This window comes from Cupressus sempervirens, chromosome 2 (genome assembly GCF_028749045.1).
Source record: "Cupressus sempervirens isolate cs-2001-9-10 chromosome 2, ASM2874904v1, whole genome shotgun sequence".
Taxonomy (NCBI): Eukaryota; Viridiplantae; Streptophyta; class Pinopsida; order Cupressales; family Cupressaceae; genus Cupressus; species Cupressus sempervirens.
The window spans coordinates 334,312,103-334,374,333 of record NC_143119.1 but is presented as its reverse complement, the minus strand read 5'-3'; the positions used below and the strand labels follow the sequence as shown (position 1 = coordinate 334,374,333).

The window sequence follows — 62,231 nt, the reverse complement described above, 5'->3', positions numbered from 1 at the left end:
ATTGTATTAGAATTAGAGACGATATTTATCAATTCAATTTTAATGGACTACACTTGAACTCTATCGTAATGAGATATTAGATCGGTGAACTTGACAAAGGGCCAAATCTGCCATTTTATTATTAGATGGTGTATGGTTCTATGGATAGGGCCTCATAAAGTTATTTTTTATTATGAGCTAGTCAAGAATTGTAAACTTAAGGCTTATCTTAAGTATGTATTTAATTTAGTCTATCAAGCCGACTTATGGCTTGAGTGTGTATTTAATGTGAGTGTTTATTTAATGTAACTTGCTAGGCTGACCTACGGCTTGGTTTAGGATAAGTAGAGGGTATTGTTTTGTCTTTAGACATTAGTTGATGATGAATGAAGCATGGAGTGACTGAGAGGAGTGAATTTTAGTAGAGTTAGCTAAGTGTGGGCTTAGGAAACAAGAATGTTTCTTGGTGGCTTGAGAGAACAAGTCTAGATTCTTCTTGAGGTTTCTACCAGATTGTAGAGTTGGGCTAGCTAGGGTTTGGATTTTGTGAGGACTTGTAGAACTATTGTTGTATTTACTTATGTATTTGGTTGTAAATCAAAATGCTTTATAGTTGGGCATGTTGGGTGTAAGTCTTAATGTATTTGGTTGCAAATCAGAATCCCTTACAACCAGGCATGTTGGATGTAAATCTTATTATTCTATTGTTAGAATATATGTTGCAACTGATCTAAATATCTGTGTTATTATTTATCTTCCTCTATGAGGTTACTTGATGGGGGCTAGGTCATCTCCTTTAGACACTCACTTGACCTTGTACTACATTAGTTTCTCAAGTTCCGAAGCTAGTGTTTGCATCAAGATTTATCATTGTGTTCTCACCTTGTGGTGTTCATGATTTAGAGTAAAACAAGCTATCTTGATATAATAGAGTGTGGTATTTCAGTGGTCTTGTTGATTAGTACATAAATTGTTTTGGATTTCAAGTTGGAGATTATGGAGAGTTTCTAGATAGTGTTTGTGGTTTTTTAAGTGTTCTTGGATTGTGTGATAATCATTAAGTTGGTCCACATTGATTGAGGAGATCAATTTTTTTGTTTTGGTAGCATGTTGGAATTTCTTTATTTAGGTCCAACCCAACTAGAGAAAGTAACGTGTTGCAATTCTTGGTGATTCTTTGGTGATGTAATTGTGCATTTGTGGTTGATAGTCTGCCTCCTATCTAAGTTCTAGTTAGCTTTAATTGTGTCACATTGGAGATTGAGCATAATGTTTATATCTTTCATTGTACTAGGTCAACTTCTACACCTAGTTGATGTCTAATCTTTGTAATGTATGTGAATGAAAGATCAATTTTAATTATGAATGGGTAAGAGAGGAAGAGAGTATGCAAAAGATGTCAGTATTTGTATTTTGAATTTGAAGTAGAAGTTGTACATCTTTCGAATTGTATTAGAATTAGAGATGATATTTATCAATTCAATTTTAATGGACTACACTTGAACTCTATTGTAATGAAATATTAGATCGATGAACTTGACAAAGGGCCAAATCCACCATTTTATTATTAGTGAGCTCTTGGTAGTGAACCTACAGATTGGGTTGTATGCTTGTGGTTACAAGTGCATCCCTTTGTTCTTTATTTTCTCTTAATTAGTAGATTACATTCATCTTGTGGGTTTGACTCACACTAGAGTTCTCTCTTAATAGGGTTTCCTCGAGAACATATTTGGTGTTGTGGATCTTGCATTATTGTTTATCATTCAGGTATGATATTGGTTTAATTGGCTTAATGATTTAATTATTTGTTCACAACGAATTCCCCCACTATCTCCTCTTAGTTGTGCTTGCAACCTTTTCAAGCTAATATCGTCAAGTTTGTGGTCTCTAAATAATTCATTATATTTATCATATAGGTAAAATAAGTTTAATAATGATAACTTCTAATTAATAAGAAATAATTCCATTTTTTTGTTATAAAGATTCATTTGTTGGGTAGGTTCGACTTATCTTATGCATGTTTAGTGAGACCTATTATACCCATATTGAAGAAAGAAACAATATTCAAATGGACCCATGAGGGAAGAGAAGTATTTGACAAAATCAAGTCCACCAATATCTTTAGGTTTGATTTGAGAACATCTGTATTATAGAAGTCCTTTAATGTATTCAAATGAGAAAATATATAGCCATTATTTTTGCACAAAAATGTCAGGCATGAATAGGTGAACATGGCTGTTGCACACCTTTCTGATTTCATCTCTTGGACCTTGAAAATTTATGACTTTAAACTTATGGATTAATAAATATATGCCTTAGTCAAAGGATTGAACAAGTATTGGTTCTTATAGTTTGAAACAAGGTGAAAGTCTATGTACCTCACTCCTCTATAAGAGAATATATTACGGAAAGTGAGATAACAAAGAAAAGAGAGATGAATTATGAGACCTTTGAATGTGTGAAGTAGATTTTAAACCAACAAATTTAGTGAGAGGGAGATTCGTGTTTTATCATATCACTTAAGATAATATATTGAATCAAGAGATAAATAAAACAAGGATAATTATTTGGTGGGATGTAGGATGATCATCAGATTTAAAGATGAAAGATATCTAGTTCATTTCATGGAGATAGAATAACATCTAGATTAATTTCTAACTTATAAAAATAAATTCTATAAGATTCTAAGACTTAATTTATTATAAATAAATGTAGTCCCATTTGAAATGAACTTTAACAGAGTCCTAAAAACTCTAAGTTGGTTTAAAATACAACATAAGTTTGATATTTTATCTTTATATTTAAAACAAAAAGAAGACACAGGACATGTAAGACAAATTACGATGATTAAAATTAAAGAATATGAAAAACAAGCTTTCAAATAGTGTTGGGATAAATAAAGAAAATAACCATTCATAAATACTTACCTAATGATTAATAACATGTACAATTATAATAGCACTTTTTTTGTTTTTAAGAATGATGAAAGAAGACACATGCTATAAATTCAAGAATAACAATGTTGTACTTTATTGACAATTATGTTTAATTATATTCATTTAGTGTTATGTGATCTTAGATTTCGTATCAATTTTCTTTGCCATTTTTTGATTGATCTATTATCTTTTTGTACATTACTTTTGCATAAAAACGTAATCTTAACAATTACAAATCTGAACTTGATCCAAAAGCTTGGCCTTTTACTATAAAAAAACCATGTTCCTACTTCCCTAATATTCACTTAGTTTGATATATAAAAATATACATTTGAAACTTAGTAAAAATAAATTATTTGTAACTCGCTGGCTTTTAAAATGACTTTATATTTTGAGAGGCAATAGATATCATCCCTAGTCAAATCCCTCGTAATGAACCAACATGATCAAAATATGGATTGAAGATACACCAAGAAAGGAAGAAGGGTATAGCTTCACTTGTGTAATAATGTTGTACAAGATTAAAGATTATATTTAGTGATTCAAATTGGTGCTATGTGATTAGATTTGGTGCTCATATTCTATGTTAATTTATCGATTTATCTATTATCTATTGTGTATTACTTTTTCATGCAAAGCTAATCTTAGCACTATCATATTTTCACTTGATCCAGAAATTTGACCTTTACCCACAGCAAAGATATGCAGCATTTTTTTGCCTAAATTTTTCGTAACTTGATATATAAAACCATATTTTTATAACACAATATAAATGTATGTATTCATAACTTGGTGACTGTCACAAAGGACTTTGAAGTTTGACAGGCAACGGATATGCTTCCTACTCAAATCTCTCCCAATGAAAGAATGGTTTGAAAAAAAGAATCGAAGACATGCGAAATAGTCATGTACTATGCCTTGTTTGTTCATATAATAGTAATGATAGTTATTGATACGATAATATGTTTTGATTAAATCAAGTGTGATAGGGCATGGACCTAACAAGCAAAATAATATCAAGTCTTAAAGATGGTATGAAAGGAATTCACAAGAATGAATTCCACCATAGACCAAATCCAAACTACTAGCTAAAAACTCTGAAGCAAAAAAGCTAACGATGTAACAACTAGAGAAAATTGAAACAATAATATGTTGTGATACTCTTTATATGAAGATACATGTCGTAGAAATAAGAGTTAATCAATAGATGTTGAATGAATTAGAAATTAGCTTTCTAAAAACATGTTAACATCCAAATCACACATTTTGTATTCAAGTCAACAAATAATGATGATAAATTGAGATGATTTAGACGTTATGATTTTCAACCAGATTTAACCTAAAACAACAAATTAATAAGAGTCATAAATTACAACTTACAATATTTTCTATTAAAAAAACGTAATTAATTATTGACTTCTATATTAAACATGGTTTTGAATACTTCAAAGATTGAGTAGTAAATCCCATCACTGGTTAATTTTACACCCATGCATGGTCTACGATGCTATTTCGATAATTTCAACGGATGACGATTCTTCCGTACGAGGAAACGGTGCCGATGCTGGGCGAGCGTTAAAGGGTGTCGGAGGATTTGGGATGTCGTCAGCATTTTCTTCCAACATTTGAAGCACTTTCACCATTGACGGTCTGTCGGCTGAATCATATTGAATACACCACAACCCAACTTTTGTCAGACTCCTAGTCTTTCCCTCCTCTGCTTCGCTCAGCTCTCTTTCCCTCAACCTCGTCCGCAGCTCCCCTCTCTCTAACAATTTATACGCCCAGTCTGGAAAGTAGAATTGGCTGGAACGACTCACCAACACATCAACGTTATTTCTTCCTCCCACCATCTCCAACATCATTCCAAAGCTGTAAACATCTGATTTGTCCGTCACAGGCCCTAAACTCCTCGACCACACCTCTGGCGCTACATATCCTGGTGTCCCCCTCGCTGCCGTCATTGACACGTGTTCGTCTCTCCTTCCACACAGTTTGGCCAGGCCAAAATCGGCCACTTTGGCTGTAAACTCCTCGTCCAACAATACATTGTGTGGTTTTATGTCGAAATGAATGATGCGGCTGTAACACTCATTGTGAAGATACGCAATTCCACGAGCCGCCCCCAAAGCAATTGAATACAGCTGATCCCAATTGAGGATTCGATCCTCTTCTTTTCTTGCAAGTATAAATCTGTCGAGTGATCCATTTGCCATGTACTCATAGACAGGTGCGCTTGTGTGTCCTTCAAAGCAATACCCCAACAAACGAACCAAATGAAGGCGATGAATCCTTCCAATCGTCGATACTTCGTTGATGAATTGAGTCTCGCTTTGCCTTTACTGATCAAGCACTTTAACTGCCACAAAATTACCGCTCGGCAGCTTTCCTTTATAGACCATGCCAAAGCCTCCTTCACCCAGCTTATCTGTGAAATTGTTGGTGATCTTCTTGAGGCTTGAATAAGAAAATCTGTTTGCCATTTGATCAACGTAATTCTGCAGAAATGTCTCTACCTTAGAAATAGACTGCGGGTCGATATGCTTCCTTCCAAGCACCAATCTCCTCCTTCCATAGGCAACTATAAACAACAATAGCGCAACTACAAGGATGGTGCCCGCAATACCTGGAGTTGAATAAAAGGTGAATATTAGATGTGTAGTCAACCGTAATGAATAATAGCCAATGCATTAAAACAAATGAATAGAACTTATAGGCCGTGCTCACCTAGTATAGAGATCGCATTAAAATGAGATTTAGCAAATTATGGCATCAATAGTTTAGCCACTTTAACTAATATTATCTTGAAAAACTCAAGTCAACAAGAAGCTAGAGAGTACCCAGCATGGAGAGGTAGGGTTAGAGCAGCAGACTCTGTTATTGATGCCTCCCGAAACCCAGAAAAGTAACCATCTACAAGATGAGGGCTATCTCTTTGAAGATTCCATTATAAGGATAGTCTCTTCCCCGGAGAAGAGAAAGATGGGTCTTGAGGAAGGGGATATTCCTTCAATGGAGGTGTCAACTAGAACCGCCCAGGTGAGGGGTTAAGCGAATAGTTTCACGGGACTGTTGGAAGAGGTTGAGTATGATTAGGGCGATTTGGTTCCCCCAAATGGGTGGGACCCTAACTGATCCCTCTTGGGCATAGTTGAGGTCCATTCACCGGTCCTCTCATCCCTAATCTCACAACCATTGTTGGCCAACCCTGACAGGTATGCAGGCTAGCTTGTTCCCAAGAGGAAGACGAGAGGGAATGGAAATGCTGATATCGGTTCAGTTGCTAAAGCTGGGAGACCCTCAGCCAAGGCCACCCATAACAAGGAGGCAGTGAAAGATATAGCACAAGGCAAACGAAAAACCCTCGAGTAGATTCAGAAGCAGCGAAGATGAAAGTTATATCATGGAATGTGAGGGGACTTGATAGCCCCAAGAAACAGTATGAAGCAAAACAGAAGATTTTTGAGTTAAAAGTAGATGGTATCTTTGTACAAAAAGTGAAGATGACTACTCAAACCTTTTTCAAAGTTGTGATGCATCAACTTGTGTGACGAGTAGTTATTTGGATTGCGGAACAAGCTTAGTTCGATTGGTGGCCATTTCAACATTTTTCCGAGAGCCTGAAATATCATCTTGGTCTCTAAAATTGGATTTTTGTATTTGTTTCCAGTTTTTTAGAAAGTTGTTTTTGTAATAAATCTGAAATCATATTCTTGATTTCATAGATTAGTTGGCAATTCATCTTTCCTTAGTTGGAAGCTTTTCTTGGGAAAAATGGAGATTCATAGGATGTGTTTTAAAAATGACCAAAAATAGAAAAATATGTTTTTCCCAAAAATCTGTCAAATATGATAATTTTTGAAATCGTAATAAGTAGTTGTTTTCTTTCATTGTAGAGGTAGAGTAGTAGTTGAAAAAGTTTACTGAAGAATCTGACATTCTGAAACTTCTGTGTTGTATAATTTTCTAAGTTATTGTTGTGAAGGGTTTGGGCTAAACCAAGAACCTATGGCTTTGACTGTATGAGCAAGCAAACAAACAACATCGAAAGTCAAAATAAACTGCACCATTATGACGGGCTTAAAATCAGCTTTCCAACAATATCTCGTTTGTGAAAAACGAAGTCCGGATGAGCAAGTTGTGGCCAAAAAACCACACATAGGTCAAAAAATGCTAGAAGGGCAAGAAATCCACAGCCTCAAGATCCGTGCCAGCATGCCTCGGTAAGTGTTCCCACTAGTGCTACAAATCACCTTGGGATCCCTACCAAACCACTTTAATTTCTATACCAAACTACCACAATGTGTGTACAATTTTTTAATTTTCGCACCAAAAAATCTCAACTTGCATGCCAAAATTTTGATTTACGCACCAAAAAACTAAATCTTGATTTTCCCCAAAAAATCTCAATTTGTGTGCCTTAAAATATTTATTTTCGTGCAAAAACCCTCCATTTTTTGTATCAAAAATTACAAAATCACCACCTCAGGGGACGTACCGAAACTAGAAGCAATTTTTTTTGCCTCTAATTCCAACTATCCAAATTGGACAATTTTTATATGAAAATGGGAGGTTTTGGGCGCTTTGAGCTCAACGCTGATGTTTGTTTAGACTCAAAGTGACCCAAAAATAAGTGATCTCCAAATCCAATACAAAAAAATTCTGAAAAATGGAACCCTCTTAAAGAAAAAATACAGATCTAAAAGTCAAGTCAGAGCTCTCATAAATAAAATAGGGGCATGGAGATTTGGAGCTCTAATATCGTGTTGAAGTTGATGAAAGATCAACCCCACAATTCTCAAGAATCACCTGCATGCAAACACTAGTCACAAAACGAGCGAAGCAAAAATTATGGAATTCCCAGATCCATAGATCAGACATTCTTGATGAGCAAAAAGAGAAATTGTTGTAATCAAAAGTGAATGAATAAATTACAAAAAGATCAATCTTTATAAAAGGAGATGAAAACCCTAATAGGTAATTAATCTAGGTTGCATAATAATAATTAGTAAAAGAATTAAATATTATATGCCTAAAGTTTAGCTTAAGTAAACTACAGATAATAAATGACCTAATAATTAAATAAATATGATTTAATTAGTAAGAATACTAATTTATTACTCTAGACAATTTCCAATGTCAAAAAACACTCCATTCTTTCAACAGCTTCTCAAGCCAAAACGCTACCACAAAGGCGGGGGGATGACTTATCCCAGAAGATACGATTGTTGCGTTCTTTCCAAATCTACCAACATACAAAAGGAGGGGTGATCTTCCAGAAAGCTCTTAAAAACAAGTGGGAGGAGGGACCTTTCCAATTCACAAACTAATGGAGATCATGGTTAAAGCACCACTACATCTCCCACATGGAGAGGATCTCATTCTAGCTAGGGATAGTGTATAAGGATTTCCCAGCTGAAAACTTCTCTTTTTAAGATTGTCAATAGTGAGGATGCTCCCATACAGTGTTGACCAACAATTTTTTTTACTTTGGGAAGTATCCATGGGTGACACACATTTTTCCAAACATCCGATATGTTTCCTCTATCAATACAGCAGGTATAGGTAGATTTAATCGTAAAAGTCCCCGAGAGGACCAGACTCCAAACAAAAACATCTTCCATCGGGGTTGTGGGGATACAAACTCTATCAATAGTTTCTTGTAGCTCCTCAATCAGTTTGGCCTCCATCGGACTACAATGAATACATAATCTCTTCAAGTGCTTGTGGGGAGTGATATAGTTCTCTAACTATTCTCCAAGCTAACCTGGGCAACGATTCATAACCACCTAAAATCAAGAGTGGGAGTGTGGACCATCACTCAGCAAATTATCTTCCCAAAAGTCGATGCCAGCTCCATCCCCCAACACCCATTTCACACCCTTCCTCATGACTTTTCTGGTGTGTAATATATTGTTCCAAATTTTTAGACCCTGGAGGGACATTATTACCTTAAAGATGTTAGTGGAATAAGTCTCCCTTTAGGTATTTAGCACTAATAATTTTGCACTAATTAGCCATATTATTGGCCAGCCTCCACCCCACCTTGGATATGAGAGCTCTATTCAAGTCACCAATCCTCCTAAGGTTTAAACTTCCTTGACACTTGGGCATGCAACCTTTTCCCAACTAACCAAATTTATTCGTGACTTATCCTCAGACCCCAACCAGAGAAAATTATGCTGAATTTTCTCAATAATGTCCTTGTATCTACCCGATATTTTAAAGAGATATAGGAAGTAAACTGGAATTCCTTGTAGGGAAGCCGAGAGGAGATGGAGTTTGCCTGCATTACTAAGGATTTTGCCTTTCCATCCTTCAAGTTTTCTATACATACGTTCCACCAGCTCATTCCAAAACTAGGGTGTGACCTCCTTGATAGAAATCAAGGGACCAAAATAGGTGTCGGATAATTCTGCCTCTTGACTATTTAGTTCTTTCACTACTCTCCTCCTCGGGTCTCTATCCATATTGAAGTAGTAAACCTTGCTTTTCTGATAATTTATTTGTTGTTCCAACGCCTCCTTGTACTGGTTTAAAAGTTTTTTCTAGGCCTTAGCTTCATGGATCAAAGAGATGCCATAAAGAAAGGTGTCACTGACAAACTGCTGCAAGACCTAAAGAGGAAGGGAAGAAGCTGGTTTGATACTTTTATTTTATCTTGATGTGCCAAGGCAACAAATTTATTCCCAGAACTTCAGCAACAATAATGAACAACGTGATAGGGGCTCCCCTTGTCAAAGACCTTGGCTAGAGGAAAAGAACTTTCCAAGGATGTCATTCACAAGAACAAAAAATTGTACACTATTAACAACTTCCTAGATTAATCTCACAAACTTCTCTTCAAATCGTAGCTTGATTAAAATTTCAAACAAAACTCCCTCCTCATTTTATCTTACACTTTAGAAATATCAAATTTCATGGACATACAGGGGCTCTCGCAATTCTCCATAGAGTGGATAACCTTGTGTGTCGTAATCATCACATCCAAGATTTATCTCCCAGGGACAAATCCATTCTAGGAGGGGTCAATGAACTTGTCCAAAAGAGGTTTTAAACAGTTAACTATCATCTTAGAAAGGATCTTGTAGATCTTGTTGCATAAGTTAATAACCCTAATTTCTCCAAGTCTGGTTGGGTCATCAGTTTTTGGGGTCAGCGCAATGAAAGTTTGATTGAGCTCTTTTAACATCTTTCTTGTTCTAACAAAATCCCTCACAACATGGATTAGATCATACTTCACGACCTCCAAAAACTCTTGAAAGAATGGAGGGGGAAAACCATTAGGTCTTGGCGCTTTGAACGACCCCATGGCAAACACCGCTTTCCTAAATTCTTATTTTGTAACCTTCACAAGTAGGTCCTTGTTCATCTTCTTAGCTATGACACAGTTCATAATCCTTAAGAGTGTTTCCTTTACATTGTTGACAAGATTGTGGGGAGGTGGATTATAGATATTGTAGAAATAGTTGGATGTCTATGCTTCAATATCTTCCTCCTCTATTAGTTCCTAGTCAGTGTCATCCAACAACTTACATATAATATTTCTCTTCTTCCTTTTTGAAGTCATTCTATGGAAAAATGTCGTGTCTCTATCCCCCTCTTCAAGCCACTAAATCCTCGACTGTTGTTTCCAAAAAAATTCATCTCTTCCTACAATCATTTCCATTGAGCTCGACAATCTTGTTCCTCCTGTTGGGTGTCATGCGAGGGGGTCTCATTCGCCATATCACTCTGCAGGATCTCCAATCTCCTTTCAATCTCTTTTTATCTTTAAATAAGTTTCTAAATGATAATTTGCTCCATCCTATAACCTCCTTCCTTATCTTTTGTAACTTCCTAGACACACGAAGCATTGCTAACCCCTGAATATGGACATTCCACCATCAAGATACAGTCCTTTTATTCTAGATGTGAGTGCCACATGATTTCATATCTGAACAGTTTTCTCTTAGTCCTCTTGTTCTCAGTGCAAGAGAAAAGAAGCATGGAGTGATTAGAAATAGTTCTAGTGAAGGTTTTGAGGGAGGTGGTGGGGAGAATATCCCAATTGGCTGATATAAGAGCACGATCCAGCCTCACTGAAATTAGGTTATTCCCCATTTTGTTATTCAAGGTCAAGTAAAGGGAACTCCATGGGGATCAATATCAAGCAGCTCATTTCGCGCTAGGAACTCTGCCAAGTCATACATGCTTTTAGAGAAGTTCTCTAATCCTCCGATCTTCTCCGAGGGTTATAGGGGGATATTAAAATCTCCCACGCATATGATATTTTCAATCAATATTGAGTGAGCAATATCAGCTACCTCCTCCCAAACCCGTAGTCTCTCATTTTAGGAATTAGGGGCATAGAAATTAAACAAGCTCCATCTCTGAGTTTTAGAGCTAAATCTAACAACTAAAAGTGGGGGTTAAGATTAATCTCCCCACTCGTAACATTCTGGGTTCCAGAGTGTAGCAATTCCTCCAGAGGCCCCAGTAGCTTCACTATAAGCAACTTGGTGCCCATCCAAATATACTCAACAACTTGATGCATCAACTTCCAAGAATCATAACTTTTGACTTGGATATGGGTTTTGGCTGAAATTTTACAAGCAGCTGTGTGAGGAGTTATTTGTATTGTCAATTAGCTCAGGTCGATTGATGGCCATTTCAACATTTTTTTGGGAGCTTGAAATATCATCTTGGCCTCTGAAATTGAATATTTTGATGGCCATTTCAACATTTTTTTGGGAGCTTGAAATATCATCTTGGCCTCTGAAATTGAATATTTTGATGGCCATTTCAACATTTTTTTGGGAGCTTGAAATATCATCTTGGCCTCTGAAATTGAATATTTGTGTTTTTTTTTTAAATTTTTTTTAAGTTTTTAGAAAGTTGTTTTTGTAATAAATCCTAAATCATATTCTTGATTTTTTAGATTAGTTAGCAATTCATCTTGCCTTGGGGGATTTTCTTGGGAAAAATTGAGATTCATATAATGAGTTTTGAAAATTACCAAAAATTTAAAAAAAATTATTTTTCCTGAAAATCTGCCAAGTATGTTAATTTTTGAAATTGTAGTTAGTTGTTTTCTTTCATTGTAGAGGCAGAGTAGGAGTCAGAAAAAATTTAATGAAGAATCTAACATTTTGAAACTTTTGTGTTGTGTAATTTTCTAAGTTATTGTTGTGAAGGGTTTGGGCTACATCATTTGGTATCAGAGTGGGAAGATGGTTGGGAGAGGAAGAGGAACAAGAGGTGTCACTCTAATGCAAATATTTATGTTAGATATGCAGAGGCAGATCAAACAACTGAATGAACAAATGGATAATCAAAGAATACTAGTAGTACAAGGAGAGGCCGAATCAAATGAAGCGGGAAATTGAAGAGGTGCTGATCTGATGGGGACACAACCCAAGCACATAATGGACACAACAAGAAAAGAGAAATTGTATTAACTGTGAAAATAAGCTAGTACATTCAGTACAGAAAAGATAAACTTCATAACATGCCCTAAGGACTTACAATAACATAAATCTGGAGATAATTTCTCCTTTCAGTACCTCCTCTCAAACTCCACTCCAAACTGCCTTTTACAATGCCAGAAATGTCCTTAAATAGACCTCGGAGGGTTAAGGACTAGGAATACATTCTAGAAAGTGCTAGTAGGCATCCACCAACCAAATAGAAGGCTCCAGAAGCTGCGTTAGAAGTCGACGCAAATCTAGAAGAATCCAAAAACGGTTAACTGAACTTCCGGGAGACATAACTTTTGAACCGTAGCTCCGATTGACGAACCGTTTACATTTTCGGAAAGCTCTCGAAGCGCTCTATAGCCCTATGGACCAGCTTCGCTCGTCCCCCATTTTTCAACCCTTTTCGAGGTCATTTAATGCCCCTAACCTAACTTTGAAGCATTCTTAGGAGGTCTCCAAAACTCGAAAAACTGCGATAACTTTCAAACTGTGGGACCTGTTGACTTGATTCTTTTTCTGGAATGCTCTAAATTACAATTACATCCATCTGGCCAATTTACACCTCCTAGTTCACCAAAATGATGGGTCAATTACATACTCCTTATTTTCGGCATTTACACGTATCCCAAGGTGTTCAAATACTCTATCCTAGAACACTGATAGTGGAACTGTGAGAGTTGGAACCTTTATTTGACCCAAATGGGTATCCAAAAATGAAAACACATGAAACAGAAACTAAGTCTAAGCACATTTTTTTAAGTGACACAAGATTGCCCTTATACCTCTGGATGCTCCTGCATCAGACACCCAGGGTAGATTGAAAAGTGACCCTGTCACTTTATGAATGGTAGAGGAAATCCCAAATGGGAAACCTCAGCTGCTGAAATCCAGGTTGAGTCCTCTATCGGCCGTCCTTTCCACTTGACCAAATACTCTTCATACTGCCTGTTTCTGGTACTTCTACCCACACGATGATTTAGAATGTCTTCTATCTCCTCCTTCTTAGAAGCAGGAATTGGACATTGCTCTAACACCAGCTCCTCATCCGCACCATCATCATGGTACTCTGTTAAGTCTACAATGTTGAAAATAGGAGAAATGTGAACATCATCTAGTAGCTCCACCTCATGCATTTCCTGAGTCATGTTTCTTCAAAATTTTGCAGGGGCTAAATTTTTTCATTTTTAGCTTGTTGTAAGTACCGGCTGGAAATCTTTCTTTTCGTAAGTGCACCATGACTAGATCCCCTACTTGGAATTCCTTATGTCTTCTCCTTTGATCAGCCCTAGCTTTATACTCTTGATTCATCTTGGTAATGTGTGCCTGAACCTCCTCATGTAGACGCTTGATATGTTCAACAAATTCTTCAGCTTCAGCACTTGTCCTCTCCCCTTGCTCTATCTTCCTCAATTCTGGTGCAATCCTTGGGCTACTTCCATATACAATTTGGAATGGTGATTTTCCGGTACTCATATTTATAGAGTTATTGTAAGCAAACTCTACTTGTGGTAGAATCAAATCCCATCCCTTGGGCTTATCCCCAACTAAACATCTCAGCAAATTGCCTAGACTTCTGTTTGGCCGTCAATCTGTGGGTGATGCGTGGAACTGAATTTCAAGTCTGTTCTCAACTTCTTCCACAATGTCCTCCAGAAATACCCCACAAATTTAGTATCTCTGTCAAAAACTATACTCCTTGGAAGACCATGTAGTCTTACCACCTCTCTAAAAAACAAGTCTGCAATATGGACAGCATCATGAGTCTTATGACATGGAAAGAAATGTGCCATTTTGGAGAACCTATCAACCACCACAAATACTGAGTCATCACCACGTTGTGTCCTTAGCAATCCAAGAACAAAATCCATACTTATGTCCTCCCATGGCCTTGATGGAACAGGCAATGGCTGATATAGTCCAGTATTGTGACTAAATCCCTTGGCAACTTGACAAACCTGGCAACTCTGTACAAACTTCTTCACATCCTGTGAAATTTGAGGCCAAAAATAATGTTCTCTAAGAATAGCAATGGTCTTATCTCGACCAAAATGTCCTGCCATCCCTCCGTTGTGTTTCTCCTTAATCAGATTTTCCCTCATGGAACTCCTTGGAATGCACAATTGACTACCCTTGAACAACATGCCATCCTGAATCAAATAGTCTAACCACTTGGTTCTATCTACAGCAACAGGCTCTTTACAAGCTTTCCATGCTTCAACAAAATCAGGATCCTCAGGGTACAAATTCTTGACTTCATCAAACCCAACTACTTCAACCTGCATTACTGTAAGCAACAACTATCTCCTACTTAGTGCATCTGCAACCCTATTAGATTTTCCACTTTTATGCTTCAACACAAATGTATAACTCTGCAAGAACTCTACCCACTTCATATGTCTCTGATTCAATTTACCTTGGCTATTTAGGTACTGTAATGCCTGATGATCAGTATACAAAACAAATTCCTTTGGCAATAAATAATGCCTCCATTTCTTTAAGGCCTGAACTATTGCATAGAACTCTTGATCATAAACAGAATACTTCTTCTTTGCATCATTCAATTTTTCACTAAAATAAGCAATAGGCTTACCTTCTTGGCTTAATACAGCCCCAATAGCACTGCCGCTAGCATCACAATCCACTTGGAACACCTTTCTAAAATTTGGAAGTGCCAACACAGGTTGTTCTGTCACCTTCTTCTTCAGCAATTCAAAACTTCTCGCAGCTGCTGCAGTCCATTTGAACTCTTTTCTATCCCCTCTTATTGTGTCAGTTAGGGGTGCACATATGCCACTAAAATTCTTAATAAACTTCCTGTAAAAACTAACCAGACCATGAAATGATCTTACATCAGTAGCAAACCTTGGAGTAGGCCATTCCAAGATGGCTTTTACCTTCTCTGGATCCATTTTAAGACCTTCAGGTGATATAACAAACCCCAAGTAGACTAACTCCCTTTTAGCAAAGATATACTTCTTCAAATTAATTAACAGTTTCTCTTCCCTCAACCTCTCAAGAACACTACGAATATGCAATAAATGTTCTTCCAAAGTCTTGTTGAAAATTAAAATATCATCCAAATAAACAATATCAAATTTTTCCAAGAACTTCTTAAGTACCTCATTCATGAGCTGCATGAAGGTGCTTGGGGCGTTTGTCAATCCAAAGGGCATGACTAACCACTCATAAAGACCCTCCTTGGTCTTGAAGGCCGTTTTCCACTCATCTCCTTCTCGAATCTGTATCTGATGATAACCACTCTTGAGATCTATCTTTGTGAAGTACTGAGCTCTACTCAAGCAGTCCATAAGATCATCCATTCTTGGCAAAGGAAATCGATATTTGATGGTTATCCTATTTATAGCTTGAGAATCTGTACACATCCTCCACTCTCCATCCTTCTTTGGTGCCAATACTGCATATACTGCACATGGACTCAGGCTCTCCCGAATCAAGCCTTTCCTCAACAGCTCTTGTACCTGTCTATTTAGCTCCTCTGTTTCAGTAGGAGTCATCCTGTGAGCAGCTTTGTTAGGCAAACTTGCTCTTGGAATCAGATCTATCTAATGACTGATTTGCCTTACTGGTGGCAATCCTTCTGGAACATTATCAGAGATAATATCTCCAAATTCACCTAGTAAATTAGAAACTTCAAGTGGTATTTCACTACTACCTTCTTTATCTTTCCTAAGAATCAAAGCATAGCACATACGTTGATGTTTCATTCCATCTAAAAACTTCCTTCCATCAACAAGACAAATCTTAGCACTGCTACATACCTTTTCACCTTCCTTTTTCATGGGCTTCAGTTTGTGGCGAACTCCATCCTTTATTAGAGAATATGTGTTTGCATGACCATCATGTACTGCATGTCTATCAAAATGCCATGGTCTACCCAACAATAGATGACAAACATCCATTGGAATAACATCACAGAGAACTTCATCATGGTAACTCCCAATTTTGAATTTCACGAGACATTGTTCACTTACCAGGACCTTATGATCATCTTTCACCCAAGCAATCCGATAGGACTGAGGATGTCTCTCCCTCTTGAGCTTCATCTTAGAGACCATCTCTTCTGATACCAAGTTATCAGTGCTACCACCATCAATGATCACGTCACAACATTTATTCTCACACTTGCATCTGGTACGGAACAAACTCCTCCTTTGTCCTAGTTCAATCTCACCACTTAGTGGGACTCTTTCATTCACCAAGGTCTCTCCTCTTTCTGCATCCTCTGAATGTGATGATTGTGCATCCTCATCCACATGAGCAACCCTAGCTTGGCCCTCAGCTCTCCTATCTGTCCTTCCTTGTCGTTGAGGGCATTCAAAGGCACGATGACCTTCTTCATTGCAATGGAAATAGGTACCACGGAAGCCTCCTCTTCCTTGTCCACGTCCTCTACCTCTTCCTCTCCGATTTCTAAAGTCTTGATCACAGGAGCAGTTGAAACCCTCATTCCTCTGATTCCTGCTAGTACCCACATCTTCATTTTTCTTTTGGGTTTCATTTTGACCTCCAGATGACCTACTGCTTCCCCTTCCTCCTTGACCACGCCCCCTTTGTCTTCTTTCAAACCTCTTATTCAACTTCTCTTTAACTCGTAGGGCAAACTGGTATGCCTCTTCAACGCTGGTCATTCTTACCAGACTTAATTCCTCCTGGATGCTAGGTCGCAACCCACTGATATAACGAGCAACCTTCTCCTTATTTGCTTTTGCATGCCTTGCTCTAATCAAAAGTCGATAGAACTCCTCTGTATATTCTTGGACTGATCTTCCTGCTTGCTTTAGCCCATGCATCTTCTTAAACAAATCAAGCTCGTAGTCCACAGGAATGAACTGCTTCTTTAATTTGTCCACCATGCGATCCCACCTTGTGATCTTCTCCTTTCCTCTTCTGTTTCTTTCCAATTGAACCTCTTGCCACCGGATTTTGGCATGGCCTTTCAGTTTGGCCTTTGCAAACTTAACCCTATCTGAGTCCCTGATATCCTCATACTCAAAGTATTCTTCCAGTTCATTGATCCAGTCGATCAACTCATCTGGTTTCAGATTTCCTGAAAATACACCCACATCAATTGTAGGTCTTTTCCCAAATTTAGTAATGGCCCTAAAAAGCCTTTCCTCTGCCTGATTCAGAACTTCCCCATCAAATTCCCCTTCTGGTCCAATTTCTTCTTCTCCATTGTCATCCTCACTGTCGTCACCTGCGGCAACATTTGTTCCTCTACGGAGCTCCTCCTGCAATGCTTGTACCTGCCTTTGGAGGGCTCTAACCTCCTCAGGATTAACAGCTCCGGCCCTTCCACCACGCTCTCTTCGTGGAGGCATCTTCTTAACTCAAACCCACAACCACACAGTCCTGGTGCAAACTGCCTCACAGTCGGCGCTCTGTCTACACACTCAAGAAAACTTGCTCTGATACCACTTGATGAGGACACAACCCAAGCACAGAATGGACACAACAAGAAAAGAGAAATTGTATTAACTGTGAAAATAAGCTAGTACATTCAGTACAGAGAAAATAGACTTCATAACATGCCCTAAGGGCTTACAATAACATAAATCTCGAGATAATTTCTCCTTTCAGTACCTCCTCTCAAACTCCACTCCGAACTGCCTTTTACAATGCCAGAAATGTCCTTAAATAGACCTCGGAGGGTTAAGGACTAGGAATACATTCTAGAAAGTGCTAGTAGGCATCCACCGACCAAATAGAAGGCTCCAGAAGTTGCGTTAGAAGTCGACGCAAATCTAGAAGAATCCATAAACGGTTAACCGAACTTCCGAGAGGCATAACTTTTGAACCGTAGCTCCGATTGACAAACCGTTTACATTTTCGGAAAACTCTCGAAGCACTCTATAGCCCTATGGACCAGCTTCGCTCGTCCCCCATTTTTCGACCCTTTTTGAGGTCATTTAATGCCCCTAACCTGACTTTGAAGCATTCTTAGGTCTCCAAAACTCGAAAAACTGCGATAACTTTCAAACTGTGGGGCCTTTTGACCTGATTCTTTTTCTGGAATGCTCTAACTTACAATTACATCCATCTGGCCAATTTACACCTCCTAGTTCACCAAAATGATGGCTCAATTACATACTCCTATTTTTTTGGCATTTACACATATCCCAAGGTGTTCAAATACTCTATCCTAGAACACTGATAGTGGAACTGTGAGAGTTGGAACCTTTATTTGACCCAAATGGGTATCCAAAAATGAAAACACATGAAACAGAAACTAAGTCTAAGTACATTTTTTTGGGTGACACAGGATTGCCCTTATACCTTTGGATGCTCCTGCATCATAATCAAAATGAAGAAAATGAAGGAGAACACTTGGAAGAGTTGAGCTATAAAGATAGAGTGCTTCGGGCTTTAGATGGTAAAAATTAAGGGATCAAGATCGAAGTTTCAGAACATGCTAGTAGTCTTAAGCCAGAAGAGTTGATAGATTGGCTAAATGAGATGGGTAAATTTTTTGAATGGAAACCTATGGCAGAGGAAAAGAAGATGAAGTTTGCATGCACAAAATTAAAAGGACATGCAATGATATGGTGGGATCACCTCCAAAAGGAACGAACCAGAAAATAGAAGGAGAAGATCAAAATGTGGAGCAAGATAGAGAAAAGGCTTCGAAAAAAGTTCTTACCCTTGGATTACTCACAAACCCTATTTTGTAAGTTCAAAAATTTGAAATAAAATTTGTCTTCTATACAAGAGTACACAAATGAGTTCTATAAGTGATCCATGAGAATAGAGCATCAAGAAGAACATAAGCAGGTAGCTGCTAGATATATGAATGGCCTTAAATTCTTTATCCAAGATGAATTAAGCATGCATCGTGTTAATAGTATGGAGGAAGCCTACCAATTAGCTTTGCAGGCTGAAGAAAAGCATAATCGAGAGTATAATCAGAGGAATAGAGGAGGAAGAAGGGGTCCCTACATCTTTTCAAGGAGGTTCTAATTACGGTCAAGGAAAATCCTCCAAAGGATTTGAAAGAAATACAGATTCCAAAGAAGACCCTGCAAAACAGGAAAGAGGAAGGGGATTTCAACGAGGATGAGGTTATGGTAGCGAAAGAGGATGGGAAAACAAATGGAGGTCCTTTACCTATTTCAGATGTGTGGAAGGACATAGACCCTTTGAATTTTAAAATTATAACACTAAAAATAAATCAAGGAAGAGAGCCTAGAGTGAACTTGGTTCAGCTAGAAGAGGAGGAGAAAGAAGTTTCACTAGATGTGGAAGAAACCCTCATGATGAGGAGATCAATGATCATTCCAAAAAAAGATGAAGTTCCTGCAAAGAACTCTAGCAATTCGTGGCTCCTAACCAACATTTTCATAACTAGATGCACTTCTGGTGGAAAGGTATGTCAAGTTATTATTGATGGGGGTAGTTGTGAGAATATGGTATCTAGAGAAATGGTAGAGAAATTAAATTTACAATGTGAGAAGCATCCTCATCCTTATCGTATTGCATGGTTTAAGAAAGGAAATAAAGTAATAGTTGATAAAAGATATTTAGTCAGATTTACCATAGGAAAATTTTATAAGGATGAGATATGGTGTGATGTTATTCCTATGGATGCTTGCCATATGTTGTTGGGAGGAACATGGCAGTATGATAGGAAGGTCATAGATGATGGGGAGAAAAATACTTACAGATTTTGGAAGGATGGCTCTAAAGTGGTTCTATTGCCGCTTAAGGATGAAAAGAAGAATGAAAAACCATGTTGTCTGCAAAAGAAGTTGTTAAAGAAATGAAAGTAACAAGTTGTTGTTATGCACTAGTACTAAAAAGAGGAGAAGAACAAGAAAACTTGGTGCCACCTGAGGCAACGAAGGTACTGGAGGAGTTTGTCAATTTTGCTCATGATGAACTACTTGATGGTCTCCCACACAAAAGAAATATTCAACATCATATTGATCTTATTCTTGGAGCAACTCTACCTAATCAAGTAGCCTATTGGTTGAATCCAGCACAACATGCAGAGTTGAATAAACAAGTGACAGAACTGATGCAAAAGGGTTTGGGCAGGGAAGGCATGAGTCTGTGTGCAATACTTGCATTGTTGACTTCAAAGAAGAATGACACATGGAGGATGTGCACTAATGACAGAGCAATCAATAAGATTATCATTAAGTACCAGTTTCCTATTCCTCGAATATAGGACATGATGGATGAATTAGTGGGGGCTAAGTACTTCAGCAAGATTGATCTTTTAAGTGGCTACCACCATATTCACATTCGAGAGGGAGATGAATGGAAGACAGCATTTAAGACAAGAGATGGTTTGTACAAATGGATGTTATGCCTTTTGGGCTTTCAAATGCACCTAGCACATTTATACAATTGATAAATACAGTGATGCGACTTTACATTGGTAAGTTTGTTGTAGTTTACTTTGATGATATTCTAATCTATAGTAGAAGCAAGGAAGAACACTTACAACACCTGAGGATCATCTTGAGTGTCTTAAGGAAGGAGAAGCTCTTTGCAAATTGGAAGAAGTGTAGGTTCACACAAACTAGTTTGACCTTTCTAGGCTTTGTCATTTCTCAAGTTGGTGTTCAAATGGATCCATAAAAGATAAGAGCAATCCTAGAATGGCTCAGTCCTTCTAGTATAACAGAAGTATGAAGTTTTTATGGGTTGGCAACTTTCTACCGAAAGTTTATCTAAAATTGTAGCAGTATAGTAGCACCCATAACAGACTGTACCAGAGGAAGGGAGTTCAAATGGACAACGGATGTTGAAGAGAGTTTTAAATTCTTGAAGAAAAAGGTAATTGAAGCTCCTATATTGAAACTTCCAAATTTTGACAAAATTTTTGAAGTAGAGTGTGATGCTTCACATGTTGGGATAGGGTTGTTCTTAGCGAAGAAGGTAAGCCTGTGGCCTTCTTTAGCGAGAAATTGAATGAAGTAAGAATTATTCTACCTATGATATGGATTTTTATGCAATTGTTCAAGCATTAAGACATTGGAGGCATTATCTGGTCCCACATGAGTTATTCTATTTACTGATCACATTGCTTTGAAATATCTCAACACACAAAAGAAGTTGAATAGCCGACATGCCAAGTGGGTATCTTTCTTACAAGGATATACCTTTGTCTTGAAACATAGGTCTTGAAAAAAAAATCAAGTTGTTGATGCCTTGAGCAGGCGTGCTACATTATTAACCACAATGGAAATTGAGGTTACTGGTTTTGATGCTATTAAGGCCTTATATGAAGCTGATGATGATTTATAGAAAATTGTAAAACAGCTAACGGCTTCATCTTTTGGTAAGTTGGATCATGTGAAAGGTGACTATTTTACGTAGGATGGTTACCTCTTTACGGGTAAACAACTATGTATACCAAGCGGATCTATGCGGGAAAACATTATCAAGGAATTTCATAGTGGCGGACTAGCTGGAGACTTTGGAAAGGACAAAACAATAAACTTGGTTGAAGATAAGTATTATTGGCCCAAGATAAAGAGTAAATCACTAAATATGTGGCAAGGTGCAGATTTGTCAAGTGGCTAAAGGACATTCACAGAATACAGAATTATACATGCCTTCAGATCAATGAGATTTCCACAATCCATGCATAAGAGTTCTGGTTTCTGGGTTAGATTGTGTGCAGTTTTTTTAATCATCAACGTTTCGGATCATACTACATGATCCATCATCAGGATGCCAGAGAACAAGAAGAACAAAAAATGATGATGGATCATGTAGTATGATCCGAAACGTTGATGATTAAAAAAATTGCACACAATCTAACCCAGAAACCAGAACTCTTATACATGCCTTACCAGTACCCACCGAACCATGGACTGACTTGAGTTTGGATTTTGTATTGGGTCTATCACACACTCAGCGAGGTAATGATTCTATTTTGTGGTTGTTGATTGATTTTCAAAAATGGTCCACTTTATTGCTTATAAAAAGACCAACAATGCAACTAGAGTAGTTGAACTATCCTTCTTAAAAGTTGTTCGTTTATATGGCCTTCCAAAGATCATTACCTTTGATAGAGACACTAAGTTCTTGAGCTATTTTTGTAGGACTCTCTAGAGGAAATTAGGAACAAAGTTACCATATAGTAGTGCCTATTATCCTCAAACTAATGGACTAGCAGAGGTAGTCAATCGGAGTTTAGGAAATATATTATGTTGCATCGTGGGGGAGATGCCTAAACAGTGGGACTTGGCATCGCCCCAAATAGAATTTTCCTATAATAGTTTTGTTAATAGATTCGGTGGAAAATCTCCATTTCAAATTGTCCATGGTTGAAACCCTCAAGGTGTTCTAGATCTTGTGTCACTTCCGTTGGGAGATAGAATTAGTGATGATGGAGTTGTCTTTATTGAACACCATCACCAACTCCAACAAGATGTCAAAGAAAAGTTACAGGATAGTAATACGAGTTACAAGATTACTGCAAATGCTACTTAGAGACAATTTATATGTGTTGTTGGTGACTTAGTGATGGTTTACTTGATGCGTGAATGGTTTCCTACATGCACATATCATAAATTGAAGTATAAAAAGATTGGGCCTTGCAAAATCATCAAAAGAAACAATGATAATTCTTATGAAGTTAGCTTACCAAAAAATCTTGACATATCCCTTATTTTTAATGTTTCTGATTTATACACATTCCATGGAGATGTTCCAAGTGCAAATGGCATCCAGGGAGTGGATTGGCAACATCACCTTCCCAATAAGAAGGAAAAGATTGCCAAAATTCTTAACAAGCATACTACCTCCACAAGGCATGGCCAACATAACAGATACCTGATACAGTGGGACAGATTACCTAAAATAGTGAGTACGTAGTTATCTAAGTGGGCAGTAATGTAGTTAGATCCAATAAAATTGCAGCAATTCATAGACAGCCACTTGTAGGAGCTGTGTTTCTTTCAAGAAGGGGAGAATGATGCATCAACTTCTGAAAGCCATAACTTTTCACTCAGATATGGGTTTTGGCTGATATTTTACTAGTAGATGCATGATGAGGAGTAATTTGGATTGTCGACCGAGCTCGGCTGATTGGTGATCATTTTGACATCTTTTCGAGAGCCTGAAATATCATCTTGGCCTCTAAAATTGGATTTTTTTGTTTTTTTTCCAATTTTTTATAAAGTTGTTTTTGTAATATTTCTGAAATCATATTCTTGATTTCATAGATTAGTTAACAATTCATCTTGCCTTAGTTGGGGGCTTTTCTTGGGAAAAATCAAGATTCATAGGATGGGTTTTGAAAATTACCAAAAATGAAAAAATCTATTTTTCGTAAAAATCTGCCAAATATGCTAATTTTTAAAATTGTAATAAGTAGTTGTTTTCTTTCATTGTAGAGGCAAAGTAGGAGGTGGAAAAGTTTAATGAAGAATTTGGCACTCTGAAACTTATGTGTTGTATAATTTTCTAGGTGGTTGTTGTGAAGAGTTTGAGCTACATCAGTTCTATTTTGCACTTTGGGAGGCATAACGTGAGACATTCTATTTTCTAGATTATGTTCCAGGCACATCCCATTCAGTTTTTTTCTTTTTTGCATTCTGGTGGATATCTTGGTTGTTTCAGGTCCGAAGATCAATTTTGTTATTTTAGAGGATTTTTCATGGGTTGTATTATCTCTTGTATCAGCCTTATGTCTCTTTTGATATTTGTTGACATCTTTTTGTAATATTTTTGCAAACGCACTGAGATAAAGTGTCACTCTATTGTATTTTGAGATCTTGCACATCTTTGTTTATTCACACTACATTATAAAGTGCCATAGAGGTTTCATGTTGTCCATATTCATTATCTTTCTTTGTCAAGTGGGTGTTCCTTCCACAACATTAGCCTCATGATGTGTCAATGACACATGCCATTATGGGTGTTTGTACTTCTTTAGCACTCTCAATGTTCCTAGTTCTTCTTTCTGTAAGAGATATTGCATTTAATTTCAGTGTTCATGTCTTACCTCTTACCATTATAGGTGGGTTATGTTGGTTCTATTACTTTCTTGGTTCGATGGAGTGAGTTAAGTATTTAGTATTAGATCCTATGTACTAAGTGATTGCACTGGTTGGATACCTATGCATTTTGGTGACATCGATTATTTACCATATAGACATTCTTTTATTCCTATTTTTGGAGGTCATGAAGATACCTTCCATTTTCAATTGATAAGCTCTTTAGACTTAGTCTTCTCTACCTAGTCATGTTCTATATAGTGGAGGTTCTTTAGATCAGTAGTTTGACAGTGTTTGCAGCTTCATGCTTTAGTGGTGTTCTTCATGATCATCTTTTGTTCCTATCTTCTAGGACATTCCCTAGTTTGGAGGCGTTTTCAGTCCTTCACTAGTTCTTTTTAGCATTATTTCCATCTCTTTTCGAAGTAGGTTTTTCCAATGTGGTTTTCTCCATTTCTCCTCTTTTCAGAGATTTGATTGTGCTTGGGTACCTCATCAAGCCTTGTTGTCGGGACCCAAATTTACTTCCAGCAGCAGTTTCTAGGTTTTTAGCTACTCCCTAAGTTTATCTTAAGGGGGGGTGTTAAGAAAAATAAAGTATTTTCTTATTAATAAAATCATATTAATTTAATTATTAAGTCACTTACTATCTCTAGTTTACTTAAGCTAAACTTTGGGCATATAAAAATTAATTCTTTTATTAATTATTATCATCTAACCTAGGTTAGTTACCTGTGAGGGTTTTGATCTCCTTTTAGAAGGATTGATCGTTTTGTAATTTATTCATTCGCTTTGATTATAACAATTTCTCTTTTTGCTCATCAAGAATGTCTCATCTATGGATCTGAGAATTTCAGCCTCCATAGTTTTTGCTTCTCTCTTTTTGTGACCAGTGTTTGCATGTAGGTGATTCTTGGGAGCTGTGGGGTTGATCTTTCATCAACTTCAACAGAAACCACCACCTGCCCCCGCCCCCCCCAAAGGCTGTGATATAAAGTGGGCTAATAAATGGGACCTCAATCATATTGTTGAGAAATTTGATAACTCCAAAATCACTACCAAACACAACACTGTTTGGCAACCACACCCTCCCCCCCATGGATGAAATTCAACTTCAATGGCTTTGCAAAAGATGGGAAGATTGTGGTGGGTGGTGTGATCTATGACAAAAAGGGAAGGCTCATTGTGGCATTTGCTCGAAGTTATGGGATGGGATCAAACAATGATGTTGAGGCCACAACTCTGCTATGGGGCATGATTTTTGCGAACATGTGGAGGTTTAAGAGGCTAACTATTGAAGGAAACTCCCTTTTAATTGTCAATGCTGCAAAAGGTGACAGAAATGTTAATTGGAAGATTAGTTCTATTATTCGAGATATTCATGCCCTTATGAGTGGACTTCAAGAGGTGAAGGTGGGCCGCTTCTATCATGAGGACAATAGCGTGGTTGATGACTTGGCAAAAATTGGTCATAATTTCAGCATGATGCAAATGTGAAATGACATCAAACAACTGCCACCATCCACCCAAGCTTATGTGGAGGGTCAGAAAAATCAAATATTTTAGTGATATGTAAAACCTAGACACATGGCACCTAATCATTGCTATGGGTGGGAGGAGTAAATTATGGGTTGCAAACCATAATGAATTAAACCAAAATGGAGAGATCAACATCATTGTTCTTTATGGCTTATTTAATAGAGGGCTTTATGGTATCGATGAAAGGACAATCCACAGGGATATTGTCAAGATGAAGTGGCCACGTAAATCGGGGATACCAACTAACCACCATTATATCTATTCTGCGTATTTCAAAATCAAAAGGTGGCGTAATTGGAGGCATCTCAACATGACGGAAAACATGCCCTACACCCATGTGAAGACAGGTTGACAATGGGGAAATGTGCTTTATCATAATCATAAAATGGTTAAGTAAATTTTCTGAAAACATTATTTTCTACGGTAGTGCCTCTAAACTTTCCTTCATTCATTTTTTATCTGCAACAAGGGCATGCCGGTGGGTAAGGAGAGCTTGGTGGTTGAACTTGGTGAAAAAGATTTGGGGGGCATCTTTAGCTATATCGAGCCACTTGAAATTAAAGATGAGATCAAGGACAACAAAGAGGCATGGGTCTATTTGCACGAGGGTGGCCTTTTTCCATTTATGGAGTGTATTGAAGGCTTCAATGACCATGTCTTCGTGCAATTTGTTGATTCCTGCGACAATATAAGGGTCACTGTTAATGGGGTGTCCTTTGAAATCACAAAAGAGGTCATAGAAGAAGTGGGTGGGTTTTCTCTAGAAGGAAAGAGCTACAGAAAATAATTCAGAGTGACGAATGAGGCAAGCCTGCATAAGTTCTTCTATTCTAAGGAAGAATCGGTGTGAATACGTGGTGGCTTCTCTAGGGAAGACCTTCCTAAACTATGGGATGTGGTCTGCCGTGTTATAATGCGCTATATTACGTTGGAGGATCACTTTCAAGTGTTCTACAATTACCACTTTCCTATTCTGAATCATTTTAGGAACCATGATCTAATCTCCTTCCCACATTTGATAATGCATTCCATGGGAGATAGTGTTTATAATGTCTATAAAAAATGGGAGGAAGGGAAATCTTTTTACATCCTCCACCAAACTTTTATGTTAAATTATATAAATTCCACTATGCCCTTCACCCACCACCATCTGATAACCCTCCAGTCATTACAAACCCCAAATTTCCACTAACACAAGCCCTGGATCTGTTCTAAAGAGAAATAAGTCTATTAAAAATTCTCATGAACAACAGAATGAAAATTTTAGTGTTATCTACTCGGACATTGTTATTGGCAAGAGCAAGAAAAGTACTGGGAGGTCTAGTAAGAGGTTAAAAATGGAAAAATTTCCAACCCCACCCAATAAAGACATTGTTGTCACCTCTGAATCCACTGAGTTAGAGACTAAACCTATCAAGAGAAAGAAAACAAAAATGGTGCACACTAGCTATGGCTCGGAGAGCAAGGATAACCCCAACCCCTCCCATGTTTCTAATAACCTGAATAGTGGGAATCCAACATCGGATAATTTGATTGTGGATGGGGATATTTCATCTCCTGTGAGGATTGCTGAGAAGAGTGGGAGGAAAATGGAGGGGACCCTAGGGTAATGACAAAGACAATAATATTGCCGACAAATTTAGTAAGTTGGAGGCCTCCTTGAAGGAGTTTGCTAAAAGCCAAGAGACCATGTACCAGAAATTCAACTCCAATGTGGTGTACACCACCAAGGTGATGCATTCAGTAGCCACAACTCTTTATCTTTTGTAGGTTAACAAAGACGATGTCAAGGCGGGAAAGGAGAGTGAGACTGCACTATCTCTCTATGGCTTCCTTGTGAATGGCTGGTTTGGGACCTTGGTGGCATAACCCATGAAAGAGGAGGATGAAAAATTTGTGAAGGATGACCAAGGATATAAAGAGGAACTATAGCCCCATTGTTTTTTTTAACTCCAAATTTTGTTATGTTTTGGTTGATTATGAACTCTCCACCTAGAAGGGTTGTTTTGTATAAGTGGACTTATTGTACGAAGTATAGTAGGATCCTTAGGATGTATTGTTATTATGGTTTTGGGTTTGAGCATTGGGATATCATGTTTAGAACTCGTGTTTATGCTGGGATGATAGATGATAATATTTTTGAGAAGATGAATATTTTTTGATGTTTAGAAAAGGAGTAGGTTGAATTATTGTTAAATGACTACCAACTGATTCTCAGCTTCTTGTATCTTAGGGTCAGCCCCCTTTTTTCCTTGGTTGCTTTCTAATACATCAAAAAAAAGAAAAGGTTGTGGGATTACCATAAGTCACATTCTCTAAAGGTCTTTATGACAATTTTATCCTAGGAAATATTTGAAGAAAAGTTTGGCAAAGACAAATATTGAACAGCAACACAATCATTGGAGTTGATTCATGGTGATATATTAGAGGCATTTACTCATCTCTCATATAATATGTTGAGATATGTTATCACCTTCATAGATAAAAAAAAAATTAAATATCCATGGGTCTACTTCTTAGACAAAAAATTGACTTAAACAAAAAATTGAAGTCAATTAACAAGTTTTAATAATTCAAGGCACTAGTTGAGAAATAACTAGAGATAACATTACATGAACACCAAATAAATGAAAGTGGGAACATGTCAATGTTAAGTTTGAACAATTTTACAAATCCAAAGGGGATGAATATGCAAAGGGAAACTCATTATGCTCACCAACTAAATGATTTAATAGAATGAAGAATATATTATTGAAAGAGATGGAAAATTGTATCGTACACTCCAAAGGTCTTACACGACAATATTGGGGACAAGCATTCAACTCTACTTTTTATATATGAAATATATTTCTTTAGAAAGCCTTGGATAGTACCTCTCCCCTTAGAAAATGAACATTAAAAAAAACCATCAATTTAGAAATTTAGGGACTTTTGATCACTACTTAAAACATGGATACTTAACAAAATCACAAAACTATGGATCCTAATCAAATCTTTGTAGGTTATCCTGATTGCATAAAGGGATATAAGTTGCTCCACCCAAAACATGAATTAGTTGTTCATTAAGAGAAATGTTAAGTTTCAAGAAAATCTTATTTATTTGCACTTCTAATACTAGAATGTATTCACTTAATTATGATGATTCTACTAACAAATTTGATCACACACCGTCCATTTTCAAGGTACAGCCTTCTTCCAATTTTGACAATAAGGCTAGTGATGAGGACAATTTTGTGCTACAGTATTTATGCTTGATTTCGATTGCAACTTTCATCTCCGTCCGTGAGCATCACTATTATCAGATTCCTCTTGCAACTATTAGTAGTTAGCATTGTAAACTTAGGCATATAATCTTCTTGTTGTAAGTGATAACTCAAAATCAGATTTGGTGTTGTTGTAGTCATTAATGTAAGCCCATTTGTCTTGGTAAATTCATAGCAACATTGTACATGGGAATGAATTCAATAAAGGAGATATATGTTGTATACCACTTGTTTGACAAAATGTCCATCTAATAGCATATATGATCAGCATAATAATTGCATATCATTTGTTTGTCAAAATGCCAGTTGGCTGTAGGTATGCATTCCAAATCTAGTTTCCATGTATATGCATTGAAAGATACCAAAAAGAACTACGCTTGCATTATTAGTTCATTGTAAAAAGTATTGTAATATCATTTGCGAACATTCTAAATTTCTTACCATCATTCAAACTATATTAAACAATCTGAAACACAAAAAAAATTAGAAAAGAGAAAGGCGACATATAAATGTTTGACAACATTCCTTGAGCTAAAATCAGTCAGTTTGGGCAAGGGATGTTACATTGGTATCAAAGATTTCTTGCAAAGTGTTTGATGAAATGTCAAACAACTCAATCATAAAAGAATTTGGTGTTTGTTGAAGTTATAATTGGTTGGGGTTATTACAACTTTTTGGCATTGAGTTTTCATAGTTCGATATTGTATTGTCCTAAAAGGTGAGCACTTAATTTGGGTTCATTTTGGAACTATTTTTAGCCTACTTTAGTGTGTTTATTATGGTAAGGTCTCTTATTGCATTTAATGATTCTCCTTTCTCCTTCAATCATGTGTAAATTCAACATTACCTCTAATTTCGATGCAAATTTCTCATTTATCCACTCATTTACAATCCAATTTCAGTTTAAGTACACGCTGGTCTAATATTAATCAGTCATTATCTACATTACAAATACATGGATAGAACCTTTTCTCAAACCAAGTACACCATTGATCTTTTTGTCCTATTTTTTCAAACGCTTAACTATAAGCCATCTTTAAATCCCATTTTTCTGTGAGATGAAGCTTAAGGTTGACACATTACTTATTTCATTGTCATCATATTATTTGAAGTCTCATTTATTTGATCCATCGCATGTTTGATATTTCCTATGAACCTATAAGTTATTAACATGATTTCTAAATTTATGCAAGGGCCTAAAATTTATCATTCATTTTGTGTTAAAAAATTGTTACAATTTACTCAAATAATTGTCTTCCAAATTATATTTTAATGAAATAATAAAAACAATCTAATTAATCAAACCTGTTAAACGCTTGCAAATTAATATTTTTTTATATTTTAAATTATGATTTTTTTAAAATTAATTGAATTGGATTAAACAAAGTGGTGGCAAAACACGATGAAGAACCAGAGTGCTGAAACAGAGATACTACACAATAGCCACTTGATTTGGTTTCTATCTCATTATGCATCAATATCTAGTTTAGCAAAAATCGCTCCACAAAAATGACCCCAGCATTGTAAACATTAGATTTATTTATTTGTGAGTTGAAATCAGCCATGATATTTTGAGTGAATACCCTTCTAGTTGTACCTTGCGGTGTAGTTGTGAGATGCGAACATTTACAAGGAATGACTTGCAAATTCCACTCTCAATTTTTCATTGAGAAGAATGTTGTGTTATTTGACATCTTTGTGTAGTATGAGCAGATCTTAACTATGCAGGAATATCAAACCCTGAGCAATTTCCATGGCAAGATCTTGTTAGATTTATTACATTAATTAGGTTAGTTTCTAAGTTTAGTTTAAATAAATAAATTAGTTAAATGTATAGTTGCTGGAAGTTATTTCCATAAGTAGTTTTTGTAAGGGAAAATAAGGCTATATGAAAATGTTCAGACATCAATGTATATAATAATTCAATATCAATTCAATATGTATCCGAATGTATCTAGAAAAATCTGAATCAGCTCTTTCATTTGGTATTAGAGCAGGTTGATCGATTGGGAGAAGAGTGTTGTTAATGGATTTTGGATAATCGGACCCTAACTTCTGTGGATTTATTGAAGAGAAGTTTGAGATTTATTGCGCAGATATTATAATATTATATTGTCCATGAATATGTTGTGATTCTTTTTTTTTATGAAGAATAAAACAGGGATCAACATCACTCAATTTTTCAATTACATTATTTGCTCTATAGTATTGTTTTCTAAACAATGGATAAATTATCTAGAAATCCCAAATTTGAAGGGCCTAAGTTTCACACATGGAAAATTAAGATACAATTGCTTTTGATTGAAAAAGATCTATGGGACATTGTTAATGGAACTATTCAGAAACCCCAAGATGCAGATAAAATAACAAAGTGGATAGCCAAAGATCATAGGGTCTCTGCATTGATTGGACTTGGTCTATCAAATGCATAATTGCACCATATCGATCTTTCAAAGACTTCAAAAGAAAATGGGATGGGCTTAACATCTTGTTTGGTTCACAAGCTTCTAGTGCAAAAATGTCCATAAAACAAAAGTTGTTTAGGTTGAAGATGAATGAAGGTGATAACATTGTTCAATATAAAGTACTTTTCGTTCACTTCTTAATCTAGTGTTCCTGGCAGAAGATAACTAAAATGTTTTTATTGTTAGCAAAGTGGACATGTATAGATGAATTGTTTTCAGCAGGCCAAAGATCTTATCGGTAGGAAGTTGAAGAAAAATGTAGTCTTTGTTGTAATTGAAGGTGAGACACACTTTTGTGATTTTGCAATACATACAAATAATGATGACTGTGATAGTCCACTTGAAATTGATACAAGATTTGTGCATTAAAGAATAATAAATAAGTAAATAGGAGGCCAGAGGCATAGGAGGTTGGAGGATTTTTATCATCTCGAACTAGCTTCTCACTCAGAGATGATTACTGCATGAGAAGCACCTATTTGTGTCCCTGTAAAGTCGAGGCTTGGCAAACTCATCCCTAAAGATAAGAGGGGACTTGATATATTTTTGTCCTTGAAGAAAAGAGGGGGCTTGGTTGCGTGATTGTCCTTCTATGGAGTGAGGGGGGGGCAAGATTTGAAGAATGGCATTAGAGACACTTGGAGGAGATGTCGACTTTTAGAGGAAAGGCGTCCATGACATATTAGTGGTGATTGTTTCTATGGCACTTGAGGAGGCGTTAGACACACTCAAAGGAGATGTGGACTTTTGGAAGAAAGGCATCTCATGTGCAGCACCAGAGGAGGCATCAGGCACACTCCATGGAGATATGAAATTTTTGGAGGAACTGTCTCCTTGTGTAAGGGAGGTACAAACAATGTTATTATGAGGACAACTTCAGGATTTGCAGTCTGAAGTTGGGATATGAGGGCAACTTCAGGATTAGGATTTGCAATCTGAAGTTGCAAAGAAGAAAAATCTACTTTCAAAGATTGATGAAGGAGCTTCATCAAAGTTTCTAGAGGAATAATATTGGTTAAGGCTTTCACTTTTATTGGCTTAATGTGATAAGGGGAGAATGTTGGACTTATTACATTAATTAGGCTAGTTTCTAATAAAAGGGAATGCCAGATCTGTTGGATTAATATAATAAGGGGGAATGTTTTTTTTTTTTTGAAAGAGAGGTAAATGCTTTGACTTGGAGCTATGAACCAGTGAGGCCACAAACATGGGACCTCATCCCCATTAGATTTGAACCTTGATGGCAAGGATAACAACTCAACAACTTAACCATCACAACATGCCACTATTGGCATAATAAGGGGGGAATGTTAAACTTATTACATTAATTAGATTAGTTTCTAATAAGGGGAAACATTAAATTTGTTGGATTAATGTAATAAGGGGATATGTTAGATTTATTATATTAATCAGGCTAGTTTCTAAGTTTAGTTTAAATAAATAAATTAGTTAAATGTATAGTTGCTGGAAGTTATTCTCATAAGTAGTTTTTGTAAGAGAAAATTAGGCTATATAAAGATGCTTAGACATCAATGTATATAATAATTCAATATCAATTCCATATCAATTTTGTATATATCTGAATGTATCCAAAAAAATCTGAATCAATAAAATCAGCATTTTATATTTTAGCTCTTTCAGGTCTCACTTGAAGATGATCTACTAAGGTCTCCCATGTCACCAATTCATAAACCAAGCATAGCATTGAACTCTTCCAACTATTATGCCCTTTCTTTAATTTTTTTTAATATTATTGATAATTTGATATGCACACATATTTTTCCACACAAAGTCAAATTATATATTTTATCAGAATGTAATTTTGTAATATTTTAGTCAAATTTATTAACTTATATTTTATAAATAGCGACTTACAAGAATTTATTTCTCATACGAATAAATAGAATTCATTACATATGAACATCATACTAACAATGAATGTTAAATGTTCAGTTATTTTTTAAATGAATTCTGATAAATGAATTCTTATAAAATATGAAATGAAATTCTGGTAACAATATCACTATTTTCAATATATGTTATTAATAATTATTAAGATGCTCTGTAATTATGATACCAATTGAGACTTTCCAACATTCAAATGAAACTGTTAGCGTTGATTCACACTTGCATCAGTTCACTCATTATATTGTTAAACTAGAGCATAGATTTTCTCGTGACTGCCATAAATTAATGTTTTATTCGAAGTTAACTAAAACGGATTTCTCTCTCTGCCTCATTAGTTACAAAAAGGATTAGCAGTTAGTAGATGGCAGTCTCTTCCTTCTTTACCTCCATAACATCAATTTCTCTGAAATTATTTAATATTCATTGTAGTTTCATCTATTATACACATGATTAAAAGTTAAGAAGAAAGAACTTCTCTCTGTCTCATTTATAGCTAAAAGGATTACCAGTTAGTAGATGGCAATCTCTCCCTTCATTACCTCCATAATCTCAATTTCTTTCAAGCTATCTATTCATTGTAGTTTCATGTATTACCAGAAACGTGACGGGAGACCGTTTCTCGTTTCGATGGCCAACAGTTTCCGTCACGAAACGGCCGTTTCCATTTCTATGGAGGTTTCAGTCCATTTGTTGTTTTGAGCTAAAATTAAACAAATTATAATAAATTCTGAACTTTTTTCATTAGCGACTGTGAGAGAAGTAGCTTGTATTTAATTTCATTTGACCCGTTTCTTATGGACAACTTTTACGCATTGCATTTTTTTTTTCACTTACCATTGCGGTTTCGTTTCTCGTTTCTGATAACATAGTATTACACACATGATTAATAAAACTTCATAGTTCAACAGCTTTATTTTATTTTGTAATCATTTTAAATTCTACAGAAACCTTGCAATCCACCTGACTCTACCCTGAAACATCATCATATAACATGTCCATAGTCATCCAGACTAAACTCAAAATAACTTAAAGAGCCGACAAGCTGCCTCTTTCCCAAAAACGGTGTTTTGAATATGATCTAGCCAACTATTAAATTTAATTAAGAGTTATTTAAGGTGTATAAGAAATTAAGAATCCAGGCCTGAAATTGATCGGCTAAGTCCAATCTAACACTGCAGACCCCCTAAAAACATGTGAAGGAATCGAGTGGCTTCTATAAGCTACTGATATCTGTAACCTCGGCTAGATCTAATTGTTCTATAGCTTACAACTATAGAAAATTTTACATGATATCAGAGCTAGTTGCTAAAAAGAGAGCGTTTTTTTAGGAATTGATGATTGGAGCTTTCAAGAATGGAATTTTCAATCTTTGTCTTTATTATGCCATTCAGTTATCTCGAACAGAAGCCATCAATTCTTCTCAGGCCCACAAGCAGAGGCTTACATCAAAATGTTACAGCATCAAAGGTTGAACCCGATTCTACATCAGAAACAAGTCAAGATCATGCTCTCTTCGCATGGATCTTGCCTTTCTTTTCTCTCCAGTGACACTTTTTGTGGACCTGTCATGCCTCAGCAGGAATGTTTCTTTTGCTTCCATAGTTGATCAGATTAATAGACGATTGACAACTATATTTTCAATCAACATCTTATTCTTGCACGATTGAGTACTGCATCATCGAACAATAGATGTTTTGCCTTTATTTGCCAATCACCGTCATGGTTTCAAAGAAGATTTTTCATTCAGCACCTTGGTGGTTATGATTTGACAAACGTCCACAATAATTTTTATGTCATAAAAGAATTTCTCTCTGTAATTTTCAATTAAGTTTTCCCTCTCTCCTCCTTTCCTCATTAGCTTCTCCAGTTAGAATTAAGGGAAGGTGTCATTAGCTTCTATTCTCCATAGAATTATGGGAAGGTGTTAGTGTTAATAATTCTAACTGTTTGGTGCGTAGTTTACGGATGTTAAGTGGTGATTTGCATGAATCATGCATTAAGTCCAGCTGAAGGATAACTTTGTTTAGTATTAGATTTTATTTCCACCATAATTAACGGTTTCTAACGATGGTTATTATCTTGCTAAGTTTAGGCATTGCAGTATTGTAATAATCAACGTGAGAGCACAATGGAATCAGTAGATTTTTTATTCTAAGCAGCTTTGCTTCTTCTATTTATGTTTTTTCTAGAAGTTTTGCTATTTTCTCACCTAGATCTAATTGTTCTATAGTTTACAACTTCAGAAAACTTTACACTCACGGCCATCCTCGCGATGGGTAGCCACAAAATCTGGAATACCTAATTGAAAATTTAACAACTCTGTACTCTTTTCAGTCATAAAGCTTGTTTTGACAGGAAAGGAAGATAACTAATTAAAAGTCAATAAATATGTGCTTATATAAATAAATAACTATTGTATGATCTCCACAGGTTACGTTAATAGCTATTTTATGATATACTCAAATAGATGTTTAGAGAAAACGGTAGCTCCCTTGCTCACAGCAACGATGTAAATCATATGCCTACATATCTGTTATGAAAATTATTTAATCGTTTGCAACTTGGTGGGCACTCCTGGGTTGCGTGAGCCACTAGCATTCATATTCTGAAACCAAATGAACATCTCTTACCTATTATTGCGCCGGGACTGATGGATTTCCTCGTCGTATGGCGATATGCATAACCCATTCCAATACCTGCTCACAACGAAAAGCATCAGTAAATAACATGTTCAAATAAAATTTTAAATAGAAAAAAATTTATCTGCCAAACCAATGAGCAGTATTAAAAAAAATATTACTCGTGGAATCTTGGTCACAAAATGTTACTTTATTTATGTCAAATTTAAACTTATCTTCACAGGACAACAATATCAGTGTAATTAAATAACTCATTTTTAATGCACAGAGTTTAGAAGACAAAGATATTGGTTTCATGAGTCCACTAGCTTACACCATGTTGGCATGCTGCTGCTTATTAGTGTTTTAACCAGTTACATGTTCCCATGAGACATTGAAATTGTTAAAAAAAAAGGATAATATAGAATCTTCTGGAACAGCTATTTTGTAGCCAATGAAATAAGCTTTGGAAAAATATGAGGAACTGAAAAATAGTTATTAAAAAAACTGTAGAGTACGTAAGTCATAACTATCGAATAGATACTCCATTCTAACAACTATTCTAACAACTTTATATGTCATTATGCCCACCAGCCTATCTGCTAACCATGGCACGTGGCATGGTCCTCGGGAGAGAGGCTCTCTCCCCTCTTCCGGCCATGGTTAGCAGATAGGCTGGTGAGCATAATGACATATAAAGTTGTTAGAATAGTTGTTAGAATGGAGTATCTATTCGATAGTTATGACTTATGTACTCTACAGTATTTTTAATAACTATTTTTCAGTTCCTCATATTTTTCCCAAGCTTATTTCATTGGCTACAAAATAGCTGTTCCATTCTATATTATGCTTTTTTTTAACAATTTCAATGTCTCATGGGAACATGTAACTGGTTAAAACACTAATAAGCAGCAGCATGCCAACATGGTGTAAGCTAGTGGACTCATGAAACCAATATCTTTGTCTTCTAAACTTTGTGCATTAAAGATGAGAAAAAAGGTCAATCGTGCTAAAACTATTTTTCATAAAAAATAAAAAATCTTAAATTAAAATGTTTTAAAAGTGGCAAAAAACATTCCTAAGCTTTTGGGGTGATTTCCAGCTCCACAATTTTTCACCCACTTGTTAAAAGGTAGGAGTTTCTATTTTTGAGGAGATTTTGAATAATCTAGTAGCAAAATAAAATTCTGCTCGTGAGACCACCTGCCTTCTTCAAAAATAGAGCTTTAAGCACAGGTCCTCATGTTCTTGCAAAGCTTATTTTAGCTATCAGCCTCTGCTCAACATTTTTAGCAACACTGAAGAAAAATAGGAGACAATCAAAGATAAAGAAAATATCTTATAAAGTCATATGCCATTTTTCCCAATAAGCATTCTAACCCTCCTTTTTTATAGCTTATTTTAAAATTTTGAGCAGTGACTTATCCTTTTCTATTATTGATTGACATAAAAACACTCACGCTACTTAAATAAAAACACAATTTACAGTGACGTATCCTTTTCTATTATTGAAAAATGACATAAAAATACTCACGCTACTTAAATTTAAACACAATTTACACTAAAACAGTTAAAAACATGGGATAAGCCCTCCTCATGAAAACCCCTACCTAATATATTTTAGAAATACTAACAAATTTATTCATTGATCGCAGCTGAAAATGGTACATTATCACCAAAAAGCCCTCCCTTTATTTCATTCCTCTCCTAAAAGAATAAGACCACCAGAAAAACAGTCACAACTGATGACTATCCTCCTATGTGAACACTGAAATTCTAAATTAGCTCCAACTTAGTATCCCCTCAACTAAATTACTAAATTGGACACAACTGAAAATATAATTCAGCAAACGGGAAGACCAGTCAAATCTGCTGGTTGAATTTGCAGTTAGCAACCAGATTCCTAAAATTGAATGTGGATGTCTGAACCGAAATGCTCTGCATCAGCTTTATTTATCGAAGGCACTGTTGGTGGTTAAAATAGGATGTCTATAGAAGGATGGTGAGGCGCACCTAAAATTGAATATTCATGTTAATCTTTTATTTACAGTGTAGTCATGAAGATTAGAGTCCGACATTTGGAATCTTTCTGCTGCTTCGTCTTCAGGGAATGAAAGATTGATGCCGACGATGCTTGTGAATAGGACTAATTTATCGGCTCAACATATTTTTCTAATATATAGTTTAGGCTGGGGTCTCATGGAAGCCAGCTTTTTCAAAAATAGAGCCACACCCGCTGAGATTTTTTAGGAAATTTGTAAGCTGAGATTTTTTAAGGAAAAACTTTCTAAAATTTATTTTATGATAAAAGACTTTTTTAGTTTTAAAGTTTCAGTCTTTGACAAATGGCTAGATTTTTCCCTAAACTGCCAGCCCTCCCCATTTTCATCCGCTTCCTAAAAAAGAGGGGCTCCTATTATGAAGGAAAAGATTCTAACTAAACCTGTAGCCCCTCAAAAAATTTCTTATGGAACCTCCTCTACCTAAAAAATAGCCCTGTAGCCCCCTCATGGGACCCTGCCTTAGGCGGTTTCGTGGGAGGGGCTACAATTCTATTTTTAGACATAAGAGGTCTCAGGAGAATTTTTCTGAGGGTGGATCATTTAGAATCTTTTCCTCAAAAATAGGAGCCCCTCATTTTTAGGCCTCTAAAACTTGAGGGGTGAAAATGGGTGGGGCTGGGGTTAGCCCCACCAGCTTAGGAGAAATATTTGCATATGTCAAAAATTTGTAAAATTTATTCCCACCAAAAAGGTCTACTAGTGAAGTTGAATATGGCTCACACCATCCGACATCATAAGAGATGAGGCCAGGACGGTGTAGATGCCCCTACATCTTTGGCTTTAAGCCGAAGAGGTTTCAGGCATGTATGGGCCCGTATTGGGTTCCTAAATCTGTTTCCTGGTGGCCTTTGCTGGCTGGTTGGTAGCCCAGGCTCCCTGCCTTTAGAAAAAACATAAAGTTTTTTCCTTTTTTAAAATATTTTATGTAGAAGTGAAACTTTTAAGAAAAAATACAAAATAAAATTCCTGAAACCACTGCCATTAAAATATTCCTACAATTCCAGCTTAGCTTCAATTGTAACTTACCATACCCAAATGCATCTACATATACTGAATGAAAGTATTATAAAACTGAAAAAGAGATAAATTTAACATACTGTCAGAGCAATTAAAAAGATGTGTCTTTCCATTTGGGCAGTAGCAGCAGAAAGTTTCGGTAAAAGGATAATAACCGCATATCCCATTTGTTGCCTCGCAGCTGCCACACTCTGGAAATATGATCTTAGGATCCTCCCATTCTACCTGGAATCCTTTCCGTAAAAGCTGTAAAAAATCTGAACCGCGTTTAGGCAGCGTTTTAGGTTTTTCCAAAACCGGGACTGGATACATTTCGATGCAAAGCCCAGGTTTTTCTAATACACCCAAATACCATCCCTTAAATTCACCGCTGCCATTGCACTTCAACTCAACAATTTCCTTGGGGGGATTCTCCCCGCAGTCTCGAAGCTCAGTAACATTAAAATTCTGGCGCGAAACGAGAAAATGGGAATTGTTGAGATCGTCATAGACATCCGGGTCCAAACCGCAGGGTTGAAAAAGTTTCTGGTTAACAATGGTGATCCTTCTTTGAGAGATCAGAGAAGCATTAAGTATCCTGTAGTCACTTCTGTGAACATGCAACTGAGGGTTTCCTTCACACTCCACTTGAAAGCCGAGAAGACCGCAACCCTGGTTAAGAATCCCAAAAGGATATGACATATTTATACCCGCGCATTCAAAAGTAGGGCCGGGACATCTTCCATAAGAAGCCGCGAGGCAGGCTGTGAACTGCAGGAAAATAGCGCAGGGCGTAAAGAAAGTATGTGACTTCATGTTGTAGAAACAAGGAGGAGGTTGAGCACTAAAGATGTATTTCGTACCCGCAATAGTATTGTCAAACAACATGCAGACGGTAGTCCCAGTCGCGGCTGGAATTCGATTGCCGTGTCATTGACTGGTCGCGGGTCTGATGTGGGCCCATTCCTTTCTATAATATGCCTGTTCAATTCAACCAATTGCTGTCATCATCCAATTCTAACTCTTTTCCGCGAAAGTTTGGTGGAATCCTATAAGTGTTTGCTGGAATGTTTGATGGTACGACTTATTATCTGCAGCGTCTGAAGAAGATGCGGCTTCGAGCAGTGTCGATCCCCTAGGTACTGGATGGGGAGTCATTGGATAGGGTAACTTATATGCATCATATCAAGTGTTAAATAGTAGATGATATGATATGGTATGATAGATTTTAATGATGTCCACGAGACTAAAGTAGTCTATGGGACCCATGCAATCACCCTCTCGAGTCAGGGGCGAAACTAGTGAGTTGTAAAATTTTGGTTAACTTGTCTCTCTTTTGAAATTTGGTAATCAAATCCGCCGCTCTCTTCACTTGATCTTCCTCGAATAAATAGTTGAAGTCCTTATTCTGCAGTATTTTTGTATAACTAGATCTGATGTCATTGTAAGCCAGGCACTCCTTGACAAAGTGTTGCTCTGTCTCAACTGTTCCCATATTACAAAATAAACATGTTTTGTCTGCCCACTCTTCCTTGGGAACTTGCCATCGACCAGTTTCACATCGCAGCTGATGTGAACTAGTTCTAAGTTGTTCCATCAACATTTTTGCTTTCCAGTTAATAGGTGCTCTTATATAGGCCTTTTCATCATGACTAGAAGTGGGATTGATTTCTTTAATGTAATAAGATTTTTTCCGCCCTATGTGTCTTGTCCACAGAATATTGCAGAATTCTTCATTGACAAACTTCTTTATTTCTGTAATGTTATCCGGGCAAGTTTGGATGTTGATATCCCATTTTCGCATCCATTTGTCATTTTGCTTCATCCATGTGCTTTTCCGCCTCACAAGTTTTTCCTCTATGATCAACTTGGGCCAACGATGTGTTTCCAGACCTTGGGTTTTCTTTAAATAGCTTATCATCTGAACCAAAGCAACAGCTTCTAATGGAAAGGAGCCTACCTCCACCAAAAGGATCTCATACGGCACTGTGGTCTTGACTTTAAGATTGCATGTGATGAAGTGCTTTTGAATTCTTTCTACTTGCCGCCATTTTTGTTCGAACATACTACCTCCCCACACTTCAAATCCATATAGAATAACTGGAGTGACCAGCAAACCAAAAAGAGTTTTCATAGTCGTCCAATCCCATAATTTTGTGTTCCTGCACTTGTTTTGTAAAGAGTATAATGCCTTCCAGCCCCCTTGGATCCTTTTTGATCTGCAAGTATCCCAATTGAGTTTGTTATGAAAATCGATGCCCAAGTATTTGTACTCTTCCACAATCTCAAGTGGGCTATTTTCAAATAGAAACTCATCTTGTATGCCCCTATTCTTCTTTAGCGAAAAGATCATAATTTTGGTTTTGCTAGTGTTAACTTGCATTCCTATTTCATGACAAAAAAATTCTAGTGTTGTCAAGTGCTCTTTCAAACCTTTAGCTGTTCTAGCAAGAATTATGAGATCATCTACATATAAGAGCAATCTTATCACAAAGTGGGCCAGTTGCACCCCCTCACCATTGGTCTTGTTTATCCACTCTTCTAACTTGTCAATATAGAGCCCGAATAATGTTGGAGATAGAGGACACCCTTGTTTAACTCCGATGTTGCTGTCAAAATCTTCTGATAGTCTTTCTATCGTTCTAATTTTAGCTTTGACCTACTCATATAATCTGTAAACCGCTGACCTAAGTTCTTTAGGAACTTCCAACTCTTCCATTCTATCCCATAATTTATTACGTGGCACTGTGTCGAATGCTTTTTTAAAGTCCACAAAACAACAAAAAGCCTCGTTCCCTGGAGTGTCCCAAACTTTCTCAATCAAGTGTCTAAGAGTGATGTCGTGATCTATAGTAGAGTGTTTCGGTCTGAAGCCTGCTTGCCCTTTTGCACGTTTGCCTTCTGTTTCAGCCCAGTTGCTGATTTTTTGTTCTACCAAATTGCCAAATAACTTGCCAAATAGTGGATTGATCATGATGGTTCGGTAATTAGAAGGATTGTTTATATCTCCACTTTTGTGGAGTGGGATCACCACACTTGTTGTCCATTTTACAGGGAAACTTTCTCTATTGACACTGTTGAAAATTTTAGTGATGTGTGGTGTGAGGGTTTCAGCACCCCATTTGAAGTATTCAGCTTGAAGCCCATCTATATCTTGCGCTTTACCAGCAGCTAACCTCCTTATGCCTTGAATAATATCCTTTTCATTGAAAAACTCCCCTGTAGTCTCTATTTCCATGGTTCTATGTTCTCCTAGATCACACTCGTAGAGAGTCTTGGCATATTCCAACCATTTGGTTCCTCTTATGTTGTTCTCTATCTGAGTTTTTCTTTGTTGAAGCTCTTTCCAAAACTTTCTGGGGCTATTTTTACCGAGATTAATCAACTCAATTCTTCTCTTGTTTATATACTCGGCTTTCTTCTTTTTAATCAGTTGATCATACTCTTTTCTACTTTCTCTATTTATGTTCTTTTTCCAATTTCTTTTTGTTGTTTTGCATTCTTCATCAAACCACAGATTGGCCGAAAAAGTGTTCTTGGCTTCTCTTGTGGCCCTAGATCTTTTACACTCCTCCAGTGCTTTAATGATAGTAAGAACAAGATTATCCTTGTCCATGAAATGTTGTTTATCAGACTCGGGATGGTTTCCCGGAACTCTAGACAACCGCAAAAGAGAGTTTTGGAAAGTACCATGGTTTTCTTGTGTCATTAAAACTTTGCGAATCGAAATCATCTTCCTCTTTTGTAAAGGTTTTGGGAGAATATGTTGATCTTTAAAGTGAGTGGCCACCCTTATCAAGATGGGGTTATGATCAGATTTTAGCTCCATGGGGCAATCCTCTATCTCAAAGTTAATTATCTTTGCAACATATTCTTGCGAGCATATTACATAATCAACAACACTTTGTCCATTGTATCTTTTGCATGTGATTCCACCTAATTTAGGCCACTTTTTCAAACCATTACATATGACCATGTTATATAGGCAGCATAAGCCTAGTAATTCAGCACCAAAATGATTAATCTTTCCCATGCTATCCTGTGAAGATCTTTCCCATTTTTGTGTCCCTTCTTCTTCAAGCCAAACTGGGTCTCTGCTTTCATTGTAACTCTCCTTAAGATTGAGAGTTTGGTTGTTTGCTTTTCTAGCACTGAAATCCCTTATTATCATTATTTCCCTTAAAGAGCTAAATGTTGCTATGTCTTTTTTGAGTGCAACGAACAGGTCTTCTCGATCCAATCTATGCTTTTTATACATTTTTGAGCCTTTTGGGGCGAAGTAACAGACAACCACCCTTGTAAAAATCTGATTCTCTGTTATTTTTATCCAAATATACTGCTTGTTTACATCTTCTTTCTCTAAGTTTACAAATCTGCTCCAAGTTTCTTTTATTAGAACAGTGATGCCTCCATGCCCCTTACCATTATCTATCTTCTCATTCCATAGTGATACCTTCTTATACCCTTCAAAATCTAGAACCCTACATCCATCATGCTTATAAGTCTCGGTAAGCATAATGATGTCATTATCTTTAGCTATCGGCCCTAACACAGGTCCTCTTCTCCAAGGATAACCTCTATAGTTTCAGCTAACTATAGTTAAATGTTCCTGGGTGGGCCCGAGTTCCTATTTACTGCGTGTGATTTTGTTGTTGATTTAGGCTTTGCCATTTTGTAGCCACGCCCACTTGCCATTTTCTCTTGTTGTTTTCACTTTTTCCCATTCCTTCCTCCTTTCTTCTTGCTGAGTTACGGTGAGGTCATCATCAAGATATATGTGTGTGCCTCTAAGAAACTTCCTCTTGCTGAAAATGTTGTTTTTATCTCCTATATTCCTCATTGTCACTCTAACATGTCTATCTTTGCCTCCTCTAATCCATTTTTTGATTCTTTGTGCTTGTATGGTTGTTCCATGCCAGTCTAATTGGTCTTTAAAGAAGTCTTTAACTAAATCCGTTGTTTTCTCCTGTTCTTCATAGTCTCGTAGCCCTTTGATGACGATATTTGTTGCTTTCTCATTTCTTTCTTTTTCCTCTCTAATCTGTTTCCGAACTTGTTTTTCTATGTTGTCAATAGGAGTGTTTGCTGGTCCCTTTACTGTGTTAGCCCATGATCTAACTTTTTCAATTTGTTCTCTAAGTTGATTCTCTTTTATTTCCATATTGGCCATGGCATCTTGTATATTTTTCATTTACGAGTTTTTATCTCCTTTTGTAGCCTCTCCTTCTCCCGTAGTACTCACTGCTGTCCTCTTTTCTCCTACGTCTTTATTTAGCAATATTAATTCATACTCTCCTTTTTCCATATTAAATTGCAATTTTTGAATTTGTTCTCTAAGTGACTTGACCTCCGCTGCCAATTTCCAGTTATCCTCAGTAACTCTTTTCATTGTGATACTTTCTATTTGGCTCTTCTCTTCAAGTGCCCACACCCTTTCCTTCATAGCTACCAAATCATTCACAAAGATGTCTGGATACCATGTCATAGGTGTCCTTGTGAGGCTGTAATTATTTGGCAGCCCATCTTCCACTGTGTCTATCACCTGAGAATTATCTGTCTTCCTTTTACCATTAATATCTCTAATATTATCAAATCGCTTAATTGATTCAGAGATTCCAGTCGGCCTCAGATTTGTTTCTTCCTCCCTTGCGCTGTCTGATGTATGTGGAATCGGTTTCAGAAGTAAAGCTGCTAACTTCCCTCTTTTTGTATTTTTAAACTTTCGTATCTTTCTCCGCCTAATTATTCTTTTATATTGCTTGGCATTCACATAGGTGTAGTTTCTTCCTGTGGGTGGTCTACTGGCTTGTGAGAAGCTCAAAGTGTTTGTGGGTAAATTACCATTTGTCCCTCCAAGATTGAATGAACTTGCATGTCCGACTGAGGGTCTTGGAAGAATGAGGAAGCTCCCTTGATTCCACTTGATGATGTTGTTGTGCATTAAACTATCCCCGTAAGTCAAGACCAAGCCACTGTTGCTAGAGATGTCATTGTGTTTCGTAGCTTCTCCCAGATTAGTTTGTTGTTCTGCTGTTACAAGTGCCCCGACTATCAGATTCTCTGCCACCCTGTTACTGTCAGATCCTATGTTTTACAAGGTGGACCCACCTAGTTCTGACAGTGCCTCTATTATCTTTGGGTGATCAATCAATGATACTTGTACAAGTATCTTCTCTGCAGTTGTTTTTGTGATTTCCTTGTTTGTTCCTTCCATGAGGACCATATCGTACCCACTGGTGCCTTGTTATAGATTCTTTATATTGTTTTACTATTGTAAATTTACCAAAGCCAGGAGAAGTAATAAAGGAAGCCTGAACAGGTGCAGACTGAAATGAAAGAGGTAAGAATAAGGGAAAAGGCATACCTGGGATCTACCTGTCTGCCTATTGGAGTGTTTTCAAATGGAACCAGACTAGAGCCCACTGAAAGAGAGGAACACCATAGCAAACAAAATCATCATCTGGAAGCCCACAAATATGGACCCACTAGTAATAATAAAGCCTTTAGTACTAGATGATTGGTCCCACTGGTTTCCAAGACTGCTGAGCAAACCAAATCTGCCCCTGCACTGATTGTCGTTGTTGCCGACCCTACCTTGGTTGCTGCAGGCCCTACCTTCGCTTTCACCGCTGTAGAGAGTCGTTCACGAGCTTGGCCCTACCGTCATGAATACCTCCTCTATTCATGAGCTGCAGATTGCTGACGGAGTTTAAATTTTTGAATGTGGTTGCCTGGTTTGGCAACCTATCACCGATAACGTTGGCTCATTAAAGGCGATAGACGACATGGGGGACCTAAAGGTTTGATTGAAAAAAGACGGTGCCTCATGGGGATGATAATTAAAGAAATGACTACATAAGACAACTAAAATATTGTTTAATCCCTCCAAGCTTTGAAAGTATTTTAATATAATATGTGTTTGTTTGTGCTACTTATTGTCAACTTCTTTCCAATCCTAGGTTTTCTGAAAGACCAAGTTCTCCAATAATTGAATTTTGCACTTGGCTTGATGTCTAGGGCATTTTCTACTCTAAAAGCTCCATAGTATTGAAAGCCCTATATTTCTTCATTATCTTTTATTAAAGGTGTTATGCCTTGCATACTTGTCTCTATTTTTTGTGAGCAAAAAGTTGGGTCCCTACTATTCGCTTTGTTTTGTTTCTCTAGAGGCAAGTCTTTTGTGTTTTTGTCTCTGTCCTTCGGGTCGTGAGTTCTCATGTCGTTGCCTCATTTGACAAGAAGAAATGAAGGTCCCTAACTATAGGCCAAGGATGTCCTTAAGGATCATTAAAAGGCAATCCTCTTTCAACCTCGTGAAACCCCTTGTCCTTGTTTCCTTCACAATGAAAAGGAGTTTTTGTGGTCTCAAACATGACACGTGGCAAGTTCTCTTAAAGAAGGGTAATTATAATTAATTCACTTTAATTGGCATAATTACTAGGCTATTTAAGATAGTAAAAGGACTCAATTTTTGCTTTACTTTGTTATTTCACTTGTGCTCTACAAGTGAATGTTTTTAGTCACCACCTCGTTGGTACACAATAAGTTTCTTGTGGCTCTACATCTGTTGGCATTGGGTCTTGTTTGTGTTCAGTAATGGACATGTTCGAGCATCAGGACACCACTTCAGTTAGAGTTTCAGGTTGGTAATTGCCACCTCTCATTTCTTTGTAATCCTTCTTTTCATTTTCTTCTTGTTGTTGGGGTGTTTGCATGTCTTCACATTTGTTATGGTTGTGGGTTTGTTTCATTCCTTGTTTTTTTCACTTGGGTCTATTCCTTGTTTCATTCCACCCTTATTTTTGCAAGGGTAGGAGAGACTTTCTCCTACAAAATACTCTGGGTACGGTTGTGTGCAAAAAAGTGGACACTATGATAATAAAAAGTCAAAATTACACATAACATTGTCACGTCACGTGTACTTTTCATAAAATTTCAAAATGGGGCTTAGATTGTTAATGGGCTAAGAAAATAACATTAAAATACTTCATCTTAGACATAATGCAATCATTTTTTAACTTACTCATAATGCAATCACTTTTTAACTTACTAATAATGTGATTGTGTTATGAAGAACTAAAAGCATTGCATCTAGTTCAACATAGCCCCATCAGGTTATGTAGTACTAGAAGCAATGACACACACACACACACACACACACACACACACACATATACATACATACATACATACATACATATATATATATATACATATATATATATACATACATATATACATGTATATACATGTATATATACATACATATATACATATATGTATATACATATGTATATATATATATACATACATGTGTACACATGTATGTATATATATATATACATATGTATATACATATATGTATATATGTATGTATACATGTATATATATATATACATGTATATATATACATGTATGTATATACATGTATATATATGTATACATATATATACATGTATATGTATATATATATATATATATGTATATACATATATATATATGTATATACATGTATATATATGTATACATATATATACATGTATATCTCTATATATATATATATATATATATATGTATATACATATATATATATATGTATATACATGTATATATATGTATACATATATATACATGTATATACATACATGTATATATATATATATATATATATATATATATACATGTATATATATATACATGTATGTATATACATGTATATATACATGTATACATACATATATACATATATGTATATACATATGTATATATATGTGTATATACATATGTGTATATATATATATACATGTATATACATATACATATATATACATGTATATACATATGTATATACATACATACATATATATATATACATGTATACATATGTATATACATATATATATGTATACATGTATATATACATATATGTATATATATGTATATGTATACATGTATATATATATATATATATATATATAGAGAGAGAGAGAGAGAGAGAGAGAGAGAGAGAGAGAGAGAGAGAGAGATGCAAGCGAGGAGTGAGAGATAAATAGGGGAGAGAGGGAGAGGAGATGCAAGGGAGGAGTGAGAGATAAATAGGGATAGGGAGGGGAGAGATAGAGAGAGGTGGGGGGTGTGGAATGATAGAGTACACATTTCTCTATAGATAATTCCAAAATACTTATCACTTTTCTATCTAAAAATTTTGTTTCTGAGCACATGTGCATCAAGGACCTTCAGTGTCTACTTGAGCTACTAGTAGATGGTGAATATTCATCATCATCATATGACATAGGCTCGCATGCATAGATTACTTCTTTCCTTGTCACTTTCCCCTTCCTAGCTCTTTAGGTCCTTATCTGTAACTTCTAGTGTCATGTTTCCAAGAAGCTCTTCCCACTCTTTCCAATTAACCAACTGGGTTTTATCTTTTAATACTAAGAAATTTGTTTATAGTTTCATTCTTAATAGAATTTATAACCAAATTCTCCATAGTCATTTTTCTTCTTGATTACTACAATAGTTTATCCTCAATTGAACATTTTTTAATCAATAAATAGGCAATCAAGTTTTCTCTTGGCCAATCTTTTGGGCTTGTGATTGAGCTTGTAGATCCACAAAAGGGTTAAAATCTAGATTTGGTGGAAGAATGCTATTAGATCCATCAAGTGTTCCATAAGGGATTGTAAGAGTCATTAGAGAACACTTGATGGTTGTAATTTGTCCCAAGGGGTTAGATGAGGTCCTAATGTCCTTTTTGAGAAGTTATAAGATCCCTAATGGCCCCTTTCAACACATTACAACCATCAAGCATGTCATAAGGGGTCATAATGTGTCCCACACTTGATGTTTCAAAGGTTTCCCAAGGGGTCATATGGGGTCTTAAGGGTCTCAATGTCCCTCTCGACACACTAGAACCCTTATGACCCATTTAGACACATTCGAGCCATCAAGTGTGCCTCAAGGGGTCTTAGGACCCAAGACACCTTGGGGCACACTTGACAATTCTAATGTGTCCCAATGGGTCATATGGGGTCCTAAAGGGTCTTCGTGTCCCTCTCAACTCACTAGGACCCATTTAGACACATTTAAGCCCTCAAGTGTTCCTTGAGGGGTCTTAGGACCCTTAGGGTAGACTTGATGATTTGAATGTGTCCCAAGGGGTCATATAAGGGTATGTGCACCAAGTTGTGGTGCCAAAAAGGTGACAACTCTTTCTTTGTTTTTTATTCTCAATAGTACGTACGCACTTTTAAAAAGTTGAATTTTTATAGATGGGCTGCATACCCGCAACCCATCATTTTCATCTCTATTTTTTCACATTCGTACACTAGCAGTGCGTACACAGGTTCAAGAAACAAAGGTTTTCGCCATCCTCGTTGCCAATATGCCTCCTCGCTAGCAAAATCCGAGATCACAAGCATGCCCACGCCCATGTCGTATGTGATCTTAACTTCATTTTGCATTGTTTGATATGTTTTTCATATTGTTTTGTAGGTTTTTTATATTGTTTTGTAGGGTTTTTACAATTTTTATTTAAATTTGTTTATTTATTTGGATTTTAATTGATTTTTTTTATCATGAAATGTTCATAATAAACTTGCAAATCCACAAGAACCTCAAAACCAAAACCTTCCCCAAGAAGAACAACAAATTCCACAACTTGAACCAATTGCAAGACCTCCACCAAGCACACAAGAAAATATAATAAATGAAATAGAGAGAGAGGCAAAACTGAATTAGAAGGACTCATTTCTCAGTTGAAAGGATCTGGACAAACCGATCCAATGAGGGCTCAATTGGCATCATCCCTCAAATCCATTAAGACCTAGATAGCCTCAGTTAGTGGTTAGTTAGATATTTGGTGGGTTAAGAGGGATGAACAAAAAATATTTTATGCAAATAAATTGTTATATGAAGATGTTAAAAAAAAAGAAATACCAAAAGGTAGAATATGTGCATTATTTAGAAAAACCGGTGAGCAAAATACTGTTAGAGAGGGTACTAAATGGTTCCCCATCCATTGGTGCATACACGATGCTATTAGAAATAATTTTTGGGATAGATGGTGGATGGTTTTTGATGCCCCTCCTTGCAACAATCACGAGCTCCCCATGTATTTTTTGAAGAAATTATATTGTGAGTTTGTCCTTGGGAAGATCCCCAATTATTTTGATATATTAGACTCCTAGGGTAGAGGTGGCGGGTCATCATTTGAGAGACTGGGAGCACGTCGTGACCCTAATGTAGTTAGGGCACCTGTGGTCAAGCCATAGTGCAAGCATGTGACTATTCCTTCAGTTGTGAAGGAACATGTAGAGGCTAGTGCTCTAGGGACCATTAATGCTTTGACGTAGACCCTCATCCATTCCACAAGCCCATTAGTTGAGGGGGAGCCTTCTGTGTGTCATGGTTACATTTGCACTTCATGCGGATCCCTATGCACATTTGGCACTCATGTTGGAGATGGTGCAGATGATGGGCTCGTCACTGATCAGTTCCTGAATGACACATTTGGCATTGACACTGTTGGTCTGATTTTTACATAACTAGTTTCTTTTAAAAATCATGGTGAAGAAAAAATCAGATGTGAGTTCTTTTGTTAGGTCTTAGGGTTTTAGGTTTTGGTCTCGTATTTTTTATATCTTTTCAAAATTTGTATAAAGCCCTAGGTCTTGCCCTTTTTATTTTATCTTGGCGCGAAAGTTTAAAAAAAAGGGTGAAGCGAATATTCTTTTCCCGCCTGCTTTGAGGTCATTGTTGAATCCTTTTGAAAAGGGTTTTATCCTGCCATTGGATCTTATTTGAATCTATCGTTGTCGCATACTCACTATAGCAAGATGCTCGAAGATTACGCATAGCGAGGTAGCGACCATCGGAGAACTATGTTGTGATATTGAAAAATGAAGTCCGGCACCGAGAAATGTGTGTTAACATGAAGGCATTATGATCACGTGCTATGTCCTAGGCTTGTTAGTATTAAGAAGAACACACGTGGAAAAACTTGCAAATGGTGTCATCGGAGTTCAAGTTTCTCCAAAAATTCGCTAAGTCGCTATCGAAAAATCCATGCGACTTGCCGGTGGCGACGTAATGAGTGCCCAGATTTTGCAAAAGGTAGTAACTTGTTTAAGGTTGACGTGACCGTGGAAATTCCCATGCAGTCTTATAAATATGCATGACTACCTTCTCTGACACCAGTATTAATTGGTGAAGTTTCAATCAATGTATCTTTGTTTCCCATCACCAGAATTGTGAATCCATCAAAGGTCACTATATCGCTAGCCGGGAAAACACCAATTTTTTGGTAGCGACATAGCAAAGGCCCAATCATTGCAAATGACGACATTCTTTTAAAATAAGAAATGATTTTGAGGATCCCGAGGAAAATATTGTGCAAGCTTTGCTTTTATTTTCGTGTAGGTTGTGTCATTCATAGTTTTATTTTCCCAGCATCAGTTTTGATGGGTTACCGGAAAGTCCCTATATCACTAGCTAGAAAGTTGGTCATTTAGCCAGTACGATGTAGTGACTAGTTTGAAGGTTGTGATGTACTAGGAAATCCTCAAAGGTGGGTCCCAAATGAGTGATTTGACAAAGTTGAGTTATGCAGATCAAATGACACGGTGGCATCCTACTGAGCATTTGTAAGTCGAAAATTCTAAATTTGTCGAAACTCGCTACATCACTAGCCGAGTAGTTGGTAATTTTGCTGGTAGTGATGTAGCGACTTGCCTGAAAGTAACAAACATGGCAAGGCCAAGGACATGTGATGTCATTAGAAATTAAATAAGTGCCAGCATGTTAAACTAGCTCAACGCCATTGGTAACCTGGACCCACTCCCCATGTATAAAACATGCAAAGAATTCTGATCGTCAGATCAAGCATGGATCAACGATACTCACTAACTCGCTATCGAAAGATGTGTGAAGATTATGTATAGCGAGTTAGCGAATGAGGCACCCACCATTTTTCTCTTAAAGAGTAGTTTCAAATGTCTGCCACACGATCAAAGCAAAATCAGTGGTTGTCGTATACTCGATATAGCAAGATGCTTGAAAGTTACGCATAGTGAGGTAGCGACTTGATGACATGTGTCCCTAGTCATAAATGGGCCCAGATTGAAATACTAGCATTGAAGGAAAGGTACAGATGGAGGTAGTTTATTGGCTTGATTACCAGCGTGCTAAGAAGAAAAGTGAGTCAGCCTAGTTTTCATTCTTGGATTGTAGGATTTTTCAAGGATCAACGACGCAAATTTAAAAGGAAGTATGGTGCCACTCTGTTTCTCTATTTTGTGCATTTATGATGAATAAAAGCTTCGCGTGTGAGAAAAATAGAGTATAATACAGGAGATTTCATCACTTCCAGTCTCACTCAAATAAAGATTTTGCATTTTCTGAGCACAAGAGCCTGTTGATTGTATTGTGTTAAGCCTAGTAAAGATGTGAAGCGATTCCTCATTTGTTCAAGAGCAATTGCAGAGGTTCAGAGAAGAACAAGTTTGGCAAATCAAGTAAGCATTCATATTACAACCTCTGTAGCAATCCAGTTCCTTTCATTATGTTCAAGATGCTTCCTAAGAAAGCATTTTCTCGACAAGTTAATTATATGGATAGGAATGTTCATGATGATTTGTTAGAATTACTCCCAGAATCCACCACTGAACTTGCACGAGTTAAAAAATTGATGACAAGGGGAACTGGGTTAGGGATGCAACAACTATGCAAATTGGTCTTGTCTTGTTTAAAAAGTGGTTTTCAAAAAGGAATTTGTTTTCCCCACATGCTAATGTCTGGAATTTTGATTTGGGAAAGCTAGTAGTTCCAAGTGTTTTCATGGATTATGATTTGCTTCAAGCCATTGCCAAGAATTATGACCAAGCTATTAGGGTGGTGAGAAGAAATGATGGCGTGCCTCTGATTTCAATTAGTCCTTAAGAAATTAGAGAGGTTTTTCACCTAGAACCATTGTCAGATTACCATGTGCCAATCAATTTTCCAGAATTAGAGAATGAATACAAAGCAAGGAAGGATGTAATTAGGGGAGGTGCACTGAGGGCACACATTGGTACAATAGGAACTCTGTCGGTAATTACTGCAGCCTCTAGAGAACGTTTTAAGAAGAGTCTTTTCACTTCCCGGGCTGTAGAGATATACAGGACCCTATGCCGTGTTTTTGGTGAAGATGAGCAGGATTTCATGCCCATTGGCCTTATGTATATGATGGTTCAAATTGTTTCTTTTGGTGTAGATGTTATCTTTGATTTTGCCTCCTTTTTGGCTGAAGAAATTCATACTGGTTTAGTTGGAATTGCGAAGGGCAAAGTGGAGAAAACTTTTGGCCACTATTCTCTATTAATGCATATTTTCTTGTTCAAGGGGGTGACATATTTTGGTAATGAGATGGGATTGAACAAAGAGGAGAGTGGGGAAACATTGCCAGTCCAGTTGTGGATTGCAGATATGACCTGGGATGCAAATAATGCCAGTTTTGTCAGATTTGATAGATATTTTGCTTCTAAATTGAGATGCCTCATATTGAGTGACAATCCCAAAATCCCTAAGGTATTAATGAACCTCCTTAGGCCTATGGACAAACCCCATAACTTGAAAGTTTCACACAATAGGGGAGATATCATTCCTTACCTTATTTCTATAATTTTCAGAATCTATGGTTTTAAAGGAGTCCTCATGTCTTGCCCTACCAAGTACCTTTCAAGGTAGGAATGACTAAAGTTTTGTGGCAATTAGGAGTAGAAGAAATGTTTTTGTTGAAAAGGCAACTAGGGTCAATTTTCCCTACCTGCACAGTGGCCCATCAGTTTGTGATTACCAAAGGGGGTTGGCTCTTTTTGCATAAAATTTTGGATCAGTACATGATGGCTGTCTCCCACCCCCGTTTTTGTGATTCTGAGGGATTTTTTAATCAGACCCTGAGGCATAGAATTAAGCTGGGATAGGTCAAACATGATTCATATTATGCAGAGGACATTATAAGGAATGAATTCTCATTGCAGGAGTAGGAAACTAAAAAATAAAAATGGAGAGTTTATTCTCAGGTCCTAGAATTCATTCATTGTTTTGATCAGAAATATAGTCCTTTAGATAATGCTAATACAGAGGCTGATAAAATAAATAAGCTCATGAGTAACTTCCCTGAAATAATGGAAGCTATGAATAAGAAGAAAGAATTTTTTATTGATTCTTATCCTGATAAGGCCAGAGAAGTCATGAGGAGGTTGGCTTTCACTCCTAATATAGGAGCTGGTCAAATAACTGTACAAAAGAAGCCTGGTTACACTATAATTCAAAATAAAAGGGCTCCTATAGATAGGGGCAAGCAAATAATGGGATCCACCGGTATAGCCCAAGAGGAGAGACCTGATGAACCTAGTCCCAAGAGGCAGAAGGTAATGAAAGAAGAGAGGCCTCAAATTGAGGAATATTCACCCACTCAATCCCCTTTGAGGATTGGAGAAGAACAGCTCATAGGTGAGCAAATTGAGTAGATGGGATCACAGGGAGGTATCTTTATTACTCAAGTAGAATTGGATGAAGGTAACCCTCCAGAACCTCCTCTACCAAGTTTGGACCTAACAATAGCTGACTATAGAGGCGGGAAATTGGACCCTATGTTAGAACAGGCAAGTCATCAATTTTTCGCTGATGACAACTTTGTGAAATCTAGGGCTTTTCAGCAATTTGCATGGAGGGCAAACATGAATGTTTTTTGAGGAAAAATGTAAAAGGTTGAAAACAAAGCACCTTGAAATGGATGAAGCTTCCATCCAGAACCAAACAAAAGAAGAAATGATAAAAGAATTATAGAATATAAGCCTTGAGAATGGAAGGCAAATGGTGAAGGCATCTAACATTTTATTGTTACCAAATTGGGATATTGTTGATGCCTTAGTTTTGAGTTCTATTTCAAATAAGCTGACTTTGCAAGATCAAAATAAAAGGGACTTCCAAGGCACTGCATTCATTGAAGATCAAGTTGAATTGGTCAGTTGGTCATTAAGAAGAGGATCTAGAGCCACATCATCACAACCAGATGAGTCTGGATTGATGGTAAGCATAATTGTGAGAAGAGTTGCTGATACCTCACATGTGCAGGCAGCACATTAGAATGTGGATTCATCCCAATTTCTTTTGGCCGCTGCTAAGAAGGAGGAACATGCTATGTTTGAACTACAGAGTAAATATGAAACAATTCTTGAGGCCTATAATAAGGAGGTAAAAGGAGAATTGAGCTTGAGGACAAGCTAAAAAGGAAGCCCACAAGGCTGAGAATTGCATACCCCCCAAGGCCACCTATTGAACCCTTCAAATCAACTCCAATTATTAAAATACTAGACACCCCGGAAAGGCCTCAGTTCTACATTGCAAAGGAGTTTGAAGAGGAGAAGAACAAATTATATGCACTACATGTAGAAGTAAATGATCAGTATGAAGAAAAATTGAGGCAAGGTGTCATGTATTTGGTAGATAGAATTGAATGGCAATCATTTTTTGATTTGTTAGCAAGGATTTTAGCTATCAGGGATGAATTGAAACAAAATGAAGCTACATTCAGACCCCTTATGCAGAAATGGATAGAGAGAAATGAAGATATCACTGTTATGTGTTTACCTATTATTCGGCTAACATATCATTAGATAGAAAAAATCTTTGATTTACTAAATAAGTTGCAAGGTTTTGATGACAAACAAGATTCTTTTCAAAAAAGATTAATTATTTGTTTCTCCAAGTATATTGCAGAAAAGTTTGATTTATTCCCTTGTGCATTAAAGAATGTTGATAAAGTGAAGGAAAAAGAGGAGTGGAAAAGAGAATTAGATGAAATTTTTTTTGAAAGGATGAATAAAATTATTAATGAAACTGGTCTTTTGTTATGGGCAAGGACAAATGAGGAGCTAGTAAAAGTACAATTATTTTATAATGATGTCAAGAAAAACCTTATTGATATAGAGGCAGTTGCAAATTCTTTAATAACTATACAAAGAGAGGTTCTGAATTTTGATTGGTCGGAGGACACTACCTACAATGAGTGGAAGGAAAAGTTTATGTCTATAGAACAAACAGAAGAGGATGATGAAATAGAAGATGAGGAGGAGGAAGAAGGTGCCAAAGTAAAAGTTACCCTTACAATAAATGATGAAGACAAGGAAAATCCTCATATTAAAGTAAGTATGCAGGTAATCAGAGATGAGTCATCACTTTAAAACTTGATGGCCACTTATTCCGAGGAATCAGAATAATCAAAGATTTAGATGGTAACACTTTTATCTGTTCAAGTAGAATAACAGAAAGGGGACCCACAAAGGAATGTTCGATGTATTAGCCTTTCTGTTATTTGCCTTTTGTCTTTTTGTTACAGGTGTATGTAAATATCTTTTTGAGGGACACCTATTAATCGACACATTTGCCCTTTGCTTGTTGCAACTCATGCCTTTATAAATGAGTTTTAAAGGCAATGTGATGGTCCAAAACTTCTAGAATTTTTGTTTTCTTTCAAGAAAAGTACATTCAGTCGGTCCAATAGTATGTAGTTGTTTTGAGTTTGCTTCCAATTGTACTCTCTGATAACATATTGAAATGATAGAAAAAGTAATCTATTATGGGCTTTCAATTGATTTCTATTGGTCATTGTATTAGTCATCTAAAAGGATAATACAAAGGGGTATTTACACTATATTTGTGTCATCAATTTCTATCTCCATTTTATGGATTTGTCTACTTTGAAGTCATTTAAATAAGGTTTAACTTGGCTGAATGCAATCTAGATGGGTTGTATACTGATTTCATTGTTGCTTTTAATTCAAGGAATTATAGAAATGCTTGAATGAATCAGTAGGGTTTATGAGTTTATACAAGGATACTTCATAAGAATGGAAATGGGTGATTACAATTGATTAATTCATTTACAAGTTATTTGAATTAGATCTCCCGCCAATAGTTAATTTTCTGCCCAATGGATAAGGCACTGGTCACATAAGTTAGAAGTGAGCAAGGGTGAATTTTGCTACTGCATATCAAATCATTTTAAAAAAAAGTCAAAACCATTTCATTCCATTTTGTTTAAAGTTACAAATGTTGGTTACCACTCGTTTGCATATAGTTTTCTAAGTCTTAGATAGACACTAATTCTTGAAATACTTGTAAACTACATGATATTTATAACCAGATCTTCTTATAGGGGATGCATATAGATTTGAGAAGCTTTTAGAGAAAATTGATAAACTGTGTATGTGCCTGAGGGTAAAAGATGAGAATCAGAATGAAACTAAGATAATTTCATACCATAGTTTGCATTAGAACCATCCCTAGGTATACCCACCTTGGTTTAGCAGAGCCTAAAGCATAGAAAACCATTTTTGGTTTTGTTGAAGTTGGGTCAAAGTGGTTTATTCATGTAATTGCTACCAAGAATTGGCTAATCCTTAGATTGTGTGAGTAATTTCACTGTGATATTGAGCATTTTGTTTCTCAGTAGTTTCAAACACCAACAGACACACAAGTAAATCACAATTATAATTTACTAATTTGATCACATTTCATATGTATAGTGAATGATTAATTAATTAGCATCTATTGACATTGTTCAAAATTCAGGGTCAGAGTGTTGTCAGGCCTAGCAACGATCCTCTGGGCCCATTTTTTGTCCCCTCCACAAGTCAAGAGGTATGTATCAATTTAATTATTTTAATTAATACATATATTTATTAAGTAATCATATTAAGGATTTACAAAAAAAATTATGCATGTCCATCAGTTCTCTACAGGACCCTCAACCTTTACTACGGACTCAGAGCATAGACATCATACAAGCTTCGTACAAGTACAGTTGTTTCATGTTAATTTAATTTATTTGATTATATTTTTTTCATGTTTCATGTTACATGTAATGTGTATTGTATGACATGTAGCTCATGACGTTTGTTGATCATGGAGTGGCCACAACTATGGCTAGCTCACAGCCATTGACTGAGGTATGAAAGATTTTTCTTCATTTTAGTTGTTGTTTATAATAGTTAGTCTCAAAATTTCTAATGTTATTTATAAATGATTACATTTATTGAATTGTTGTAGGGTCTCGTCACGCCTGATTGTCCACGAGCCTTTGAGGTGGACTTACAAAGTGACTATTTGATGGTGGTAAGAAAATAATTGATTTTGTGTGTACATATATTTGATTTCAACATATAATAAATATTGATTCATATCTACTTTGTTTGTATCAACTTGAGTTAGAGAAGAGCCTCAATAGGAGGACGAGTGAGCATGTTAAGAGGACCCTGTCATCTCCACCGTCTCCCTCCACACGATGACAGAAGACGTCAAGAGATTTGTTTCCTTCCCCTCGTGGGAAGGAAAATATATAGTTGATCTAGACATGTATATATATAGGCATCAGTGGACATATTTGATACACATTTGATGTATATGACATTTTATATTTGATGTATGACATTATTTGACTTATGACATTATTGGTTAATATATGATATGTTTGTTCATATACGACATTATTGGTTATCATTTTATATTATATGTTTGTTCATGTATGACATTAAATTAGATATGTTCATGTATGACATTAAATTAGATATGTGCATGTATGACATTAAATTAGATATGTTTATGTATGACATTAAATTCAATACCTAATATGTTCAAAACTTTGATAGAATATTGATTAACAATAAACTTTATCATTGTTTAAGCATAAGTTAATCATTTGCAATATGTCATCGTCATATGATTTATGATCTTGTTCATGTTTAAAGTTTTCCTTCTGTATCATTTGTTTATCAAGTTTAAGTCAATACCTAATTAGTTTGAATTTTTGATACAATATTGATTGGCAATAAACTTTATCAGTCAAGATCGATTAGGACCTCTATCAGAGCCCATGTTTCAACATTGGGAGCTCTGGGTATATTTGAATACTACTAGTTATCAACTAGTTGAACAATGAAAACTTTGAACTGTTATGTGTATCTCTTTCAAACTAAAACTTGAAACTAGGTGAACTGAAATAGAACTTGAAACTGTTACTTGCATATTTTTCATACTTCAACACTTAGTTTTCAAGACTGAAAATTCTACCTAAACCTAAACGAGGACAAAACTGAAAATTGAAACTTATTCTAGTTGTAAAACATGTATCATTCTATCTATGTTTTAAGGTAGTATGTCTTTGATTATTTTTGTGCGCATTAAGTTGCTCTTGTTTAGAATGTATTAGGGGATCTATTTTAGTAGTTGTTAAAGGAGTGAATGTTGGATCAATGTGGTTTTCGGTTTACCATTAAACCAGAATCATATTGCTCTAAGAGTGTTGTAATATCTTCAGTGGAATCATGATTCCCTACATAGGGAAAAAGGGTTCAATGGGACTCGCAAAGTGAGTATCTTAGTTTCTCATTCTTGTAGGCTTCCAGGAGTAAGCCTAATCCCAGGGGGGGTGGATGTAGTGCCTGCCCCTAGTTCGCATTTTGTTATCATTGCTGAACTCTTTTAGGGCTAGTTTTATGTTGTTGGTTAGCAACATTCTTTTGGGATTATTAGATATTGTGCTATGGATTCAGTTTATTATGAGATTACTTAGACTCTACATTTCATGTACGTATGATGATTATTTTTAGTGTTCACAATTATTAATGATGATTAGTAAGATGATTTATCATATGTGTTTTGGATACTTACTCCATACTTGCATGTGTATGGTGTGCGTGTTTTCTTTGCGCGTTTTCTTTTGTATGGCATGTCTGATGTGGTTAAGGAAGGGAGTCGTAGTCACCTGCTAGTCGGGATCTACACGATGCACCACTTCCTGCCATTGCCAATTTAGTTTAGTATATATTGTGCGTGTACATGCGTGGTTTTTATGCAGGTTGCAGGTACTGGGTATCAACTTCTCTGAATTTTCCAGGATGAGCGTACCCTATCACATTATCTCAATGATAAGAGAGGGGAGATAAATTCTCAAGTCCAAATCCCAACCCTTAAGCTATTTGTTCTAATTGGAAAATTAGGACAAGTATCTGAGTTGAGTACCCTCCGAATACGTTGGATGACGTAATTCGAGATTTAAACCCTTGGTTTGATTTTGTATGTATTTTGGCTATGATGGATTTTCATATTTTATCCTTGTGAGTCTTTGATATATTTTCTTTTAATTAATGTAGTGCCTGCCCCTAGTTCGCATTTTGTTATCATTGCTGAACTCTTTTAGGGCTAGTTTTATGTTGTTGGTTAGCAACATTCTTTTGGGATTATCAGATATTGTGCTATGGATTCAGTTTATTATGAGATTACTTAGACTCTACATTTCATGTACGTATGATGATTATTTTTAGTGTTCGCAATTATTAATGATAATTAGTAAGATGATTTATCATATGTGTTTTGGATACTTACCCCATACTTGCATGTGTATGGTGTGCGTATTTTCTTTGCGTGTTTACTTTTGTATGGCGTGTCTGATGTGGTTAAGGAAGGGAGTCGTAGTCACCAACTAGTCGGGATCTACACGATGCACCACTTCATGCCATTGCCTGTTTAGTTTAGTATATATTATGCTTGTACATGCATAGTTTTTATGCAGGTTGCAGGTACCGGGTATCGACTTCCCTGAATTTGCCAGGATGAGCGTACCCTATCACATTATCTCAATGATAAGAGAGGGGAGATAAATTCTCAAGTCCAAATCCCAACCCTTAAGCCATTTGTTCTAATTGGAAAATTAGGACAAGTATCTGAGTTGAGTACCCTCCGAATACGTTGGATGACGTAATTCGAGATTTAAACCCTTGGTTTGATTTTGTATGTATTTTGGCTATGATGGATTTTCATATTTTATCCTTGTGAGTCTTTGATATATTTTCTATTAATTAAGCCTAATTAAAAGATTTAATTAATGGTTTAATTTAATGGAAAATTAATATGGTATTTTAATATCTATTTTATTTAATTAATTGGAAAATTAATAAAATAAAATAATTAAATTGGAAAATAAAAGTTAAAAGTTTAAATTTGGAATGTGACAATATTTATTTTAATAATAATATATTTGGAGTTCATTTTTAAATAAATGACTAAATAATATTATTAAAGCTAATAAATATTTGAGCAATTAAGTTTTGGAAAATGAAATTTAAAAGTAGAAAATATATTTTAAATTATTAAAAGATTCTAGATTTCATGTGATTAAAATATAAATATATTAAGATTGAAAAGTGGAATTATTAAAGTTAGTGCATGAGATTTAATAAATAAATAAATTAAATTGGAAAGAGTAAATTAAATATTATATTAATTAATGTGTATTATTTTAATATTTGCTCACATAGGAGTTGGCAAATTCTCGAGAGTTTTCATGTAGACAACAAAGAAGTTTGCACTCTAAGTTTGCACAAGTTGTCTACACTTAGAAGTTAGCATTTTATTTGAGCACATGGTGTCTACAACCTTAAGACTTATCTAGAAGGTTGGAGAAGGCCCATGCTTGGTTGTCATGTTTATCTTCTAGTTGTTTCTAGAGACACTCTAGATGCATCTTAGAGGCTTTTAAATTGAGGCTCTCCTAGTGTGTTTGGACAAGCTGAAGTAGAAGCTTAATGGAAGCTACAAGCTACAAGTTCATATTCTTCTTCATGCTCATATGCTTCTATATGCTTCCATGCTTCTTCTAGCATTTTTAGTCACTTGGAGATTCTCGGTTGGCTTGGATCTTGGAAGGATTGCGAATGATGGAGAAGGAAAGGATTTTCTATGGACTTCTGAGGCATGGTGGATTAGCATCAGTGTCTAGGTGCACTCGTGATAATCTCACACTCTATTTGCACTATTTCCCTTCTTGTCTTCATCATGTCTATTTTATGTGTCTGAATACTCTTGTGTTAGAATCTACAATTGAATTGGAATCTAAATATTTTGTTGATTGAGAAGGAAACATTAGAAAACCCTAGATCCAATTAAAGAGACATTAGATCTAAACGGGCTTGGGTTCGAATTAGAATT

The 62,231-nt window shown here is 36.3% G+C and overlaps 1 pseudogene across 1 annotated transcript; it reads right to left on the bottom strand.

The window, feature by feature from the left end:
- Positions 1-4,282: 4,282 nt before the first annotated feature.
- Positions 4,283-40,085, bottom strand: LOC149572472 (putative receptor-like protein kinase At5g20050; annotated as a pseudogene). Its single transcript, XR_016359921.1, has 3 exons — positions 39,302-40,085; positions 36,154-36,219; positions 4,283-5,541 (listed from the first exon to the last, which is right to left on the bottom strand). The product of XR_016359921.1 is annotated as a putative receptor-like protein kinase At5g20050 (transcript).
- Positions 40,086-62,231: the final 22,146 nt, after the last annotated feature.